Source organism: Lycorma delicatula, chromosome 2, assembly GCF_047948215.1.
Source record: "Lycorma delicatula isolate Av1 chromosome 2, ASM4794821v1, whole genome shotgun sequence".
Lineage (NCBI taxonomy): Eukaryota > Metazoa > Arthropoda > Insecta > Hemiptera > Fulgoridae > Lycorma > Lycorma delicatula.
In genome coordinates this window covers 20,155,621-20,227,709 of record NC_134456.1, presented here as the reverse complement: position 1 = coordinate 20,227,709, position 72,089 = coordinate 20,155,621, and the positions used below count along the sequence as shown (strand labels likewise).

The 72,089-nt window shown below is 29.5% G+C and overlaps 2 protein-coding genes across 4 annotated transcripts in view; both read right to left on the bottom strand.

The window, feature by feature from the left end:
• Window positions 1-27,247: 27,247 nt before the first annotated feature.
• On the bottom strand, window positions 27,248-55,407 carry LOC142320537 (TBC1 domain family member 20). The gene is made up of 7 exons (XM_075358438.1): window positions 54,860-55,407; window positions 48,015-48,137; window positions 45,436-45,680; window positions 42,423-42,616; window positions 37,680-37,896; window positions 35,946-36,055; window positions 27,248-30,705 (listed from the first exon to the last, which is right to left on the bottom strand). Exons 1-7 carry the CDS (start codon window positions 54,930-54,932, stop codon window positions 30,471-30,473), a joined length of 1,197 nt encoding a protein of 398 aa, XP_075214553.1. The 5' UTR covers window positions 54,933-55,407; the 3' UTR covers window positions 27,248-30,470.
• Window positions 55,408-62,338: 6,931 nt separating this feature from the next.
• Window positions 62,339-72,089, bottom strand: part of LOC142320536 (uncharacterized) — a 19,887-nt gene continuing 10,136 nt past the window's right edge. For all 3 annotated transcript variants that reach the window (XM_075358437.1, XM_075358436.1, XM_075358435.1), the window contains 2 exons: window positions 63,688-63,894; window positions 62,339-62,627 (listed from right to left, as the gene is read on the bottom strand). In XM_075358437.1, the coding sequence (XP_075214552.1) occupies window positions 62,417-62,627; window positions 63,688-63,894 (418 nt within the window). In that variant the 3' untranslated portion in view covers window positions 62,339-62,416. The remainder of the gene's footprint in view (window positions 62,628-63,687; window positions 63,895-72,089) is intronic.

Sequence of the window (72,089 nt, the reverse complement as noted above, 5' to 3'; positions counted from 1 at the left end):
TGATATATAGTCACTGAGGTATAACCCCAAGCAAAAAAAAAGGGACAGTATTTTCATTTCAAATTATAATTCATTTCAACTATATAAAACTGATTTGTATCAAATGCAACATTAAAAACAACCACCAGAATGATCTGGTAAAATTTTCATAAATAAACTGTTTAACAGCTGATTTTTAAAGTCAAAGGTTCTGAGGTTCAAATCCTGGTGATTACCTGACCCTGGTAATTGAATACTGGAATACTTTGATTGTTGGGGGTTCAGTTAACCACACATTTTAAGAATGGTCAACCTGGTCTGTACAAAACTACACTTCATTTATGTCATACTCATACTAATGCTATTGGGCCGCAGGATTGCCTATTGTTCACAAGTTGGAACAGATTGCAACATACTCATTAAGAATAAAAAGTTTTAAAAACGACTATAATATTTAAGTCGTTTTAATTTTAAAAATAGTTTAAATATATTGCCTCTATTAATAGCAATAATTATTGGTATGAATATGATATAAAAGTACAGCCAAATCAAAATATGTGGTAGTAAGGTGACATATCCACTGCAGAAAATTTAATTTGTGGCTAATTTAAAATAACTGAAAAATTTTTTAAATGAAAAAGATTGATAAAATTTATTTTTAATTTTAAACTTTCATGTTCCTGTTAAAAATTAATTTGTTTTAAATCTGAGGTGTTTCTTAAGTTCTTCAGATGACTATATTTAAAATAAATGAAAAGTAAAATTTAATTAGTCATGATGTTAATTAAATATTATCTAGAAACACAAAAAAGTGAGAGTAAATACATAGCTGTACTTAAATAGGTAAAGTAATAAAACTAACAAAGTGGAATGCAGACCATTTGTTCTATTTGTGATTAAATCCTATGCAAAATGAGCACGTTTGGCTGTAAAGCACGTGTTTTGATATTCAAGTAAAGTTAATATGTCAGTAAACTTTAATGTTAGCTCTTGATTCATCAGCACTGCAAAATATGTAACTATAATAAGTATAGTATAGTATAGATAACCCCCACCGGTTTCAATTAACCACACATCTCAGGAATGGTCGAACTGAGAATGTACAAGACTACACTCATACATATCATCCTCATTCATCCTCTGAAGAATTATCTTAACGGTAGTTACCGGAGGCTAAACAGGAAAAAGATCAGGAGGTAATCCCCACCGGGTTGGTCTAGTAGTGAACACATCTTCCCAAATCAGTTGATTTGGAAGTCGAGAGTTCCAGCGTTCAAGTCCTAGTAAGGGCAGTTAGTTTTATACGGATTTGAATACTAGATTGTGGATACCGGTATTCTTTGGTGGTTGGGTTTCAATTAACCACCCACCTCAGGGATGGTCGAACTGAGACTGTATAAGACTACACTTCATTTACACCCATACATATTATTCTCATTCATCCTCTGAAGTAATACCTGAACAGTAATTCCCGGAGGCTAAAACAGGAAAAAAGTATAAAGTACAAGTAATATGTATATAACTGTACCTTTCTCTTTGCTCAAATTTCCTCTTGCTCTGTTAAGTGATAACAGTCTCTCATTTTAAGTGGAGTTCAGTCAGTTGCATCTCTGACTGCCAAACTAAAAGTAGGTAGGGCCTACATTTCTGATAAAAAGAACTGAACAGTCCTTCCAAAAAAAAGTAACATTGAAAACTTTTTTCAAAAAAAAAGTTACATTGTTCTTCAATTGTTTTTAATAATAAACTAGATTTGTATTTTCTTTTAATTTCTAAAAAACTCTGGTTCATCAGTTGAACTAACTAGTGGAAAATGTCATTCCAACATTGAATACAAAAGGAGTAAAGTTATATTGGTGAGGAAACAATTGAGAAAAAATTCCAGTTACAGAATTTTTTTGATATTTCAGCAAATAAACATAACTTACCAGGTTTTTTTTATTTTAAAAAGAAAATCATTGCCTACTGAAAAATTACTCTAAGGACCTATTCTCAGAGTATAAGTAAAAGGTAATCCAGTTACTAGCTAAATGATTAAAAATCGCTGGAATTTTCCAGTTGTCCTTAACCAACAAGAATAAGAACCAGTTGGTTAACACCTAGGATTCTCAAAAAAAAATTTTGATAGTGTGAAATAATTTTGTAGATATTATATATTTTCTAAAAACTGTTTTGGAAGAGAAATCCTTAGAAATTAAATTTGTTTAGATTAAATCCCCTCCTCTATGAATCATGAGACCTTGCTGTTGGTGAGGGGGCTTGAGTGCTCAGGGATACAGAGTAGCTGGACCGAAGGTGCGGAGAGGTATCTGTTGAGAGTCAGACTAAGGAATGATTCCTGAAAGAGGGCAGCAGCTCTTTCAGTAGTTGTTAGGGGTGTGAGTCAGAATGATTTAAACGGCCATATCAACATCACTCAGTCCTCTGAGTACTGCGCATCTGAAAGCAATGGAAAACTACAGCTGCTTTTTTTCCAAGAAAATGAGGCTCTCTGCATTTTCATATAGCAATGATGGAGGTGCCTTCCTTGGTAAAATATTCCGGAGGTAAACTAGTCCCCCCGTTTGGATCTCTGGGGGACTACTAAGGAAGGGGTCACCACCAAATTAAAAAAGAACATTCTACAAGTCGGAGCGTGGAATGTTAGAAGTTTAAAAAAGGTTTAAACACTATGTATTGATGGTTGGTATATCTATACCAACCATCAATACATAGTAATACTATGGGCTAAAGTCAAAATATTATATTTCAGACAACTGACATTAGGGACATATGCAAATCAAAATTCAAATAGATTAATGTATGTAATTGAAGGTGCAGTCAATAAAAAATAAAAAAAACTGAAGACCACTATTGCCAAATGCAAGTATCTGTTGAAGCTCCAACTAAAAATTTTATTATAAATTTAAATAAAAGCGGTAGGAGTAGGAGAGAGGGTGAAAATAATACTTAAAACATTGATTAATGTGTGCATATTTAAAGTAGGCATTATTTTTTTCTGTTTGGATTTTCTATGCATTAAGTTAAAACAGATTCACTTGATATTTTTACTTTTTTGTTTAGACATTTGCCATTATTTTTTCATTCTTTCACTATGAATTCATTTCTCTTTTCTGATCTAGGTGTTTGCTTTCGTTTTTACATTTAGTCTTTCCGTAGCTCTGTTTTGTAATATTTCTCCTAGGTATTTAAATTGTTCAACTATATTGATTTTATCAAATCTTAATAAATTTCTATGGTTTTTTATGTTGATTGTGTATTCAGTTTTTCACAGGATATTTGAAGGTCTGTTCTTTCTGCTGTTTCCTTTAAAGTCTCTATTTGGCTATATTTTATAATAATTTGCAATTACGGCAAAATTATTAGAAAAAAAAGCAAAAACAGCCTACTTCCAATTCATCATTTTTACATCCCATACTTGTTTCTACTTTGTTGTCTCAATATTTTTTTTCATCATTTGATTCCTTTACCAGAAACACAACTGAAGAGACGTAGAGAAGACAATTTTTATTTCAAAATGATCTGAAATTGCATCTATAAATTTATTTTTTGAATGAGCTTGTTATAATGTTTTTGCTTGCTATAATGTTTCGCCTGTTATAATGTGTTTGCTTGTTTTTGAATGAGCCTGTTATGTAATGTGTACTTGTTATTAATTAAGATTTTAGTTTTGTCATCAATTCCAGTCTTTGCTAAAATTTCTATTAATGATTTCCATTCTACAGAATTTTATACATTTTTGAAATCAACAAATACTATAACATACTCTTTGCTTTTAAGCATTCTGTCTTTGATTATGGATTTCACATCAGATCTATTCTGGGCAAGATCTGCCCTTCCTAAAACTACCTTGAAATTCTCAAAGCTGTTTATCTACATTATCTTATATTTTTGCTTAGAGGGCTTTAGAGAGAATTTATACATTACTAACAAAGTGGGAAATGGCTCTGTAGTTAGTAAAATCCATTCTGTTAAAATTTTATCAAATGCAACTGTGGTTCCCAGACTTTTTCAAGTCGAGGCATCCTTTTTCAATTAAAGATTTTTCATGGTGCCCTACCTAAGTAAAAGTATGACTACTCGTAAGTAAGAGATAAAAATAAATAAAACTCATGTATCTTCATTATTTTTTACTTTATTAACATTAAATTAATAATTATAAATGTTTTGGTTCAGTTAATTATGAAGCTTTTACAATATTTCACGGCGCCCCTGTGAAGAGGCTGTGGCTCCCCAGGGTGCTGCAGTGCACAGTTAAGGAATCATTGGTATACAGCTACATAGATAGCTTTAATATTAAAAATAGGTCATGGTGGATAAGTTTGCTTTGTAGCAATTAATAAAAAATTGTTTTTAACCTTTTCATTAACTATGTTGCCAACCAAAAAAAAAATTGTTATTGTATTTAAATTTAAACTGATTTATGTATTTTAAGGGTATTGCAAACAATATCCTTAAAATTGTTTTACAGGTATCATGTTGGTTTATGTTATAGTCCAAAGCTAAATCTTGATGTGCTATTTGCTAGTTTTGTACAGGTAATAAACAAATTTCAATTAGATATAAAAGAATTCATGGTTCCTGCTCATAATTTTTGGGTTCCAATCTGGGAGTAATTTTTTAGTTATTCTTAAAAAAATGCCTATAATCTTATTAAATGTTATACATTTACAATCTTAAGCAAATGGCAAATAGAAAGTTTTAGAGCTGTGTAATTAAGTTTCTTTTTTAATATATTTTAGTATTATTTAAAATATAACCTGGATTTATATATAAAATCCAATTTAAACAAGATGGTGGGGTTTAGTAGCTGTATTGGTCATATTAATAACACCGTATGTGACCTATGCATACACATACAAATACCTCTTAAAATGTAATGCTGGGCCTACAAATAATACATATTTCTAGTTAAAGATTTAATTTTGAAATAATGTTTCATAAAATAAAAAATAATTAATAACTGCTTAAATTTACTATTAAAAGAAAGTTCATTTGCACAACAATGAAATACGATTACTTGTTAGTTTTATACAAGTTCTGCTTTCATAGATAATTTTGCTGGAAATGCATTTTATAATTAAATATTTTATAAAAATTAACGATTCATAAAAATAAAATAATAGAAGCTATATGCAAAAAAGGGTAGAGTTTTGGAAAAAAAGCTTTTCCTGTAAAATTCCCTAAAACCTTGAAAATTTTAAACAACTAATTAAAAAAATGATAAGGAAAATTTCAGAGAGGCTAACCAGGGACTTTTAACAAATATTACAATCCAAATTAAAAGGATGTCAAGCTCCAATCCTATGCTTAAAAAATAAAGAAAAAATTAATGTTAACTAATAAATTGTAAAAAATAAGTCAAATATTTTGAAAAATCTGCTAAACTGTAAGAAACTTAAAAAGAAAATAGTATTCAGAACCAGAAAGACTTGTCAAATTTGTAAATGAAGACACATATGACCAACTAAAAAACCTGGTAGGAAAAATATGGAAAGAAAAGATTCCAGAAGAATAGCAAATTGCATTGATACATTAAGAAAGAAGACAGAACTGATGTTAACTATAAAGCCATTTCTATTTTGTCAGTAATGTATAATTCTCTCTGAAGCCTTCCAAACAAGAATAGAATATCATGCAGATAATCAGCTTTGAAAATACCACAGTAGTTTTAGAAAGGGCAGATCCTGTGCCCAGAATAGATATGATGTGAAAATCCATAACCAAAGGCAGAATGCTTAAGAACAAAGAGTATGTAATAGTGTTTGTAGATTTCAAAAAAAAATATGATTTTATTTTTTTTTTATTGTCTTCAGTCATTTGACTGGTTTGATGCAGCTCTCCGAGATTCCCTGTCTAGTGCTAGTCGTTTCATTTCAGTATACCCTCTACGTCCTACATCCCTAACAATTTGCTTTACATATTCCAAACGTGGCCTGCCTACACAATTTTTTCCTTCTGCCTGTCCTTGCAATATTAAAGCAACTATTCCAGGATGCCTTAGTATGTGGCTTATAAGTCTGTCTCTTCTTTTAACTATATTTTTCCAAGAGCTTCTTTCTTCATCTATTTGCCGCAATACCTCTTCATTTGTCACTTTATCCACCCATCTGATTTTTAACATTCTCCTATAGCACCACATTTCAAAAGCTTCTAATCTTTTCTTCTCAGATACTCCGATTGTCCAAGTTTCACTTCCATATGCGACACTCCAAACATACACTTTCAAAAATCTTTTCCTGACATTTAAATTAATTTTTGTTGTAAACAAATTATATTTCTTACTGAAGGCTTGTTTCGCTTGTGCTATTCAGCATTTTATATCGCTCCTGCTTCGTCCATCTTTAGTAATTCTACTTCCCAAATAACAAAATTCTTCTACCTCCATAATCTTTTCTCCTCCTATTTTCACATTCAGTGGTCCATCTGTGTTATTTCTACTACATTTCATTACTTTTGTTTTGTTCTTGTTTATTTTCATGCGATAGTTCTTGCGTAGGACTTCATCTATGCCGTTCATTGTTTCTTCTAAATTCGTTTTACTCTCGGCTAGAATTACTATATCATCAGCAAATCTATGATTGACATCAATTAGTGAGGTTAAGTGGGAAGAGGAAAACGACTTATGGTCAGGTAATTTTAGAATAATTAACTCAGCTTCAAATAATGGGCAGGCAGGAGTAGGTTTCATAATGAACAAGAAGATAGGGAGGAGAGTGGAGTATTTCAAGACGCATAGCGATAGAATCATTGTAATAAGGATAAAATCAAAACCTAAACCGACAACGATTGTTAACGTCTATATGCTTACAAGCGCCCATGATGATGATGAGGTAGAGTGTGTATACGAAGAGATTGATGAAGCAATTAAACACGTAAAAGGAGATGAAAATTTAATAATAGTTGGAGATTGGAATGCATATTGGAGATTTAATTTTCATATTATCGATGATTTTTCAAATTTCACTGCAATCATTAAATTTGATAAATATTATCTTCATATTGTTTAGTGATAGTTTTATTTCTACATTATGAAATTGCTTAATTTTATTCCAGCTACAAAAGTATGAATTCATTGAATTTGCTATTTCAATTGGCTTGATAATTTTTTATGTTTTCACCATACATATCTTCTTTCATACCTAGCCATAATTTATTTTACCTTCCATAGTTCTAAAACAAACTGAAAAAAAGAAAAATATGATTATTTATTCGTTATTTTCTTTTTTTTACTAAGTTGTTAAATTTATTTTTCAATGAATTAGCAATAAAATTGAAGTACTATAATTTTAATTCATGAAAATCTACTACAAACTTCTATCATATATTTCTAATAGTTACCTTACAAAAACCACACTATTTACTTCTTTAACAGTAACTTTCAGTTACTTCTGGTTCAGGCAACCGTGAAATTTAGCAATGATGGAAGGTTAATAACATACAGCAGTAAAATTTTCTCTCCTCATTAATAAAGTTTGTCAATTTATCTTTAAAGGATTTTTCACCTTAGTTTTTGATGTAAAAAAATGGATTGCTGAATTCAAGTATAGTTGTGCATCCGTTCAAGATGTTAAATGTTTAGTACCTTTCACTTCCCAAACCTGAAGAAATGGCTCGCTGGATGAAGATTTATTTCAAATGCTGATGTCAAAGCTGAGACAACTGCTTAATGATGATAAGTTATATTATACTGAGGCTAAAAAAATTGTAAAGCTGTTGGTCTAAATGAATTGCAAGGTTGAACATTTTTTTTAAAAATCTTGTTTTTTTTATTAGGCCAAGAATTATCTAAACAACCCTTGTAAATGTCTGGTTTTAAGAAAAACATTTAATTAAATAAAATGAATTAACTGTTTATCATTCAATTACTCATTCCTTTACATGCATTTAGCTTGTGTTTGCATTTTACTTGCTCTCAATAAATGTCAGATTATAATCTGACATTTAAATATAAAATATTCTCTTACAACTAAAAGGAAAAATTTTTGTTTAGTTAAAATCTATTATCATTTTCAGATATAATTATTATTTTTATTTATAATTATTTTTTCTTTATAGTATTCATTTATGCCAATAACAGTTTACTACACCTAAAAGTAACTTTCAGCTTTTATAAGGATAAGTCTTATGCTGATCAACCCACCAAGTTGGTCTAGTGGTGAACACATCTTCCCAAATCAGCTGATTTGAAAGTTGAGAGTTCTAGCGTTCAAGCCCTAATAAAGTCAGTTATTTTTACATGGATTTGAATACTAGATTGTGGATACCGGTGTTCTTTGGTGGTTGGGTTGTACAAGACTACACTTCATTTACAGACACATATATATCATCCTCTGAAGTATTATCTGAATGGTAATTACCAGAGGCTACATAGGAAAAAGAAAGAAAGGTCTTATGCTGATTAATACTAACTCTCCTTTTCTTTATAGTAAACCAAGTGTAATGTTTTGTGCCATTCTTTCATATTGTAATTGTAGAAAAAAATTGCAGATTAATTGTTCTTTTTAACTGAAATTTTGTACAATGTACTTCTTTTTAAACAAAAAGTAGATTTTTGTCTCTAATTTCATAGTTAATTATCACTAATGCATCATAGGAAACTTGGGATGAAGTGTTCAAATTTAAGAATGTTCCATTTCACAGAAAATTAAAAACATTATTCTTTATAAAAAAATAAAAAATTATAATGATTTAATGTATCCATTTAATTTATAGTGTATTTGTATTATTAATAAATATTTATGTTCAAATGAAATAAAAATTTACCAAAATCACTCTCCTAAAAAAAAATATGGATTTTTTATTTGTCACTATTAATACCAGCCAGCAATATAAATGTTTTCATCAAAACAAAAAAAAAAGCATAAAAGTCACGAATCTTGATTGCAAGAAAAGAAGTAGCGTAGATGTTTTTTTAACAAATATCTATTTTATTAAGCTTAAGTAGTATATACAATTTTCTTTTACTGCAGAAAGGGTACCAAATTATTTGCTTACATCAAGTGTCTCAGTCTACCTCATTCATGGCTGTCGTACATAAAAAAACTCTGAAGATACAAGAGACATTAGATAGAGCTGATCTGTACCTTCATTAAAGAACCAATTCTTATGGTGAACATAGTAAAGATATCATTATAATATATCTGAATCATCCTTTCTCTTTATCCATTGGGTCAGACATATACATCACCTTATTCTTGGTCTTCTTCCAGTTACATTTAGATTAAAGTTTCTATTCAACTTGTGCACTTTTCATTAAAAAAATTATGCTCAAATTCTGTCTTCTCTAACTGTTGCTTTTTATTATTTTATCTCCTCTTTCCTATTGTGCTTCTTAAAAACTTCATCATGGTTATCATTATTTTACCTTCTTCTCTTCTTGTAGTTGGCAAGGACTGAATCGTATATTACAATAAGGACCGAGTAACTCATGAAAATTGTCTGTTTACATCCTATCTGTATTTCTTACCCCATATTACATTTCTAACAGTTTGGTAAAATCCTGATACCATCTGCATTTTATCATTAATTTCTTGTTTGAACTTTCATTCTATCCGTATATAATTCTTACCCTAAATATTTAAAACTCCTAACAATTTATAGTGTTTCTCCTTGTACTTGCAAACTGACTTCCTTATTGTATTCAATCATTCCTTATCACTATCAACATTTTACATTTCTCTATGCATATACACCAGACTGTACTCTGATAAAAATTATTCACAGATATGTTGGTGAATGGCTAAATTTATCAGTAAATTTGTTTTATGGAAGCATAGAAAAATTATTGTTTTTTTTATAAAACAAGTGACTGACAAAGAAAAAGTAAAAAAATTTATTAAACATCAAAATTTTTAATAAATATATGTATATTTACTTAAAAAATAACACTTTTTTTGTTAATAAATAACATTAAACTCTATGATCATAATAATAAAATTCCTATAAGTTACAATAACATTTCATTCAACAAAAGCAATCTCATAGCTTATAAGATAAAACAGTACAGAAAAATTTGCAAAGAATTGATGATTCAAGATACAACCAGGTGATAAGATTAATGTCATAAACTCACAAATGTATTAATTATAGCTTAACATTTATACAACTTAAGCTTTTGAAATAAAATCCAACACTGCATTATAGCAGTACAGTTTAGTATGCATCAACAATTGTCATTTGGTCAGTGTTTATAATACTTAGCAAACCAAAGGAATCTAAATAAAATGCTAATTTTAATTTATTGCATTCACAATTTTAAATTTACAAAATTAGCAATTAATAATTTAATAAAGCTTACCATTTATAATTGGTCAGTAAAATAGTAACTAACAAAAGTTTTGCTGTAAACTTTAAATTACAGCAGCAAGATACAACATATGTTTGAACAAATATACAGTTACTATAAAATGTACAATACACATACTGCGATATTCAACACTGGTGTTATATAATGAATGTCTATTCATTTCTCCCATAAAGAATTCAAAGCTCTTAATAAATGACTGGTATTCAATACAGTGAAAATGTTCATCATTCTGGAAACTCAGCTGAATTTTTCAGAATATTCAAAATAGTTAATAAGGAGCCACAAACAGCCATCTCACCCTGATATTCGACAGTTTCAACTTATTCAAATTCCAGATAATCTAACCAAAAAATAACTAAACATATTTGATAGTGACCCTTATTACAAAGTGCTAACAGATTCAGACAGGAGTCAAATAATATGAAGATTCAAACACATAGCACCAATAAATAAACCCTAAATAAATAATCCGATTTAATAGAATTCACCAACAGACATAATATTACTTTTTTTTTGTTTATGAATAAAGTATTCTACTTCAGTGATAAAACTACCATACTTTGGTGGTTATTATGTTTCATAGATGCTCATTAGCCTTCAATGACCACATTTCCCTTGTTGATTTAATAATTACACACATTTCATATAGTTCTAATGTGTATAATATATACACAATGTATAATATAAATGTGTAATAATATAATATGTAAATGTGTATAATATAAATGATGTTATTATTATAATTTTTTGAAATTACATTACTTAAGATAGAAAATTAAACTTAATCTATTGTTACTTCTGACAGAAATTTTTATTATAGAAAAGTAGTAAATTACTTTATAAATTAAGTTTTTTAAATCTGTAAACATTTTTCTTTTGTCATAACACTTACTAGCTATCACTAACACTTTTAAAACTTAAACTGGGTCACCGTTCATTACAGATGAGTAACAAATATATTAAATAAGCAACAATTAATGTATAAAAAAAATAAGAAGAAAATATGGATTAATTTTTGATAAAACCAATATTCAGCAAATCACTAACTAAATTTTAAATATAAATAGATTCTGATCTAAAATAAAATTATTGAAAAATTAAAAAAATGGAAAATAAAGTGCACAATAAATGGATATGAAACTTTTCTGTAAAGCAATCTAAACACCATTGTATAAATAACTGAAAAACAATGGTACAACTCTATGTTTCATTTAATGCTGTACTGTGTCAATATTATTTCTTTTCTTTAAGCAAGAATTCTGCTATAAATGCACCATGAATTGCTTGAAAAAATTGATATCCAATTGCTACAAGCAGTTTCTGTAAGTGAAACAAAGATGTTATAACTAATTACCATACTCAATATGAGATTCATCATGCCAATGATGTACAAAATCACTTGCTTATAATACACAGGTACGAGCAGATGATTTATCCTAACCAGAAACATTATGTGATTACAGTTTAATGCATTTGCTAAGCTGCATCACACAGCTGATTGAAATTGATGCAAGCACGGTTACAGTGCTCATGCTGACTTCCAGAAATTGCTCTTATCATATGAAAAAATTGTGGTATTTTAATTTTAACCAAAAATTTTAATTTTTTTTTAAAATTAAACTTTTTTTAAATTTAACATTTCAATTTTTGATCATTTTAACCACACAAGAAGGTTCAACTTAATATTTTAAAAAGTTGAAATAAAATGTAATATATAAACACAAAACAACATCAGCCTTTGCTACAAATGACAAAAATCAGATCTTCACAAGAAGTTCTGCCAGCAACAGCAATCCAAAGGGAAAGAATAAAGCTTCCAAAGAAATATTTAAACAGACAAATGGATTACAGGAATTTCTGAGTTACATTCTTTTTCTTCCTTCGCAATAAGTTTAAATTCCTCTCTACCTTTTTTGAACTTTGTCCTAAAGCCCTATAATATAATAAATCCTAAATTTAAAATAAATGAATCACCTTTTTGTATCTTGATATTACATGTAAAAATTATATTAAAAAAAATAATTTAACTATTCATTTCTTATATATAATATTACAATTTATATAATGAAGTAGGCTATTATGTAAATAATAGATATTTTGCTACTCAACAACGCACAATATAATAAAACTTTTTTTATTCATAAATATATAACAAATTTAATGGAATAATAATAATAAAATCAACAAGAATTGTTTTTAGATGTTAGTTATTTAATTTACAAAATTTACATTGCTAACAAAACAGATTTAAATAAATACATGAAACTAACTATATTATATTAACAAAAATTACATCATGACCTTATATTAATGGTAATAACTTAGTTGTATGTATTACTAACATTTGTTAAATGATAAATGCTGTAAGACATGAAAATTAATACATAAACAGGAATGTAAATAATAACACAATACACATTATGAAGAAATATTATGACATACTGAGATATCTAATCGAATCTAACCACAAAACAATTTTTTAAGGAAAAATAAATCAAAATTATTTTTGTCCATAAAGAGCAGTAACAGAATGTACATATATAAAACTTTTTGCAATTAACTACACTAGTACTTTATTTCCTTCAGCGTATAATCAATACTATATAAGTTGTCACTTAAAATCAATAAAAAAATAACTGTATATGTAAAAAAATAATTACTTGGATACAATTGTAGCAATCGCATAATGAATAAAATCACTTAATTTTAAACTATGAAGGCAAATTGTATTAAATGCAAGTTTCATTAGGTAAAAAGATATATACTATCTCATCAAATTCGGCAAAAATACAAAATTTGGTCCCTCTAATCGAAGGTATGCATACACACCAAAAACAACAGTAGCTGTAAACATAAATAAACGTAAGCGGTTCTGGGGTAAAGCCAAATCCGGTACAACGCGAAATAATGGTAATCGCCACCAGTGAGGTGGTGGTCTTCTAAACCGCCATAATCCAACTCTCCTTTGTGGATTTACTTCAGCCTGTCGTATTTTCAAACTAGAAAAAAAATTAATTAATAAAATAAACTGATATTGCATTACTATACTACTATTAATTAATTTATAAAAAATTCAAAATGATTAATAAAATTGAAATTAAAGATAAATTTTACACTTTTTTGAAAAGTATCTCAATAAACATAAACATTAAGTTTTAAATATGACAACAGTATATACATAATAAAAAATTCTTAATTTATATATAGAGTGATTCCAAATTGCATGGCAATCTCTCAGGAGACAATTCTATGGACAAAAATAAGAAAAAAGTTCATATAAACATAGGCCAGAAAATGGTTCATTAGTGAGTTTCAGCTAGCAACACATTTAGCCCTGCTTTCTGCTCCCTCTCAGAATCAAACCAGTCTAAAATTCTTGGGATAAAAATTGAGGGGTAAATTTGGTGCTTCCTTTTGGTTTTTATCAAAGAAATTGAATAAAAGTGGTCACAGACGTCAATCTCACTTAGGTTTTAAGAAAAATAGGGTAAAACATGAAAACATTTTGTCAGAAAATACACTTTTTTAGGTTTGGAATAAAATAACTTCTTAATTTTTCAATAAACAAATAAAAACTTCTAGTTATTGTTGTAAAGAATTTAATTCTGAAAAAATTTATGTATAACATCTATTAAAATTAAACACAGATTTGAGAAGTTCAACTTTAATTAAAAATAAAACCACAAACTGAATCAGAAAAGTGATACGATTTTAAACAGAAAAATTTTCATAACATAATATAAATGAAAACAAATAGAAAATTTAACACGTAAGGAAAAAAATAATTAAAAATAGATTTTAAAAAAATAAAAATCGCGTACTTTTTTATTTTTTCTAAAAATTATTAAATATGAAGATGGTTTACTTGATAAAGCTGCAAACAATTCTTCAAAGCAGTTGCTTAATGCGGCTTCTATCCTGTTCAATGCATAGTTCACCTCAGTGAATCTATGCTAGCCAAGCACATCTAATAGCACTTTTATTATTTCTAATAATAGCTCCAGCTTCTATTATACGATGTCTCAATTTTTCTTGAATGCCAATACGAACGGAACAAACTAACAACTTCATCCAACCCCAAAGGAAAACATCCACTGGCAAGAGATTCGGGAGATTGAAGTGACCATTTCACTGATCCATCTCGACCAATTCATTGTTTACTATATATATTATTTAAAATAATTCAATACATCATGAAAGTAGTGAGTAGATGCGCCATCACTGAAAAATGACATCTGCAAGTGGAATATCTTCCAAAAGTCCCATCAGATTTGTTTGCAAAAAATGCAAGTACTGCTCTCTTGAACCTTGACGGTGACAAAAAAGAGCATATGAGATTATCACCAAGAATACCACACCACACATAAAAATAAAAAAGGATGTTGGAAATGACTTGTGACAGTCTCATGGGAATTTTCTTTTGCCAAAGTGTGAGTGTTTCAATAATTTACAATGCCATTTCTTGTAAAACAGGATTAATAAGCAATTAGAATATTATTTAGAAAAACAGGATGATGTTCATGTTTTCTAATTAACAGTCTACAGAATTCTATCCATTTATCAAAATCAGGCAGTAACAACTTTTGTACACGTGTTGTATAGAATGGGTATAATAGTTGTTCTTTTAATGTTTGCCACACACTAGATTGTGAAACATGAAATCAATTTGACAACCTTCTGGTGCTTCAGATGGGAGATAATTGTACCACATTTAATATTACTTCTTCCACGTTGGCATTTTTCACAAAACATTCATGACCAGCGTTGAATTGTTGCGGTTTAAGCATACTTCTTTCTCAAATTCATCTCTCCAAAGCCTCAAATGTTTTACGATCCAGTACTCTTCGATCTGGATAATTTTACCAGTATTCATGCACAGCAGCTAATTTTTTATTTACTTCATCATAAATTAACAACATGTCTGTCAACTTCCAAATGAAAAAAAAATTATGGTATCACCCATTGTGAATGACTGAGCAATAACAGCACAAATACTGCTCAAATGAATATTCAAATGCTAAACACTAAACCTAATTGTTAATCAGCTGTTATTGTCAACCTATGAAAAAAAAATTTTTTTAAGTTTTAGATCAATGACTTTCAAATTTATTTTTAAAATTTTTAGCATTTGTATCTAAATTGTCTGTTTGAAATCATATTGCTTTTCCGATCCAGTTTGTGCATTTTGTTTCTAATTAAAGATGAACTGCTCAAATTTGATTAATTTTAAGAGAATTTATTTACATCCATTTTCTCAGAATTAAATTTTCTTCAAAAATAACTAGAAATTTTTATATGTTTATCGGTAAATTAACAAAGTTATTTTATTCCAAACCTAGAAAAGTATATTTCCCAACCAAAGTTTTTATGTTTTATCCTGTTTTTCTTAAAATCAAAGTAAGATGGTCTGGGACAACTTTTATTCAATTTCTTAAATCTTGTTTGTTGTTTACTTCCATGACTTAAGTTCTTACTATATCTATTTTCATTCCATAGTATTTCATTCCTTCTTCCAGGGCTGTTAACAGTCTGAAGTGTGTGTGCGATTAGAATTACCAAATTATCAGCAAGCTTGGGAATCTTATTTATCATCCTCCTGTACTTATTCCTTTTTCTCTTTCTTCTAATGCAATCCTTATCATATCTACAATGTAAATGTTGACCAGTGTCTGTGAGAGACAGATCGTTGCCCAACTCCTTGACCTAGATCCACCCAGTCATATTACGTACTTTCATATACCAAAATACAAACAGTAACCTTAAAGGAGACATCTTTAAGGTTAATATTAATAAATATTTAATATTTATTATCTTCTATTATTATCAATTTATTAGTTGACAAATGTTTTTCTTTATTTTTGAAGCATATGATTGGAGCTTGATAAAATAATTTTATAATCATTTGCAATTATGGCATTAGAAAGGGTAAACAGTTTACTTCCAATTCATCATTTTTATATCCAATAGTTATTTCTACTTTGTTGTCTTTCAGTATTTTTTTTTTCATCATTTGATGACTGCCGGAAACACAGCTGAAGAGAATTGGAGAAGACTGACTTCCCTGTCTTAATCTGTTTTTTTTTTATTTTAAAAGTATCTGACACTGCATCCATATTTTTTTGAATGAGTGCTTGTTATTAAATAAGATTTTAATTTTATCAATTCCTGTCCTTGTTAAAATTTTGATTAACAGTTCCCAATTTATAGAATCATATAGCGTGGAATGTTAGAAGCTTGAAAAAGGTTGGTAGGCTAGAAAATTTAAAAAGGGAAATGGGTAGGATGAAGGTGGATATAGTAGGAATTAGTGAGGTTCGGTGGGAAGAGGAAGGCGACTTTTGGACAGGTAATTTTAGAGTAATTAACTCAGCGTCAAATAGTGGGCATACCTACCTATATAGATAGATGGTTGTATATACAACCATCTTGAAAAAGTTTGCCTGGGTACACAGACCACTTTTTTATTTTGTAGGACTAATCTATTTTCTGTCTAATTTTTATTCTCTCATTTTCAGTAACTGCAGCCTGTAGCAACAAAAATCAAGTTGGAAAAACTTATCTTTATTTAAAAATAACATCAGTTGATTCTTCAGGCCTCTCGAAGATTACATGCATGGAAATGACATTACCTCAGTTCTACGACTTTTTACATGAACTTGAAAAAACAAAAAACAGCATCAACTATTTATGATATAAATAAAAAATTGTATTTTTTATTGTTGTATATATATTGTCTATATTATTTTATTGAATAAATTTTTTTTTTATAAATTATGGTGATTTGTAGTAAATTTGGAATGTTTCTATTAACCTTCATTTTTTTTTTTTTTTTTTACTCTGAAAACATCATCTTATCGAATCTGAGGGATATTTAATTATCATAATCAAAAGCTAACTAACATAATAATCAAGTATGTTTTACACAGTCAAAAACCAAGTTAGTTAAAAGGTAGTTGATGCTTTTCTTTAGTTTTCATATAATTTTTGAAAATAAATTTCTTTAGTAAAATGTAATTACAGACATCAATGTAAGATTGGTTGGAGAATAAAGTAAGGTCATCCTCAATTTTTTACACTTAATATGAACCCATTTAACAAACTTCGAGCATAAGGCAAACGTATGAGATGGCTGATATATAGTCACTGAGGTATAACCCCAAGCAAAAAAAAAGGGACAGTATTTTCATTTCAAATTATAATTCATTTCAACTATATAAAACTGATTTGTATCAAATGCAACATTAAAAACAACCACCAGAATGATCTGGTAAAATTTTCATAAATAAACTGTTTAACAGCTGATTTTTAAAGTCAAAGGTTCTGAGGTTCAAATCCTGGTGATTACCTGACCCTGGTAATTGAATACTGGAATACTTTGATTGTTGGGGGTTCAGTTAACCACACATTTTAAGAATGGTCAACCTGGTCTGTACAAAACTACACTTCATTTATGTCATACTCATACTAATGCTATTGGGCCGCAGGATTGCCTATTGTTCACAAGTTGGAACAGATTGCAACATACTCATTAAGAATAAAAAGTTTTAAAAACGACTATAATATTTAAGTCGTTTTAATTTTAAAAATAGTTTAAATATATTGCCTCTATTAATAGCAATAATTATTGGTATGAATATGATATAAAAGTACAGCCAAATCAAAATATGTGGTAGTAAGGTGACATATCCACTGCAGAAAATTTAATTTGTGGCTAATTTAAAATAACTGAAAAATTTTTTAAATGAAAAAGATTGATAAAATTTATTTTTAATTTTAAACTTTCATGTTCCTGTTAAAAATTAATTTGTTTTAAATCTGAGGTGTTTCTTAAGTTCTTCAGATGACTATATTTAAAATAAATGAAAAGTAAAATTTAATTAGTCATGATGTTAATTAAATATTATCTAGAAACACAAAAAAGTGAGAGTAAATACATAGCTGTACTTAAATAGGTAAAGTAATAAAACTAACAAAGTGGAATGCAGACCATTTGTTCTATTTGTGATTAAATCCTATGCAAAATGAGCACGTTTGGCTGTAAAGCACGTGTTTTGATATTCAAGTAAAGTTAATATGTCAGTAAACTTTAATGTTAGCTCTTGATTCATCAGCACTGCAAAATATGTAACTATAATAAGTATAGTATAGTATAGATAACCCCCACCGGTTTCAATTAACCACACATCTCAGGAATGGTCGAACTGAGAATGTACAAGACTACACTCATACATATCATCCTCATTCATCCTCTGAAGAATTATCTTAACGGTAGTTACCGGAGGCTAAACAGGAAAAAGATCAGGAGGTAATCCCCACCGGGTTGGTCTAGTAGTGAACACATCTTCCCAAATCAGTTGATTTGGAAGTCGAGAGTTCCAGCGTTCAAGTCCTAGTAAGGGCAGTTAGTTTTATACGGATTTGAATACTAGATTGTGGATACCGGTATTCTTTGGTGGTTGGGTTTCAATTAACCACCCACCTCAGGGATGGTCGAACTGAGACTGTATAAGACTACACTTCATTTACACCCATACATATTATTCTCATTCATCCTCTGAAGTAATACCTGAACAGTAATTCCCGGAGGCTAAAACAGGAAAAAAGTATAAAGTACAAGTAATATGTATATAACTGTACCTTTCTCTTTGCTCAAATTTCCTCTTGCTCTGTTAAGTGATAACAGTCTCTCATTTTAAGTGGAGTTCAGTCAGTTGCATCTCTGACTGCCAAACTAAAAGTAGGTAGGGCCTACATTTCTGATAAAAAGAACTGAACAGTCCTTCCAAAAAAAAGTAACATTGAAAACTTTTTTCAAAAAAAAAGTTACATTGTTCTTCAATTGTTTTTAATAATAAACTAGATTTGTATTTTCTTTTAATTTCTAAAAAACTCTGGTTCATCAGTTGAACTAACTAGTGGAAAATGTCATTCCAACATTGAATACAAAAGGAGTAAAGTTATATTGGTGAGGAAACAATTGAGAAAAAATTCCAGTTACAGAATTTTTTTGATATTTCAGCAAATAAACATAACTTACCAGGTTTTTTTTATTTTAAAAAGAAAATCATTGCCTACTGAAAAATTACTCTAAGGACCTATTCTCAGAGTATAAGTAAAAGGTAATCCAGTTACTAGCTAAATGATTAAAAATCGCTGGAATTTTCCAGTTGTCCTTAACCAACAAGAATAAGAACCAGTTGGTTAACACCTAGGATTCTCAAAAAAAAATTTTGATAGTGTGAAATAATTTTGTAGATATTATATATTTTCTAAAAACTGTTTTGGAAGAGAAATCCTTAGAAATTAAATTTGTTTAGATTAAATCCCCTCCTCTATGAATCATGAGACCTTGCTGTTGGTGAGGGGGCTTGAGTGCTCAGGGATACAGAGTAGCTGGACCGAAGGTGCGGAGAGGTATCTGTTGAGAGTCAGACTAAGGAATGATTCCTGAAAGAGGGCAGCAGCTCTTTCAGTAGTTGTTAGGGGTGTGAGTCAGAATGATTTAAACGGCCATATCAACATCACTCAGTCCTCTGAGTACTGCGCATCTGAAAGCAATGGAAAACTACAGCTGCTTTTTTTCCAAGAAAATGAGGCTCTCTGCATTTTCATATAGCAATGATGGAGGTGCCTTCCTTGGTAAAATATTCCGGAGGTAAACTAGTCCCCCCGTTTGGATCTCTGGGGGACTACTAAGGAAGGGGTCACCACCAAATTAAAAAAGAACATTCTACAAGTCGGAGCGTGGAATGTTAGAAGTTTAAAAAAGGTTTAAACACTATGTATTGATGGTTGGTATATCTATACCAACCATCAATACATAGTAATACTATGGGCTAAAGTCAAAATATTATATTTCAGACAACTGACATTAGGGACATATGCAAATCAAAATTCAAATAGATTAATGTATGTAATTGAAGGTGCAGTCAATAAAAAATAAAAAAAACTGAAGACCACTATTGCCAAATGCAAGTATCTGTTGAAGCTCCAACTAAAAATTTTATTATAAATTTAAATAAAAGCGGTAGGAGTAGGAGAGAGGGTGAAAATAATACTTAAAACATTGATTAATGTGTGCATATTTAAAGTAGGCATTATTTTTTTCTGTTTGGATTTTCTATGCATTAAGTTAAAACAGATTCACTTGATATTTTTACTTTTTTGTTTAGACATTTGCCATTATTTTTTCATTCTTTCACTATGAATTCATTTCTCTTTTCTGATCTAGGTGTTTGCTTTCGTTTTTACATTTAGTCTTTCCGTAGCTCTGTTTTGTAATATTTCTCCTAGGTATTTAAATTGTTCAACTATATTGATTTTATCAAATCTTAATAAATTTCTATGGTTTTTTATGTTGATTGTGTATTCAGTTTTTCACAGGATATTTGAAGGTCTGTTCTTTCTGCTGTTTCCTTTAAAGTCTCTATTTGGCTATATTTTATAATAATTTGCAATTACGGCAAAATTATTAGAAAAAAAAGCAAAAACAGCCTACTTCCAATTCATCATTTTTACATCCCATACTTGTTTCTACTTTGTTGTCTCAATATTTTTTTTCATCATTTGATTCCTTTACCAGAAACACAACTGAAGAGACGTAGAGAAGACAATTTTTATTTCAAAATGATCTGAAATTGCATCTATAAATTTATTTTTTGAATGAGCTTGTTATAATGTTTTTGCTTGCTATAATGTTTCGCCTGTTATAATGTGTTTGCTTGTTTTTGAATGAGCCTGTTATGTAATGTGTACTTGTTATTAATTAAGATTTTAGTTTTGTCATCAATTCCAGTCTTTGCTAAAATTTCTATTAATGATTTCCATTCTACAGAATTTTATACATTTTTGAAATCAACAAATACTATAACATACTCTTTGCTTTTAAGCATTCTGTCTTTGATTATGGATTTCACATCAGATCTATTCTGGGCAAGATCTGCCCTTCCTAAAACTACCTTGAAATTCTCAAAGCTGTTTATCTACATTATCTTATATTTTTGCTTAGAGGGCTTTAGAGAGAATTTATACATTACTAACAAAGTGGGAAATGGCTCTGTAGTTAGTAAAATCCATTCTGTTAAAATTTTATCAAATGCAACTGTGGTTCCCAGACTTTTTCAAGTCGAGGCATCCTTTTTCAATTAAAGATTTTTCATGGTGCCCTACCTAAGTAAAAGTATGACTACTCGTAAGTAAGAGATAAAAATAAATAAAACTCATGTATCTTCATTATTTTTTACTTTATTAACATTAAATTAATAATTATAAATGTTTTGGTTCAGTTAATTATGAAGCTTTTACAATATTTCACGGCGCCCCTGTGAAGAGGCTGTGGCTCCCCAGGGTGCTGCAGTGCACAGTTAAGGAATCATTGGTATACAGCTACATAGATAGCTTTAATATTAAAAATAGGTCATGGTGGATAAGTTTGCTTTGTAGCAATTAATAAAAAATTGTTTTTAACCTTTTCATTAACTATGTTGCCAACCAAAAAAAAAATTGTTATTGTATTTAAATTTAAACTGATTTATGTATTTTAAGGGTATTGCAAACAATATCCTTAAAATTGTTTTACAGGTATCATGTTGGTTTATGTTATAGTCCAAAGCTAAATCTTGATGTGCTATTTGCTAGTTTTGTACAGGTAATAAACAAATTTCAATTAGATATAAAAGAATTCATGGTTCCTGCTCATAATTTTTGGGTTCCAATCTGGGAGTAATTTTTTAGTTATTCTTAAAAAAATGCCTATAATCTTATTAAATGTTATACATTTACAATCTTAAGCAAATGGCAAATAGAAAGTTTTAGAGCTGTGTAATTAAGTTTCTTTTTTAATATATTTTAGTATTATTTAAAATATAACCTGGATTTATATATAAAATCCAATTTAAACAAGATGGTGGGGTTTAGTAGCTGTATTGGTCATATTAATAACACCGTATGTGACCTATGCATACACATACAAATACCTCTTAAAATGTAATGCTGGGCCTACAAATAATACATATTTCTAGTTAAAGATTTAATTTTGAAATAATGTTTCATAAAATAAAAAATAATTAATAACTGCTTAAATTTACTATTAAAAGAAAGTTCATTTGCACAACAATGAAATACGATTACTTGTTAGTTTTATACAAGTTCTGCTTTCATAGATAATTTTGCTGGAAATGCATTTTATAATTAAATATTTTATAAAAATTAACGATTCATAAAAATAAAATAATAGAAGCTATATGCAAAAAAGGGTAGAGTTTTGGAAAAAAAGCTTTTCCTGTAAAATTCCCTAAAACCTTGAAAATTTTAAACAACTAATTAAAAAAATGATAAGGAAAATTTCAGAGAGGCTAACCAGGGACTTTTAACAAATATTACAATCCAAATTAAAAGGATGTCAAGCTCCAATCCTATGCTTAAAAAATAAAGAAAAAATTAATGTTAACTAATAAATTGTAAAAAATAAGTCAAATATTTTGAAAAATCTGCTAAACTGTAAGAAACTTAAAAAGAAAATAGTATTCAGAACCAGAAAGACTTGTCAAATTTGTAAATGAAGACACATATGACCAACTAAAAAACCTGGTAGGAAAAATATGGAAAGAAAAGATTCCAGAAGAATAGCAAATTGCATTGATACATTAAGAAAGAAGACAGAACTGATGTTAACTATAAAGCCATTTCTATTTTGTCAGTAATGTATAATTCTCTCTGAAGCCTTCCAAACAAGAATAGAATATCATGCAGATAATCAGCTTTGAAAATACCACAGTAGTTTTAGAAAGGGCAGATCCTGTGCCCAGAATAGATATGATGTGAAAATCCATAACCAAAGGCAGAATGCTTAAGAACAAAGAGTATGTAATAGTGTTTGTAGATTTCAAAAAAAAATATGATTTTATTTTTTTTTTATTGTCTTCAGTCATTTGACTGGTTTGATGCAGCTCTCCGAGATTCCCTGTCTAGTGCTAGTCGTTTCATTTCAGTATACCCTCTACGTCCTACATCCCTAACAATTTGCTTTACATATTCCAAACGTGGCCTGCCTACACAATTTTTTCCTTCTGCCTGTCCTTGCAATATTAAAGCAACTATTCCAGGATGCCTTAGTATGTGGCTTATAAGTCTGTCTCTTCTTTTAACTATATTTTTCCAAGAGCTTCTTTCTTCATCTATTTGCCGCAATACCTCTTCATTTGTCACTTTATCCACCCATCTGATTTTTAACATTCTCCTATAGCACCACATTTCAAAAGCTTCTAATCTTTTCTTCTCAGATACTCCGATTGTCCAAGTTTCACTTCCATATGCGACACTCCAAACATACACTTTCAAAAATCTTTTCCTGACATTTAAATTAATTTTTGTTGTAAACAAATTATATTTCTTACTGAAGGCTTGTTTCGCTTGTGCTATTCAGCATTTTATATCGCTCCTGCTTCGTCCATCTTTAGTAATTCTACTTCCCAAATAACAAAATTCTTCTACCTCCATAATCTTTTCTCCTCCTATTTTCACATTCAGTGGTCCATCTGTGTTATTTCTACTACATTTCATTACTTTTGTTTTGTTCTTGTTTATTTTCATGCGATAGTTCTTGCGTAGGACTTCATCTATGCCGTTCATTGTTTCTTCTAAATTCGTTTTACTCTCGGCTAGAATTACTATATCATCAGCAAATCTATGATTGACATCAATTAGTGAGGTTAAGTGGGAAGAGGAAAACGACTTATGGTCAGGTAATTTTAGAATAATTAACTCAGCTTCAAATAATGGGCAGGCAGGAGTAGGTTTCATAATGAACAAGAAGATAGGGAGGAGAGTGGAGTATTTCAAGACGCATAGCGATAGAATCATTGTAATAAGGATAAAATCAAAACCTAAACCGACAACGATTGTTAACGTCTATATGCTTACAAGCGCCCATGATGATGATGAGGTAGAGTGTGTATACGAAGAGATTGATGAAGCAATTAAACACGTAAAAGGAGATGAAAATTTAATAATAGTTGGAGATTGGAATGCATATTGGAGATTTAATTTTCATATTATCGATGATTTTTCAAATTTCACTGCAATCATTAAATTTGATAAATATTATCTTCATATTGTTTAGTGATAGTTTTATTTCTACATTATGAAATTGCTTAATTTTATTCCAGCTACAAAAGTATGAATTCATTGAATTTGCTATTTCAATTGGCTTGATAATTTTTTATGTTTTCACCATACATATCTTCTTTCATACCTAGCCATAATTTATTTTACCTTCCATAGTTCTAAAACAAACTGAAAAAAAGAAAAATATGATTATTTATTCGTTATTTTCTTTTTTTTACTAAGTTGTTAAATTTATTTTTCAATGAATTAGCAATAAAATTGAAGTACTATAATTTTAATTCATGAAAATCTACTACAAACTTCTATCATATATTTCTAATAGTTACCTTACAAAAACCACACTATTTACTTCTTTAACAGTAACTTTCAGTTACTTCTGGTTCAGGCAACCGTGAAATTTAGCAATGATGGAAGGTTAATAACATACAGCAGTAAAATTTTCTCTCCTCATTAATAAAGTTTGTCAATTTATCTTTAAAGGATTTTTCACCTTAGTTTTTGATGTAAAAAAATGGATTGCTGAATTCAAGTATAGTTGTGCATCCGTTCAAGATGTTAAATGTTTAGTACCTTTCACTTCCCAAACCTGAAGAAATGGCTCGCTGGATGAAGATTTATTTCAAATGCTGATGTCAAAGCTGAGACAACTGCTTAATGATGATAAGTTATATTATACTGAGGCTAAAAAAATTGTAAAGCTGTTGGTCTAAATGAATTGCAAGGTTGAACATTTTTTTTAAAAATCTTGTTTTTTTTATTAGGCCAAGAATTATCTAAACAACCCTTGTAAATGTCTGGTTTTAAGAAAAACATTTAATTAAATAAAATGAATTAACTGTTTATCATTCAATTACTCATTCCTTTACATGCATTTAGCTTGTGTTTGCATTTTACTTGCTCTCAATAAATGTCAGATTATAATCTGACATTTAAATATAAAATATTCTCTTACAACTAAAAGGAAAAATTTTTGTTTAGTTAAAATCTATTATCATTTTCAGATATAATTATTATTTTTATTTATAATTATTTTTTCTTTATAGTATTCATTTATGCCAATAACAGTTTACTACACCTAAAAGTAACTTTCAGCTTTTATAAGGATAAGTCTTATGCTGATCAACCCACCAAGTTGGTCTAGTGGTGAACACATCTTCCCAAATCAGCTGATTTGAAAGTTGAGAGTTCTAGCGTTCAAGCCCTAATAAAGTCAGTTATTTTTACATGGATTTGAATACTAGATTGTGGATACCGGTGTTCTTTGGTGGTTGGGTTGTACAAGACTACACTTCATTTACAGACACATATATATCATCCTCTGAAGTATTATCTGAATGGTAATTACCAGAGGCTACATAGGAAAAAGAAAGAAAGGTCTTATGCTGATTAATACTAACTCTCCTTTTCTTTATAGTAAACCAAGTGTAATGTTTTGTGCCATTCTTTCATATTGTAATTGTAGAAAAAAATTGCAGATTAATTGTTCTTTTTAACTGAAATTTTGTACAATGTACTTCTTTTTAAACAAAAAGTAGATTTTTGTCTCTAATTTCATAGTTAATTATCACTAATGCATCATAGGAAACTTGGGATGAAGTGTTCAAATTTAAGAATGTTCCATTTCACAGAAAATTAAAAACATTATTCTTTATAAAAAAATAAAAAATTATAATGATTTAATGTATCCATTTAATTTATAGTGTATTTGTATTATTAATAAATATTTATGTTCAAATGAAATAAAAATTTACCAAAATCACTCTCCTAAAAAAAAATATGGATTTTTTATTTGTCACTATTAATACCAGCCAGCAATATAAATGTTTTCATCAAAACAAAAAAAAAAGCATAAAAGTCACGAATCTTGATTGCAAGAAAAGAAGTAGCGTAGATGTTTTTTTAACAAATATCTATTTTATTAAGCTTAAGTAGTATATACAATTTTCTTTTACTGCAGAAAGGGTACCAAATTATTTGCTTACATCAAGTGTCTCAGTCTACCTCATTCATGGCTGTCGTACATAAAAAAACTCTGAAGATACAAGAGACATTAGATAGAGCTGATCTGTACCTTCATTAAAGAACCAATTCTTATGGTGAACATAGTAAAGATATCATTATAATATATCTGAATCATCCTTTCTCTTTATCCATTGGGTCAGACATATACATCACCTTATTCTTGGTCTTCTTCCAGTTACATTTAGATTAAAGTTTCTATTCAACTTGTGCACTTTTCATTAAAAAAATTATGCTCAAATTCTGTCTTCTCTAACTGTTGCTTTTTATTATTTTATCTCCTCTTTCCTATTGTGCTTCTTAAAAACTTCATCATGGTTATCATTATTTTACCTTCTTCTCTTCTTGTAGTTGGCAAGGACTGAATCGTATATTACAATAAGGACCGAGTAACTCATGAAAATTGTCTGTTTACATCCTATCTGTATTTCTTACCCCATATTACATTTCTAACAGTTTGGTAAAATCCTGATACCATCTGCATTTTATCATTAATTTCTTGTTTGAACTTTCATTCTATCCGTATATAATTCTTACCCTAAATATTTAAAACTCCTAACAATTTATAGTGTTTCTCCTTGTACTTGCAAACTGACTTCCTTATTGTATTCAATCATTCCTTATCACTATCAACATTTTACATTTCTCTATGCATATACACCAGACTGTACTCTGATAAAAATTATTCACAGATATGTTGGTGAATGGCTAAATTTATCAGTAAATTTGTTTTATGGAAGCATAGAAAAATTATTGTTTTTTTTATAAAACAAGTGACTGACAAAGAAAAAGTAAAAAAATTTATTAAACATCAAAATTTTTAATAAATATATGTATATTTACTTAAAAAATAACACTTTTTTTGTTAATAAATAACATTAAACTCTATGATCATAATAATAAAATTCCTATAAGTTACAATAACATTTCATTCAACAAAAGCAATCTCATAGCTTATAAGATAAAACAGTACAGAAAAATTTGCAAAGAATTGATGATTCAAGATACAACCAGGTGATAAGATTAATGTCATAAACTCACAAATGTATTAATTATAGCTTAACATTTATACAACTTAAGCTTTTGAAATAAAATCCAACACTGCATTATAGCAGTACAGTTTAGTATGCATCAACAATTGTCATTTGGTCAGTGTTTATAATACTTAGCAAACCAAAGGAATCTAAATAAAATGCTAATTTTAATTTATTGCATTCACAATTTTAAATTTACAAAATTAGCAATTAATAATTTAATAAAGCTTACCATTTATAATTGGTCAGTAAAATAGTAACTAACAAAAGTTTTGCTGTAAACTTTAAATTACAGCAGCAAGATACAACATATGTTTGAACAAATATACAGTTACTATAAAATGTACAATACACATACTGCGATATTCAACACTGGTGTTATATAATGAATGTCTATTCATTTCTCCCATAAAGAATTCAAAGCTCTTAATAAATGACTGGTATTCAATACAGTGAAAATGTTCATCATTCTGGAAACTCAGCTGAATTTTTCAGAATATTCAAAATAGTTAATAAGGAGCCACAAACAGCCATCTCACCCTGATATTCGACAGTTTCAACTTATTCAAATTCCAGATAATCTAACCAAAAAATAACTAAACATATTTGATAGTGACCCTTATTACAAAGTGCTAACAGATTCAGACAGGAGTCAAATAATATGAAGATTCAAACACATAGCACCAATAAATAAACCCTAAATAAATAATCCGATTTAATAGAATTCACCAACAGACATAATATTACTTTTTTTTTGTTTATGAATAAAGTATTCTACTTCAGTGATAAAACTACCATACTTTGGTGGTTATTATGTTTCATAGATGCTCATTAGCCTTCAATGACCACATTTCCCTTGTTGATTTAATAATTACACACATTTCATATAGTTCTAATGTGTATAATATATACACAATGTATAATATAAATGTGTAATAATATAATATGTAAATGTGTATAATATAAATGATGTTATTATTATAATTTTTTGAAATTACATTACTTAAGATAGAAAATTAAACTTAATCTATTGTTACTTCTGACAGAAATTTTTATTATAGAAAAGTAGTAAATTACTTTATAAATTAAGTTTTTTAAATCTGTAAACATTTTTCTTTTGTCATAACACTTACTAGCTATCACTAACACTTTTAAAACTTAAACTGGGTCACCGTTCATTACAGATGAGTAACAAATATATTAAATAAGCAACAATTAATGTATAAAAAAAATAAGAAGAAAATATGGATTAATTTTTGATAAAACCAATATTCAGCAAATCACTAACTAAATTTTAAATATAAATAGATTCTGATCTAAAATAAAATTATTGAAAAATTAAAAAAATGGAAAATAAAGTGCACAATAAATGGATATGAAACTTTTCTGTAAAGCAATCTAAACACCATTGTATAAATAACTGAAAAACAATGGTACAACTCTATGTTTCATTTAATGCTGTACTGTGTCAATATTATTTCTTTTCTTTAAGCAAGAATTCTGCTATAAATGCACCATGAATTGCTTGAAAAAATTGATATCCAATTGCTACAAGCAGTTTCTGTAAGTGAAACAAAGATGTTATAACTAATTACCATACTCAATATGAGATTCATCATGCCAATGATGTACAAAATCACTTGCTTATAATACACAGGTACGAGCAGATGATTTATCCTAACCAGAAACATTATGTGATTACAGTTTAATGCATTTGCTAAGCTGCATCACACAGCTGATTGAAATTGATGCAAGCACGGTTACAGTGCTCATGCTGACTTCCAGAAATTGCTCTTATCATATGAAAAAATTGTGGTATTTTAATTTTAACCAAAAATTTTAATTTTTTTTTAAAATTAAACTTTTTTTAAATTTAACATTTCAATTTTTGATCATTTTAACCACACAAGAAGGTTCAACTTAATATTTTAAAAAGTTGAAATAAAATGTAATATATAAACACAAAACAACATCAGCCTTTGCTACAAATGACAAAAATCAGATCTTCACAAGAAGTTCTGCCAGCAACAGCAATCCAAAGGGAAAGAATAAAGCTTCCAAAGAAATATTTAAACAGACAAATGGATTACAGGAATTTCTGAGTTACATTCTTTTTCTTCCTTCGCAATAAGTTTAAATTCCTCTCTACCTTTTTTGAACTTTGTCCTAAAGCCCTATAATATAATAAATCCTAAATTTAAAATAAATGAATCACCTTTTTGTATCTTGATATTACATGTAAAAATTATATTAAAAAAAATAATTTAACTATTCATTTCTTATATATAATATTACAATTTATATAATGAAGTAGGCTATTATGTAAATAATAGATATTTTGCTACTCAACAACGCACAATATAATAAAACTTTTTTTATTCATAAATATATAACAAATTTAATGGAATAATAATAATAAAATCAACAAGAATTGTTTTTAGATGTTAGTTATTTAATTTACAAAATTTACATTGCTAACAAAACAGATTTAAATAAATACATGAAACTAACTATATTATATTAACAAAAATTACATCATGACCTTATATTAATGGTAATAACTTAGTTGTATGTATTACTAACATTTGTTAAATGATAAATGCTGTAAGACATGAAAATTAATACATAAACAGGAATGTAAATAATAACACAATACACATTATGAAGAAATATTATGACATACTGAGATATCTAATCGAATCTAACCACAAAACAATTTTTTAAGGAAAAATAAATCAAAATTATTTTTGTCCATAAAGAGCAGTAACAGAATGTACATATATAAAACTTTTTGCAATTAACTACACTAGTACTTTATTTCCTTCAGCGTATAATCAATACTATATAAGTTGTCACTTAAAATCAATAAAAAAATAACTGTATATGTAAAAAAATAATTACTTGGATACAATTGTAGCAATCGCATAATGAATAAAATCACTTAATTTTAAACTATGAAGGCAAATTGTATTAAATGCAAGTTTCATTAGGTAAAAAGATATATACTATCTCATCAAATTCGGCAAAAATACAAAATTTGGTCCCTCTAATCGAAGGTATGCATACACACCAAAAACAACAGTAGCTGTAAACATAAATAAACGTAAGCGGTTCTGGGGTAAAGCCAAATCCGGTACAACGCGAAATAATGGTAATCGCCACCAGTGAGGTGGTGGCCTTCTAAACCGCCATAATCCAACTCTCCTTTGTGGATTTACTTCAGCCTGTCGTATTTTCAAACTAGAAAAAAAATTAATTAATAAAATAAACTGATATTGCATTACTATACTACTATTAATTAATTTATAAAAAATTCAAAATGATTAATAAAATTGAAATTAAAGATAAATTTTACACTTTTTTGAAAAGTATCTCAATAAACATAAACATTAAGTTTTAAATATGACAACAGTATATACATAATAAAAAATTCTTAATTTATATATAGAGTGATTCCAAATTGCATGGCAATCTCTCAGGAGACAATTCTATGGACAAAAATAAGAAAAAAGTTCATATAAACATAGGCCAGAAAATGGTTCATTAGTGAGTTTCAGCTAGCAACACATTTAGCCCTGCTTTCTGCTCCCTCTCAGAATCAAACCAGTCTAAAATTCTTGGGATAAAAATTGAGGGGTAAATTTGGTGCTTCCTTTTGGTTTTTATCAAAGAAATTGAATAAAAGTGGTCACAGACGTCAATCTCACTTAGGTTTTAAGAAAAATAGGGTAAAACATGAAAACATTTTGTCAGAAAATACACTTTTTTAGGTTTGGAATAAAATAACTTCTTAATTTTTCAATAAACAAATAAAAACTTCTAGTTATTGTTGTAAAGAATTTAATTCTGAAAAAATTTATGTATAACATCTATTAAAATTAAACACAGATTTGAGAAGTTCAACTTTAATTAAAAATAAAACCACAAACTGAATCAGAAAAGTGATACGATTTTAAACAGAAAAATTTTCATAACATAATATAAATGAAAACAAATAGAAAATTTAACACGTAAGGAAAAAAATAATTAAAAATAGATTTTAAAAAAATAAAAATCGCGTACTTTTTTATTTTTTCTAAAAATTATTAAATATGAAGATGGTTTACTTGATAAAGCTGCAAACAATTCTTCAAAGCAGTTGCTTAATGCGGCTTCTATCCTGTTCAATGCATAGTTCACCTCAGTGAATCTATGCTAGCCAAGCACATCTAATAGCACTTTTATTATTTCTAATAATAGCTCCAGCTTCTATTATACGATGTCTCAATTTTTCTTGAATGCCAATACGAACGGAACAAACTAACAACTTCATCCAACCCCAAAGGAAAACATCCACTGGCAAGAGATTCGGGAGATTGAAGTGACCATTTCACTGATCCATCTCGACCAATTCATTGTTTACTATATATATTATTTAAAATAATTCAATACATCATGAAAGTAGTGAGTAGATGCGCCATCACTGAAAAATGACATCTGCAAGTGGAATATCTTCCAAAAGTCCCATCAGATTTGTTTGCAAAAAATGCAAGTACTGCTCTCTTGAACCTTGACGGTGACAAAAAAGAGCATATGAGATTATCACCAAGAATACCACACCACACATAAAAATAAAAAAGGATGTTGGAAATGACTTGTGACAGTCTCATGGGAATTTTCTTTTGCCAAAGTGTGAGTGTTTCAATAATTTACAATGCCATTTCTTGTAAAACAGGATTAATAAGCAATTAGAATATTATTTAGAAAAACAGGATGATGTTCATGTTTTCTAATTAACAGTCTACAGAATTCTATCCATTTATCAAAATCAGGCAGTAACAACTTTTGTACACGTGTTGTATAGAATGGGTATAATAGTTGTTCTTTTAATGTTTGCCACACACTAGATTGTGAAACATGAAATCAATTTGACAACCTTCTGGTGCTTCAGATGGGAGATAATTGTACCACATTTAATATTACTTCTTCCACGTTGGCATTTTTCACAAAACATTCATGACCAGCGTTGAATTGTTGCGGTTTAAGCATACTTCTTTCTCAAATTCATCTCTCCAAAGCCTCAAATGTTTTACGATCCAGTACTCTTCGATCTGGATAATTTTACCAGTATTCATGCACAGCAGCTAATTTTTTATTTACTTCATCATAAATTAACAACATGTCTGTCAACTTCCAAATGAAAAAAAAATTATGGTATCACCCATTGTGAATGACTGAGCAATAACAGCACAAATACTGCTCAAATGAATATTCAAATGCTAAACACTAAACCTAATTGTTAATCAGCTGTTATTGTCAACCTATGAAAAAAAATTTTTTTTAAGTTTTAGAACAATGACTTTCAAATTTATTTTTAAAATTTTTAGCATTTGTATCTAAATTGTCTGTTTGAAATCATATTGCTTTTCCGATCCAGTTTGTGCATTTTGTTTCTAATTAAAGATGAACTGCTCAAATTTGTTTAATTTTAAGAGAATTTATTTACATCCATTTTCTCAGAATTAAATTTTCTTCAAAAATAACTAGAAATTTTTATATGTTTATCGGTAAATTAACAAAGTTATTTTATTCCAAACCTAGAAAAGTATATTTCCCAACCAAAGTTTTTATGTTTTATCCTGGTTTTTCTTAAAATCAAAGTAAGATGGTCTGGGACAACCTTTATTCAATTTCTTAAATCAAAAAAGAAAAGTAAGTACCAAATTTACTCCTCAATCTGCACCCCAAGAATTTTAATACAGTTTAATTTCAGAGTGAGCAGAAAGTAGGGCTAAAAATATTGTGAGCCAAAACTCTGTGACAAACCGTTTTCTGGCTGTTTATATGAACGTTTTTTTATTTTTGACTGTAGAATCATGTTACAAAAGATTGCCCTGCAATTTGGAATCACTTTTGTGTGTATATATGTGCATGTGTAAGCATGCGCATGCACTGCACATAAAGCTGTAAAAAAAGAACTGAAACTTTTCCCTTCAAAGAAATGTGTGTTCAAAAACTGAAACCTTCAGATTATGCCAAAAGTCTAAATTACTGTCAACGATTTAAATGTTTTTTACAAATTGGTCTTTTTACAAATTGATCAAAATTCCATAGGTGTCTTTGACATTATGTTTTTTATAGATGAAACCATGCTTGTTTCATCTGGAAGGGTAAATTAATTCACAACTTCATGAATTACATGAACAATCTTTTAATAAAACAAATTGGAGACTGAGTCAGTGTGAGTAGAAAGTGCAGTGTGGATCAACTTTGAAAGTACAGTTAATAGTGATCTTTATTATACTGTTTTAACAAATTCATTAGTTAGTTAACAGAAGTAGACATCAATCACTGTTGGTTCCAACAAGATGGCACCACAGTGCACACAGCTAACACAGATCATGACTTTTTACAGAATGTCTTTGGTGAATCAATCATTTCGAGAGTTTGTGGCCAGCACTAACACCCGGTCTGACTCCCCCAGATTATTTTCTATGGGGACAGGAAAATAAGCACTGTATCGCACAGACCACGCACAACTGACAAACTTAAGATCAAAATAACAGCATATGTACGAGACACTCCAGTACATCAGCTGGTTAATGTGTTTAAAAACAAATTGAAACCTGTGCAGTGTTGTACTGATACTGGAGGAGGTCATTTTCAACACCTTTTATAAACTATTCCAGTTATTATAATTTCTGTTTCTATAAAATAATGAAATAAAAATACAAAATAATAATGAAGAAAGTTTTGTCACTGCACTTCCGTAATTCTAGTGCATAGCAACTTTCTGAATGTACTGTATAAGTTAATATACTCGTATTATTAATTAAGTTTATAATATACATACAGATGTACCATGAAGTTCTCCTAGGATTTTCTTAACCTATTCTAATCATGAAAATAATGAAAACGTTTGTAGAAACATATGTCCTAAAGTGCTTTGCTTGCGAGTTACAGCTAGAGAAAGATTTCACTCTGATTTCAGCTATCCCTGGTGAAATGAGATCATATTGTTGTTCTGAGGTGTACTGGTTGTTCTAATGTTATATTTATATAATTAACTTATAAGTTTAACAGTAAGTTTAATTATTATAAATAAGGTTAAGTTATCTATTTACTGTGTTTTGGTGGTTTATATTTCATTTAATATTAAATTTTATAAGCACAATGATATATATAGATATATCATTGATATAGATATATAGATATATAGATATATCATAACTCTATATATATATAGAGAGTTCACATTAAAATATGGAAAAGCATCCGTCTCTCAATCCATGTAACATTAACTGTTTTAAGTTTATTATTGGATGTAATTCTGAAGGTAATACAAAATAATTAAAGTATTTACTCATCCAACATGACAAAAGAGATTTGAAGACAAAGAAGAGATTAAAAGAAATGTGACAAGAGAACTTAATGGTGTTCACTAAAAATGATTTTGATAAATGCTTCCAACAGTAAAATCATCACTGGAGTAAGTATTACATCAAAAGGAACCTACTTTGAAGGGAACAAGTCATTGAACATTGGTTAATATCGTTGTTTTTATGAACCAAGGTCGGAAATGTCCTGATCACACCTTGTATATTGACAGATCAGTCTCAGAATACACAATAAATCCATTCAAGGAAGTACACACCTTGTAGTTGATCAATATGTCAAAAACACACTCCTAACATCTGATACAAAAGTATCAGTAAATGTAAGCTTCTTCATCACCTTAAGCAGATTTTAATCTCCAGACATTTTAGGTGATGCTAGTGATGATATTGTTCATGAAACAAGAACTAACAGCAAGTTGATTATGTTATAACAATGAATGAAAAAAAATCATTTTACAATGAATGAGTCTATCCTTCCTAACTGAACTGTAATTCTGAATTTTACTGATGCAGCAAAAGAGGTCTGGATACAACTAAAACCACAATATCACTTCAGTGAACAAGCTCATTACCCTAGAAAATAGCACAATTTTTGGTGAATAACAATTCAACATAATTTTGGAATAAGATTCCACACCTTCCTGACAACTGTCATTCTGGCCCTATGTAACAGTCAAGTTGAATAAAGTAAGTCTCTTATTTCCAAGGATTTTTTCAATATCACTGTTCTTGTTCTTTATTAACTTTTAAATGAAAAAGAAAAGGCTAACCTGAAACAGCAAGCAGCCAAATTTTGACAATTTAACCTAGTAGGCTTTTTAGACATTTAAGGTAATATATCATCAAAAATGGCTCAACAAATGAAAATACTGAGCTCTTACTAATAAACATACAACGATTAATGATTTTTATTAAAACTGTATAATTTATCAAAATTACTTATAAACAAAGGCAGACGCATAACCTCTTCTCAAGAACCAAAAATTCATAACAGTCAAAATTTCTTTTAGCAAGTGAGGTGCTAAAATAAAATGGTTTTTAGCATAACATAAAATGAATATTGAAAAAATATAACTTTCTTAATTATAAACAAATAATACTCACTCTCTGTTAAACCTTTCCTTAACTTCACCCTCTATACTGCTAGGTGGAAATTTATAATACAAGTCAGATGCTTGAGCAAGAAGGCTTTCAAAAGGCAGATCATCAGGCAACTATAAAATAATTACAAATTTAAAAGTTTCAATTGAGTATTACATAAAATTTCTAATTAACTAATTTTATCAATAATTTAATTAAAATTAAATTCTAAATAAAAGTAGCCAATTACTCACTGCTTTCTTACATTCACAAATGTGAATAAATATTCAGTTAGAAGACTATCAGGATATAAAAATGAATTCTGTTACTGAAATGTATTTCATAATAGTTGTTAAAATAAATGAGTACTTTAACTTACTCATTTTGTAGTAACAAATTTAATATTAGTATCTGCAGCAAGGATGACATTTTTCTTTCATTGAAAAAAGAGAAGAAAAATTAAAAGTTACAATTAGCAGCAAAATTCAAAGAAAAATAAATACAAAAATTAATCGTAATTGAAGCATATCAAAGAATACAACTATTAAATGTTCTTGCCATTATAATCAGTCAATTAAATTAAAAAAATTACTTTTTATCATAAATTTTAAGGTGTTCAAATGGTTAACATCATCTCTGACAACTATTATGTGATATGGTTTGAACTATGGTTGAAACCCAACTAAAAGTGTACTTTATTATCACAATGGTGTAAGTATAAATAGAGCAAACATTAAATAAAGTTTACTGCATACTAATCTATTTGTAAAGCAGTATATAATTAATGTATAGATAACTTAACTGATGGAAATTATAATAATATATGCATAAAAAGGAAAAATTTACTACTTGTTAAGCGCATATTTTGTTATTGCATTTGAAACTAACCATTCCATCCTGAAATCACAAGTTTCTTACAATTCTAAGAATTACAACTAATAAGAAATTAATCAAAAGCACAACACAATAATTTTTTTTAACATAAGAATCTTAAACAAGCACCTTTATAGTTGGATCAGAATGTTTTACTTTAATTGCAATGTTCCATGACATAATTGTTATCTCTACACATTTGCTATGTTCAATATTAATTTTCTATTTTGTAGTGGAAATTTTTCCTATGTTAGAAAAAGTAAACAATGTTTACTAACCTAAAACTGTTACATAATTGGCACTCTTTCGTAGACTGACTTTAAAAAACAGAGTACACAACTGCAACACTTATTGTGTAAACAAACAGCAATTATCCATTGTGTCCCCCTGACAGTCACTGGGCAACAACAAAATTTTCAGTAACTAAGGGCAATGAATCCCTAGATTAGATTAAAGTGTCATTTTTTTATGGATTTAACTTTAAAAATTTTGATCATAAAAAGTGAAATACATTTTCAAAACATAATTAAAAAAAAGTATAGTTTATTATTATTATTAGTAGTAGTAGCAGTAGTAGTAACTTTTTGGTCATTTTTACTTCCTTGTATAAAGTAAAGGAAGTATTGTGATCACAAAAAATTTCAGATTTCAATGGAAATATCCATTTTCAGAGTCATGTGATGTCCACATCAGATTTTTATGTTAAAAATTAGTAAAGTACCAAATACCGAAACAAAAATCTGTACTAATTTAAAAAAAAAGTGAAATATTTTTATGAAATCATTACTCAAGAATTTGCATAATGAATAAGGATTTATGAACCGATTCTATCAACACAATTCCTTTTAAAATTACATTGCATCAAACAGTAAAAGCTAGATATACCTGTGAAAGAAGGCAGTGAACATTAGCCATGTCACAGTCGACACTAAAAATTTCTTCACTACGATGTACAACAATCACAGCAGCTAGATACAATGGTAACAAAGGTGGAGAAGCCAAGAAGTAATCATACAAACGAACAACATCTTTATAATGATTTAAACTATGACCGTACCAAGTAAGGTACCACGGTAAGCAAAATATTGTGCCTACTCCAGAGCTAGAAAAAATTACAAAATATTGAAAAAATTCTGAACAAAAACATTATATATATATATATATATATATATAATATATATATTAATATATATTATTAATATATAAACCTTTTCAGAGCATTAGTGACCTCTCTGTGGTCAATAATGCTCTGAAAATACCTCCTGGATAAATATTATTGACAGAATATATGTCAGAATTTTAATCTACAGTATTGTAACAAATTAGATTTTACATTTTCAGCTCTATTACAATAGAGGTAAGTCCAGCAATCTATTGCAAAAAAGACAATAGAACTTTCAGATGTTGGCATATCTCTATACCTCAGGAGCTTTAATGAGTTCTCCCACAGTCGCTAAAAACGGCTGCTGTCACTGGATCTCTGAATATAACAGTAAATCATGCTAGCCTAATGGAAGGACAGTTTAACAAACTTAGATTCCCATGATGTACTAAGAGGCTCTATTAATGATACGAATCTGAAAAAACATCACTGATCCTGAAACATAACCGATGATAATAAAAAATCATTGGGTTCAACCACTTAATACCTACAATGGAGGTTGTGTCAGTTACAAAGATTTTCTGCCTATGCATTAACAATGTTGGATTTCACACATTTTTTGCAGGGTCAATGACCAAGTTGGAATATACGAAGACGATATTTTCTCTCTGGATAAACATCATTCAGCGTGTTATTATGTTCCAGAAGAAAAATAAATTACTCTATGCTTCACTAACCATAATAGAAGAATAACTCCCTTCTTAAAATGATATCAGATGGCCTCAAACGCATTAAGATTATATTAATTCAATTCTGTGCAAGTATGGGATTGCTACCAGCTTGTTCTATTTACTCTCTTTCTATAATAGAATACATCTCTATAGGGTTTCTAAACACCTTGATAGAGAAGACAGAGAAAACAAGCATGCTTGCTAAAAAAAAAGACCAAATAAGCAAAATTGCAACTAGATTCACAGTTCTGTTAAAATGGAACCTAAATAACCAACCAAAAATTTGGAATATCAATCCAATACTAAAGATTTAAGCTTTTAAATAAATAAACTGTGGTGGAACATTTTAGTTCAGTTTATCATATTCAATATCATAGAATAATAGATAGCATCTTTACTTGTTAGCAAATAATACAAAACTATAGTTTCTCTATATATGACATCACTTTTTGGGACTTTTTATTGTTAATATCAATAAAACCAGAAACATACAAAGACATCCTCACACAATTTAATTTTTTTAATGAAATTTGTAAATTTTATTATACAAAATTAAATTAAATTAATTTTATTACAAAAGTTAAAAAACTAACTTCTTAACATATAATGTTTACATAAGATTTTTTACTACATTTTTAAATTGTTAAAAGAGTTGAAAGCAGAGATAGTGAACTCACTACCACAAGTTTTCTTTTTGACAAAGACTACACTTTATAAAATGTTTATCTGCTCTTCAAATAAAATTTTATGAGCTCACTTTTTGCCAAGTAAAAAATACTGATAACTTTAAAATCAAATATACCATATTTAAAATCATTAGTATATTAAAAAAAAATATAATATAAATACACCAGTGTTTTTACAGATAATTAATGCTCATACAGACAAAATAAATGTTTATTAAATAACATGCATTTGTCATACATATGGATCAGTTGTATTTAATAGATCAGACTACAAAATAACACCAATGAATAATGTTAAATCAGTTCCATCAGGACAAGTTACACACAGAGTTGTTTCATATGTTTTGGTTTTATGTGTACATGGAATGGATTTTATTTAATGTGTTCAAAAGAATCAACAAAAAGTAAAAATAATAATGGAAATAATAGAATCATAATCCTGGATGTAATTTCTGAATCATCACTTTAAAAAAAATTAAATTTAGCACAAATTAAAATATTCCTTCAAAAGGAATATACTATAAATTGCAATTATTAATAGTACACTATTATACCTGTGTTCTATATTATTCAAAGAATAATACAAGTTTTTTCCTTTTTCAACAAAATTAGTTTAAAATTGATCAAGGTAATCAGCAGCAAAAACCTCATTTTTGAAGTTTCATCACACTGAAAATTTTGTTACTGAGATTTCATATAATGAAATTTCACTGTATTTATTTAAGTTCAAAAGAAGATGCTTATTTTTTTACTTGATTTTTATTAATGGTTTATGTTCTGAATCTTATTAAAACAAATATATTTTTCACATTATTTAGAGATTTTCACATTCTTCAGATGAAAGCATATTTAATTAATTTAAAAAATCCAATTTATTGTTGAATTTCATTCAAATAACATTGGGAAACGAAAAAGACTTTTTGTCTCTCGAAGAAAAATATGTGATTCTGATAGTATTTTTTCTCCTCAATTAAAATAAGATATCAGTTTTTCCCCATCACGCAAGGTTTCTGAGAGACAGACGTTTATAATTTCAAACATTTTAATACTTTCTGCTTTCTTAACTACACAATATTCAAATATTTGACTCACCTAGAAAGAAAGAAATGACGATTTTCTGCTATATTTCATCTATGGAGCATCCCTTTTGATGGTCCAACAATAATCAGCCACAATATTAGAATTCCATTTGCCTTGATACTTCTTTTCAATAGCTGAAATCTCCTGATGAAAGTGTTCCCCGTGCTCATCACTCACTGCACCAAGATTTTCTAGGAGAAATCTAAGTGCGAGTTCAGGAAGTATACTTTTAAGGACATTACAATCCAAATTTTTATAAGATGTTATAAGGTCGTTGACAATATCACAGTAATTTTCCGCCTTTTGATATCCCAAAAAACCCTGAATAACATTTTTGAATGCTTTCTCCAGTGGATTCAAAAGTTACTCAAACTTTTCATCATGCATTAGTGATCATATTTGTGGATATTAAATATTCCTTCTTTAATTTTTGTATCACTAATTTTAGGAAACTTCTATTTTAAGTACATAAAACCAGGAGTATTGTCCATGGCCTTGACAAAATTCTTCATTAATCGTAGTTTGACATGTAATGGAGGTAGATACACGTTTTAGCAGAGTGAGCCACATGACTGGTGGAAATTTATTGCCATTACGGAGAAGCACAACTTTTAAACTAACTTTAGAGAAATCAATGAACAAGCAGCATTCTGTTGGGTTATGTTAATTACAAAGTGTCTCAATATGAGAAGAAATGTTATTACAAAATGCTAAGTCATTTTCTTCAGAAAAACAATCTTTAGATTCAGAATGACAATCGATTATGATAAGTACAAACCTTTGTATCCTTTTGAAGAAGAGTCCATCCTTTTAGCCGGAAAACAAGCATTTCACACTGTTTTTTTAGATAACTAAATCTCATATGAGATTGTTAAGATTTTCTTGAGTCAGTAAATGAGGCTCATATGTACTGCTTTGTTCAACATTTTTATCACCAGAATCTGTTCCTTTTTCTTTCTTACATCTATCAGACTCTGAGCTTTCTTCATCTAATGTCACATGTTCTGGAGGCTTTGATACGGGTAATTCTTTGCAGTGTGGAACGGTCTAATTGCAAGTTAGGGTACACCACTGCTTATTTTAATTTTGGCATAATCCCTTTAATGTTTGTTTAGCAGAAATAACAGTCAGAAGAGTGATCTATGGGTTCCCTCTCCAAATCATAGGGATAGCAAATGGCATGTGGTGTGTGCCATTTTTCCATGCAATGAGAAATCTAGAAAAATGATAAACAACAGATATGTGGAGCCCAAGCCCTTGTTTGGTCCCCAACTTTACACACAAAATAAAGTTCATAACACTTTTTTACTAATGGAGTAGGGTTTCACCTTTGGGACTTGAGCATCACTTCACCACATGCATAACAAAAATTGTTAGGATGATTTAAACAAACTCTAGGCATTTTGTAACTAATGACTAATTAATAGAAATAAAAGTTGTAAATATGTAATATACAATAATTCAGACACACAAAGCACTCTTTACTGGTTCACTATTATCTCACAACTGTTTTGATGGAATTGTTCTGATGAATATGTGCTACACTAGATCACGTTTGTATGTACGCCAGAACCTGCACAACTTAAAGGGTAGCTTTAAGTTAGCTCATTTGGTCCCATCATATTTACAATTCTCTAGGAGCTTTTACTTGACAATAGACAAATGGATGAAAAAATATTTAAAAAAATTAAAATGAAAAAACTGTGGGTGATAGAGAAATTTCAAATACATATTTTAAAACAGGATAAAAACTGCATTAAGTACACCTATTGGTACTCGTGAGACTAAAATCATGTTGACCAGTGTAATTAATCCCTTGAACAAAATATAAAGTTAAAACCAGCAATGCTTTTTGCATAATGCATTGCATGAAATGCATTGCATGTGTACACATGCAATGCATTTCTTACATAAACTGTGCGAAAGAACACAATCAATTAATCTCTCTCTCTCTCTCTCTTTCTCTCTTCTTGTTGTATGTGTGTTGCATACAAACCAATAAAATGCCAAAATAAATTAAAAAGCATACTTTTCTAAAAACTCATATAAAGCTGGATGTAACCTATTAATCAGTGGATATATATAGTTAAGCAGGAAAGAAGTTTTATCCATGGTAGGTTCCATACATTCTTGCAAATGGTCAGTTGAAAGACGTTCCATAATCTGAAATGCAACATCTTCTCCAACAACTAAAAGGAATGTTACAGCAACATCATGATATCCCTATAAAAAGAACAAAACAATAGATACCTTATTTTACTACTTTCTTCATAAATAAAATTAAACAACATAGATTAACAAACAGAACCTATAGATAGATAATAACTATAAATTAAATTATAATTTAAGTATACCTACCTTATAACCACACATATAGAACCAATATAATACAGCAACAAAATCTGGCAAAAACCCACAAGAATTAGCAATAAAACAGCTGAATGGTGCAATTATTTCTATTAGTCAAGAAACTATTAGTCAATGTGATATCACAAATATTTGCAATATGATTTATTTTGAAACAATTATATGAAATAGAAACTATAATAGCTTTGATTATTTACTAAAATATTTCAATTACCTTATATAATGTTTTTGCTGTTGCAAGACTATAGTAGTAAATATTTTCCTACTACCCTTCATTGAACATTACCAATCAGAATTGATACTGCTTTTTCAATCCAAAACAGTAAAGAAAACTTTTACATCTTATTGCAGTATATCATTATAAAATTTATCTAAACTATAGAATGCTTTCTCAGCAAGGAACTTACATAAATCAATTTTAAGATACAGAGTTATCAACTTAAAAACTAACTGTTAAACAGATTACAACATGTACATTACATGTACAGAATACAACATGTAAAATTTTACGAATAAAATAAAAACGTGAATTAAATTAAATTCTGTATTTCCATTAGCAAGAGTTTACATATTTACCATATTTTTACAAAAAAGGGTAGTTTGAACTGAGCACTCTGTACAGTAATGCATCTTTGTGCTCAAGTGAATGCAGTCGATTTCATGTTGAATGTTCACCTTTAGCTCATCTATAGTATGGATTTTTTTATTCATAAACTCTATCCTTCAAACAGCCCCACAGGAAAAAATCACAACTACAGAAATCTGTAGAAATGTGACAAGTTGTTTCTTCTGCAAAAGCTGCATGAATGTATGAAATGAATTATTTGATATGTAATAGTTGCTCTGTCTTGCATGAAGCCATATTCTTTTTCATGATCTGTAATTGAGCACTGAATTCTTCAAAAACTGGATAGTGCAGTTCTGTATTGATAATCTGGTCACAATATATTGGCCCAATATATAATTACTATGGTAATTAAATACCATAATGTGCTATGGCACACTACACACAGATTTTCTGATCATGAAGTGGATGCTCAAACAACCAGTGAAGATTTGCATCATCCAATACCCAATTTTGTGCATATTAACATACCCAGATAAATGAAACCATGGCTCATGTGACATGTACATGTGATGTTTTTTTACATAACACAGCAATTTTTGCAAATTCAAGGTTTCACAGAAAAATAAATAACTCATCTTCTATTTCTCTTTACCAATATGGTGTTAAAAAAAATTCAATCAAGAAATAAAGGGCTGCAAGTTCAGACTATGAAGATAAGTATGAGGATATGAGGTAAGGAGCCTAAACCACATCAGATTATCAATTATTTACCTTAAATATCTGAGTCATGATACATAACTAGAAAAAAATTCACAGAATTATACGGCACTTATTTATAATCTAAAAACAAGAATCATTTAACTGTAAACGTAAACATTAACATTCAAATTTTTGAAAAACAAACTTCATGAAAAACAAAATCACAACAAAAAAATTTGAGTTTTTTACTTTTACATCAATGACATTGGAAATAGCAATAATGCGGGTGAAAACTGTGAAGAATAACATGCCAGATCAACTTACAGCTGTACTTTATGGCAGGCAGATCAATAAGTTGATGGAAATTTGTTTACCACTTGTGCATTGTTACTCAGTCTTTCCTTTTGAATTTTTTATTTTATTTTATATGAAAATGACAAATTGAAAGTATCACAAAAATATATTTATAAAGTAACATAAAAATCAAAGAGTAGTTTAATGCACAGAATTTAACTGATATCTGATCTTCTTTTTCAAGAAAGAGGCAAATGAGATTATACTAATAAAGTTAGAAAATTATCAAATTATTTCTTGACAAGAGCAAAAAAAATTAAAAACTAGAAATAAAAAAATTAACAAAGTGTTCCACCAAGAAATCACACTATTTCAGCAAGTGATTCTAGAGCTAACTATTTTTAAGTCATAAACATATATCTGAAAAGTTTTTGTTTTCAAGTGACAAAAGCCAAAAGATTATATCCTAATTTTGCTTTGCAAATTATACATTGCAGTATTAAATTTTTTTGGACACTAATTATGGTAAAAAAACTATAGTATTTTTGCATTACTTAACCTGAAAACTACAAAAAACGGTTCCCATATCTCTAATATTTTTCTTTTTAAATTAAATTTTAAAGAAATTGGCAAAAAAATTTTGTAGGTTTGCATAAAACAGCTTTGTTAAATTACTAGTTAACAAATTTTACAGAGACCATGATATAAAATATTAAATTTTTCAAAATTGATACCAACATAGCTACAGCCATAAACAAAGTTAATAAAAGCCTTGTAGACATGGCTAAAAACAAACCTATATGGTTTACCAAGACAATTCAATTCACTTGATAATGGTGGCTGAATATAAAGGAGATCATAGCAAATAATCTATACCTCAATAAATAATATTCACCACTCAAGATTTATTTACAACTGCAAAGGCAATCAAATCAGAAATATATAAAAATTATACTTCATAACATTATACTTTTAATCAAATTTACATTAAAAAATTTTATTCTTATGATTTTAGGATAGAAGGATAGCAGTAGGTTGGTAAAATGTTTAAAACAGAAAATTCTAAACTGACAATATCTATTTATGAAGATCTGTCAAAATACACCTTACTTACTTGATAGTAACGCAGATGAGGATATTTTATTATAACTCTTAGTATAAGTCTTGTTAACTGATCCTGTAATGCCACTCGTTGTTCATAAGGAATTCCAGGAGGAAATCGTTTTAACGAACGCTTAACATCAAGCACAACTTGTTGATACTCTGGGTGTGATTCTAGCTCTGACTGATCTAAACAAGTTTCTATTTCTTTTGGATCCAATTCTAATAATGCAGGCCACACTTTACATCTTACTTTATCTGAAATATATCAACTTTCTTTTTATAACAAGTAAAAAAATAAAAAAGTAATAGATTTAAATGAGCAGAGAATAATTTTTTTAAAAAGGCAGTCCCAAACAATGAGAATGTCAACAATATAAACTGCACTTTTTATGCAATAAGTTACAAAACAATTTGTAACTTACAGAAAGATTATAGGTTAAAAATATTGGTATTTTTATCTTCATTATGTCAAGATAAAAAAAGTGAGATTCCCATAGTGAGAACATGAAATCCATTTTGAAGAATCAAAAAAAAGATTTTTTTCCTTTCTTCAAAATTTCATTCACAGAAACCATTTATCACAAAACTATAACAAAAATTTAAAAAATGTAAAACATCTAAATATAAATCTGTCATCAAGCATCTTATTATTCAATGGAAAAACAGCTCCATTGGTTTTTAGTCTGGTATTCTGATATTGTTGTAGTATTACAATATTAAATCAAATAAATATTAAAATCAATGCTCTGAAATTTCTATTTAAAAGTAATAATTAAGATTTCACATTTATAAAATTTAAGAATAAGAATTGTCACCAAAGAGATAGCAGATTGATCTCACCTTCTGGTTACAATTGTTTATTTCTCATCAACATAAAAAGATTAACATCTCACTAACACCTTAGCTCTAAAGTTTATCAGATTTGTATTTTTAAATATATCATATCCTGAACACACTCCAACTGTCATCTCATCATAAACTGTAATTTTATCTCCAAATGAACTGTAACTTCCGCTCCAGAACAAAGACCTACTATGCTTTCTTCACTTTCATTTTATGAAACCAATGACAACATACCAACAACTTCAACATTTATTCTTAAAACATTTTTATAATACAAATTTTATAACTAAGACTACTTTGGGAGTAACATTATATTTTTTACTAGCTTATATTTTTTATTATTTATGTTCATCATGTACGTTTTACTGTTATTATTCTTACATTACAATTTTTATATTTTACAATCGTGTTGAAAGTAATAATAGATCTATTTTAACTATTTTTCTTAGTTATTACTAAAGCTGTATTTATTAAGGAGCTAAAGTTTCATATAAAAACCAAATTGAATGCCCATTTGAAATATAGATAAAAAAGTAAACATTACCGAGAAACTACTGCATTAAGCCAAATCATCCTTATGCGATAGCAGCTAAAGAAAAATATATTATACTACAACTGTCATTCAGTTCACCCATTTCGCAATAAGCCTGATAAAAACAAGAAGTAGTAGCATATCAATGAACTGAAGCCATGTATAAAAATACAATTCATCAGCAAACCCATGTCCTGAACCGTTTTAACATGTTAACAGAAAACATAATCATTAAAACAGTAAATAATAAATAATCACTAATTTTATCATGAAAAGACAATATCAAATAGAATTTACAAGTAATCATAATTTGTTATAATCATTAAATAGTAATCTACATTTTTTTAAATGTTATTAATTACATTCAACTAATTTTCATAAAGAAAAAAAGTGGTATTTCGTTTATTTCTAGGAATTTGTAAAGATTATTTAACACAGTATGAAACAAAATTCAGTAAATGCATAATAAAATTAAAATAAGTGTATATCATTTATAGATATGACAAATGAGAAATATTCAGTTGATATGAAAACTATGAAAATCCCTGGCTACTTCCAGCAAATTTTTCTGATTCTATATGTTCATAAGTCCCAAGTTTCTCAGTTTTCCAAGTTAGTTGAATACACTATAGATCCTAATGTAAGATCTGTGTTTACTGCAAGCTGTCACTAAAGGTTGGAGAATGATGAGAAAGGATACAAAAGAATATATATTATAAAATATATGTTACAAAAGAATACATTACTGACACAGCAACCACTACCAACATTCCCAGCAGACTGCGTTTGTTCATTTTATGCCATCAGAACTGCTGTTTGAATTATTGCATTTCTAAACATGCCCGTAAACTGTAAGCCATAAAAACATTCTCAATATGTTTATAAAAAACAAACTAAGAAATATGAACATAGCAGGCCAGTTATAAGGTTAATTAAGCACCTCAGTTTTTATAAAAACCATAAACAGTAAAATAAACCAATTAAGTAAAAACAAGCTATCTCACAATTCCTCAATATTTATTTATAAAATTTAATTATTAACAAGATGTTTGAAATGATCTAATAAAATAATAAGACAGCCCATGAAAATGAAAACAAAAAATACATAGCATAGTAATTAAGATAAAAATATCTTGGATTAACATAATAAAAACAACAAACTGAAGATAATTTGTGGTTGTAGTTGCAACAATATAATATATAAACATTGTTACCATTGACTAGACCACCTTCTGACAAAGCAAACTCTCTCAACATTTCAGTTTTATTTTCACTCTCAGAATAAAAGGCTTCATCAATTAATTTTATTTTATTTCTCAGCACATCATCTTCAACATCTACAAAGAAAAATACATAAAATAAGAAAATGTCTGAATTCAAAGCATGAAATAAATTTAAACAGAAATTTAAAGAAAATATAATTAAGACAATTTTTAATACATGATTTAAAACTTATCAACAAAAATAATTTCAATTTCATTCTGTTAACCAGTTGAGCAGTACTATACACATGCTCATACAGTAAGCAGACCCCCACCAAATTAATCTTAATTCTTTAAAAATAATTTATGACAAAAGTAATTAAATCAAAACTATTACGGTTTTTAATTATTAAAAAATAATTCATTATAATTACAGCATGACAAACACATAACAGATATTTTTATTTGATATTGGCCTAGTATTATTTAATATCCTAGAGCATCTTCCTTTTGACTGGATGTGGTACAGATTGTACTGTTGTTCAATTGTTCATTATTTCTATTTTACTTTTGTGTATGTGTGTGTATATATATTTATGCTACTTAGAATGTAATTTTTAAATGTGTGTATTCAACAAATAAAATTGATAAAATAAAATAACAAGTATACACTGTGGAAACTACCACAACATAACACATGACAAGTAAAACAGAAAAGATACACAAAATTTATAAATATATACCAAGCACAACTATACACACATATACACAAACATATGTGTGTGTGCACATACACACACTCACATATATCAAGTAAAATAGAAATAGCAGATACAGTATAAAATCAGCAAACAAAGCACAATCTATGATCAAGAAAACATCCAGTACAAACAAAGATGTTCTAAAACAAAACTAGTCAACATCAAAGCAATGCACATGTATGTAAAGTTTTTAAATATATATATATACATATAATAGCAACTTCACAGTCACATACCACATACACAAAATAAACACTAAACAATGTTAAAATAATCAGAATTGATATTAGATAAGAAAATTGATATCAGAAAGATAGCTTAATAAATCAGTTAAACAACTATCTTTTTAAAGTCTCACTACAACAAAAACAAATTACCTCATTCACAGACCTAACCAACCTCCAAATCTATAGAATGTGGAAAGTTGTTCATAAAGGGATATTTAAGAAGTCAGTTTTGAATCGCTTGATAGGCTGACTTCATGAAGACAACATGATCTAGGAAGAATCCTACTACTAAATATTATTTATCCATTCAGTGACCGATCTGTCTGTTAAGAAAATCAGCCCAGCTAGCAGCTATTTTGGACAGTAGTCATACTATTACCTGCCAAGCACTGTCAGATACTGCAAATACCTGACCACAATAGTTTTGAAATTAAAATCCCTAAAACTGCAACTACAGTTGCAGTTACAGCTATGGTCATCATAGCTGCCAAACTCCACATGCAAGCAATCAACAAATCTACAACTAATTCCTAATTTGGCATGCTACCGCTAGCTAGCTTATCAGTCCACCTTGGATTCACTGAAAACAAACAAATGAATGGAATTGCCACCATCCATTATTTTTCCATTCCTTAACTTCTTTATTGACGTGAAACTTCTTTAAAATCACATTGAAACATATGGGTACCAGAATATAAAACTGTAGTGTAACAAAAAGGTCTGTATCATCCTGCCTTAATAACTCCCTATTAGTCTCAGACATAAATGTGGTGTCATTTTATAACTTACATGGTCAGCTTACCAATATGACTTTGAGTTTGTGTCACTGGTGACCGGGTTGGTGGAGGGGGAGCACAGCACAGATGGGCAAAAGTGGTGTTCTTGCTCATTTTCATTTAGTGTAGTTCACGACTTAAGACGTGATACCGCAGTGATTCATGTGTTTGTGTTTAGAGTTTGTTGGACTAGATCAATTTAAGTAATAATAAGTGTATTTTGGACAATATTTATGTGTAAAAAAATTAATTAAACATGTAAAAAAGTATAAAAATTCAATATATCAGCCTCAGCCCGTGTAAAAGCCAGCCAAAAAAATAAATTATGCATATCATTGAAAAGGGGAGGTTATGGGCCACACACAGGTACTCCAATGTCCGGTGCCAAGTGAGACTGTTTTTGGAGCATTGCAAAGCTGGCATGGCATGCTCAGTAAACAATGCCGACAGCACAAGCACCTCTACCACTGCTTATTATGCCTTATCTCTTACTTCTCATATCACAGACTAATGTTGAACAAAATTGTCACTGAATATTAGTTGAAATAAATATCATGTACCATTTAGCGTCTCTTTTATGTTAAAATTAAATTTAGTATGCAGTCAATGTCTCGTTTTTATTTCAATCCAATACACTAAAGTGACTCGCTGACATACAGGCAGACCAGTTTATCTGTAGAGTTGGCCAAATGAAGGAACTAAAATTTTCTATTGAAGACTTTTAGTTTTGTTAAAAAAAAAATACAATGGTGGCTCTCCCATTTAACTTTACTGATACGTTGGTCTGTAGCTCAGAGGAACTTCATTCAGGGTCTGTAACGCTTTACGCTAAACCAATGGCGGTGTGTCCTGACACAGCCCCACCTGATTTTTTTTATCCTTCCCTTGCCTACCTGAGACTTCTGCAGGTATGTGATCAAAATGTAATTCTCAGCTGAACATGTCCAAGCTGCATATTCTACCTCCCTGAAAAGCCTGGGGAGTTAGAAGAATCTTCATTTGCATATCTTATGTGCTTTTCCTTTCCCTTTTTCCTGTTTAGCCTCCGGTTATCACAGTCAGGTATTACTTCAGAGGATGAATGAGGATGATATGTATGAGTGTGTGAAGTGTAGTTTTGTACAGTCTCATGTCAATCATTTCAGAAGTATGTAGTTAATTGAAACTCAACCACCAAAGAACACTGGTATCCATGATCTAGTATTCAAATCCGTATAAAAGTAACTGCCTTTACTAGGAATTGAACGCTGGAACTCTAGACTTTGAAATCAGCTGATTTGCAAAGACTCGTTCACCACTAGACCAACCTGGTGGGTTATATCTTATGTCCCTGAAACTTCCTAAGCTGCTTTTCTTAGCCCCGACTCCCTTATTATACATTCCTCTCTTAATATATATCTTCTTTTATAATTGATCAATACCACTCATTGTCATGGCTACAATAAGGTAAAATCCCAGTCAGTTGAACCAGCTTAGCCAAACCACTATACCTAAGTACCAAGGTTAAAGAAACAATAAAAACAGAATGAAAATACAGCAGTCAATAAAATAAAAATAGCAGTCAATAAAAATAATAATTTGCATAAAGTACAACTAGTTGTAAAGCAAAAGAGTAATAATGGTATGCAAATAAATGGGCATCATGGAAAGAAAATGAGCTTAGTATATAAAGCAGTACAAGTGGAGTAGAAATTGACAGCATGTAGATTGTATACTTACACAGTTGTACATCTGCGTACACAAGTTTTACAAAATATTTTGACATGAATAACCAAAACGTTTGGGTTTTCAGTGTAAATAATTGGTGAGTTCATGTCATTAGAAGGTTCACAAAACATAGCAGTTATCTATCTAGGCAAAAAACAATCTGAAACCTACTTTTAACACCAAATATAGAATTATAAAAATTCCTTTAATGATGAACTTTAAACATATCTTTCACATATATGGATGAAATTTATACACAACTATCTCGATCACAACTGATATATATATATATCAGTTGTATTTTAATGTAATAAATATCATAAATTATATATATTTTAGTATAAAATGAATTGTGATTGATATATCTGTGTATATATTCCATCCATACATGTGAAAGAAATGTTTATAGTTCATCATTAAAGGAATTTTTATAACTTTATATTCGGTGTTTGGAGTAGGTTTCAGATTGTTTTATATATATATTTATTTATATACGTGCCTTAGCTGGCATGGAGAGTCTTTTTTGACCCGACAAATTTTTTTCATTTTTCTTGTTTAGGTTAGTAAAGTGACTCTCCAGTTGTTCTCTTGGTTTGTTAGTCTATGTCACATGGTGGAAAAATCAGGTACGCGCTGCATCCTGCTACCAAAGATACCATGGGATCGTTTTAGACCCTGCTGTGGTAGTTATGTTACTTTTTTGCTGAAGTTACTATTATTGTTTCTTGCCGATTTGTGAATTGATTGTCAACAGACAATGGATATAGAAAAGTTTATCCAATATTGATTTTACATCCAATTTCTGAGTTAATGAGAGATAAACCACTATTGATCCATGGCATATTTTTATAAATGAAGAAATGATCCAGATAATTCTAGAATACACAAATGAAAAAATAACAGAAATGGTGACAAAATATGGAGAAAAGAATTCAGATTGTCAATAAACCCAATGCAGAGGCATTTTTTGTTTTATTATATTTAGCTGGTGTATTTAAATCTAATCATGAAGATCTGGCAGGTTTATTTGCTAGAGATAGAACCGGAAGAGACATTTTTCAATCAATTATGACAAAAAAAAAATTTCTATTTTTACTAGATGCTTTACATTTTGATAATTCTTCCACAAGAAATCAGCGCAAAGTTACAGACGCAATTGCTGAAATATCAAATATTTTTAACATGTTTGTTATTAATTCCAACAAAAAAATACTCATGTGAGCAATACACAACAGCAGATGAGATGTCATTTCCATTTCATGGTAAATGTCGATTCTGTGTGTATATGCAAAATATGGTTTGAAAATTTATATTTTGGCTGATGCATGGAGCAGTTATTTTGTAAATGGTATTATCTACTGCGGAAAAAGCACTGAAAATTCAAAAAATCTGTTACTCCCAACCCAAACGGTACTGTCTTTGGCTGATCCGATTGCCCAGTCTAATTCTAATGTTACAACTGATAATTACTTCAATTCTGTAAAACTAGTCAATGGACTGAAAAATAAGGGTTTGACCTATGTTGACACCATGAAAAAACAAACTAGAAATTCCTTGCTGTTTCTTGCCTGATAAAAAAACTATACACCAGTGAGTTTGCTTTCACACCGGATAAAACTCTTGTATCCTACGTGCCAAAAAAAAATAGCGTTGTAATACTGATTTCTTCAAAGCACCACAATAAATCCATTCTCCAAAATCTAGAAGATAAAAAAACCAGAAATAATAGATTTTAACAATATGACCAAGGTTGGAGTAGACACGTCTAGATAAAAAATGTGGGGTGTATTCGGTAGGCTGCCACACCAGAAGGTGGCCCATGGCTATTTGGTATGCAATAATGAATATTGCAGAGTCAATTCCAGGATTGTATTGTTCGGTGCTGCCAATCCAACTGGTTGTATAGAAAGGCGGGAATTTCACTTATCACTTAGAAGACAACTCATAAACAGCCATTCGATTCTGGGAACTCAAAAATAGAACCTATCCCAAGAACTTCAATCTGTAATATAAAAGGGTCTGGGAAGAGGTTGCAGAGACTCACGAGCCTGAATAGGATCCTTCAAAAAGACAAAGATACCATCTGTGTCCAAAAAGTAAGATAAGAAATAAACTGCAAGGTGTATTTCATGTTCAGGAGGTGTTTGCAAGGAGCAAGGAGCTTGTTTGGATAATGCTGAGTCCGTGTACTGATTAATTGCACATATATCAACATAACCTAACCAAGCATAACCTATGCTCACTTCGCTTGCTAACCTCGTCAAATTAACATTAAATATGCGTATTATATACAATTTATTAATAACATAACCAACTGTTATTGCACTACCAGTTTTTTGGTGACAAATGTTGTAAAACAAGTAAAAATATTTTTTTCAAATATTACCCAGGAATTACATTATTTTTGTATTTTGTATGTTCCCCACCAAAGAAATATTATTATAATAATATAATCATTATAAAGAAAGGTATCAGGTATCAAAATAATGTAAATAAATAATAAAATAATAAATACAAGGAACATTATTATAATAATAATAATTGTTATAATAGTCCTGTTTATGAATTTGTACTGTATTTATGAGGTGTTTATTGCCATTTCGCAATTTTTATTTTTCATTAAAAAATGTACTTTTTTCACCTTAAATAAACATTATTCATTTACTCATGAAATCCGAAAAAGCTGCATAAAAAATATGAAAAAAGTGGCAGTGTAATAAACAAGTACCTTTCAGAAATAATTGGGCATAATTTATCAGTGGCAATTCCTAAACACAAAACATAACTGAATAATTAACTTAAAGTTTAAGACTACTTTAAGTTTGAACTTGGACTTTGATCTAGCTTAAATCTCATGGATAGTTTAGGAAATCATTCTCTGAATTGTAAACAAATCCACTAGAATATCAATCACCAATACTGCATCTATTCCTGGTTTGGTATTTTCACAGGTGATGAAACACTATCACTTTAACACTTTAACTAAATAAAGAGATGACATTTTTTTTAAAACAAAACTACCAGATCTAAATTCAAATCTAACTTTATATTTTTTTTTAACAACCATAAGAAATGTATTATTTATATAAGTAGGTAATAACGTTTTATGTAATATTCTAACAAATATATTTTACTTAAGCAAGTACTATTTAGATTTCTTTACACAAACAAGTAAAAAGAAAAATGAAACAATAATTAAATATTGAGAAAATAACCAATTATTTTTGCATTCACAATCAAGCTTTAAACCAAATATGTGTACAAATCAATAGCACAACTAAAATTAAAAGACTATTTTTTAATTCCAACACTTGGGGAAGATAAAAACAAAAAAAAACTAAATAGCTTAAAAAATTAAAAATTGCTAAAGTTCAAAAACAGTTCACCTTCATCAAAATGAAGTTCTTTAGGGGTATCCTGAAGTTCAACAGACTCGTCTCTTGCTTCTGCGACAGGCATTTTTCCGTTTTAAGAACTCCAGATGAACTATCTCCTCACCCTTTCATACCTCGATTTATAACCTCACATCACAATTTCATATCGATGATTACGTATCACAGAACATAAATTTTTTGCACTTCACAATTATTAAAAGTAAACAGGAACCATACCTAAAGAGCTGTGTTATTAATACGAAAGTACAGCAACTGCGTATGTTAACAAGAACTCAAACGTCTCTGAATTTCCAAGGAAGTTTATCCGATGGCTGTGAATAAAAATTTTAATTAAAAATAAATTCTCAATTGGACAGAAAAAAAGTCAAAAGATATACTTGATCAATTACAACATTTCCGTTATCAAACACCGTTGGTTAATTGTTTTCAAGCATTTAAAAGTCACGTTCACACTGCCACCATTTGCCTAACGACCTGCGTAATCAGCTGATCAACGTTCTTGCAGCACTTCGCTGTCAACCGTGAACGTAGCTTCAGCACTATAGAGATTGTTACACCTCCTAACACTAGAGTGTCCTAACACAACCCAAATAGTATTACCGAACGAAAATTAACTAACAAAAAACTACATATTATAAAATAATATAATACTAATACAAAAAACATATATTAAGTATTTTAAAAATGGTCATTTTCAACGTGTCATTGTAAACCATCATCAAATTTTTGAAATTTTGTAATGTATGCAATTATCTCATAACAATTGTGTGTAAAGCGTTGCACATTAATTATTATTTTTTAGAAATTATATAGCTTAGTCTTCTTTAACTCGATTTTTTTGACATTTCGGGTCTCTTCTATCATAGTGCGCCACTTCTTCAACGCAGTATTCATGGAGAAAAGCATAGTTTTATCTTGTTCTATTTAATGATGTATTCTAATATCATATAATGTTCTACATAAAATAATACTGTTATGAGTATCCATTATTATTATTTCTTTGATTAAAATTAGTGTAAATGACTCATGGCTAAAGGTATTCATAATTATATATGTTGAAATATGATGCAATAATGTACAATAAAAAAATTGATGTACTGTAAACCAGCTGTATAACCAGAAACAGTTTATTATACTGAAATTTTCTAATATGTTAACAACACTTTCTTTAAACGCGATGTAGATGTCTTTTATATAGCTGGAATATAAAATATTTTTTAAAGAAACGGCAAAAGGGAATTTAGGAGTAAGCAACTCAGAGTAATGTCTTAACGTCTATCGATTATCTTATGAGACTATTACTTTCTTTAGATACTACTGAATCAAGTGTAATATGACAAAAAATTATCTTTGGAAGAATTAGAAATGTCAGCTAGAGCCATAGCCAACTAGAAAAACTATCTTTAAGAAGCCTGATTGAACTCGATCTTAAGAGACTTACGAAGCTAGATCTGAACAGAAGTGAAAATGTAACAAGTCTTGTTTATCAAGACGCAAAATAAATGTATGTTGGATATACCCACGATAGTTGGTCTTTGGGTGAGTGTGCTGTGAAATGATGATTTCTTATCTGTAGTAGCCTACCCATCGGGCAGCTGCAGTGTTACTATGTGTAATATGACATAACACTTTTCTTGACTAATATTATTAAATTCATTGTTTACACAAACTTATTATAATATATATATATATTACCTATTACATATATTAGGAACAGTTCATTCTTGTTAATCCTACCTTGCTTTTAATGCCTTATAAACATTTGTTTTTACCTAAATATATATAAGTTATATATATATAATTAAGCTGAGAAAGCGCTGAATAATTTTCATTTATCTCAATCTTACCATTTAAAATCTAATTCATTTGACAATTCGTCTACCCCTAACCAGTGGCATTACCATTCTGCCAATATACAACACCGAGCCACAAAATGGACATCCTCCTACTCAACCACAAAGGAGCATTTTTATTATTTCTGATCATATTTGTAATTTAACTCACACCTAACTAAACCACTTAAGATCTGAAAATTTATCTATTTAAGATAACTTTTCTTTCTCAGATCTAAATTCAGTATTTTATAAGCTTCAGCTTCTAATACCAATTTTTCCCTAAACCAAATTCTCAATGTTTAATATTAATCTCAACTTCTTTCCAATCTACTACAGTAGGTACCTCAAAATTTGAGTTTACATCGTATCTTAACAACAAAGTAACCACTCCACACATCAATATCTATTATTTCAAAATCCATAAATTTTATAAGCCTGGATGGAGATTTGCTCATTTTCATCATCTCTACTATACTCTATAATCAAAGTACAGTTTTAGTACGTAATTAGGAAATTAGGATATCATATTGCCTGACTTTATTACCAAGATGCTTACCAAATATTAATGTGATTCATCTATCCAAACTTGAGATATAAATTTTTTTATAACAATAACAAAATGACTGACAGGAAGAGAACAAAGTTGAAATCGCTATTTTTCCTAAGGATATTTTTTGTTTAGTTTTTCAATTATAATACAAAAAAGTATAGCCAGCCCACCATTTTAGAAACATTCTATTTATAGATTAAATGAACACCTTCCCTTTCCTTTTTCCCATATTCACTTTCCCCCGTTATCTTTTTTTCCATTTTCCCCTATTTCCCTTTTACAATTTTACTCTTTCTCCCTTTTCCCCCCCAAAGTGTAAATCAGTCCAGTAGTCTTTTAGTTTATAGTGGACACACATCAGAAACATTGAAATGGAATAGTAAAATATTTAGTATAGCGTATGTTGCTTTCACATCAAACAGATAATGCTGTTTTAAAAAAAAAACATGTTTTTACCAGTCACAGGTATAACATCTTAAGTATATAAATAGTAGATATATAAAAACACGGATATATTTAAATTCAACATTGTATCAAAATTTCAAAGCAATCTGTGAAGAACTTTCGGAGATTTAAGATTTGGAACAAACGAACATTTACACTTTTACTTTACTTACAGATAACATTATTCCACTCTACATTACGTCCATCTTTGATACTTTGCACTCTTACATTTAAATGTTGCTCCATATTTAAAGAAGTTAAATTTATATATAAATTATATAAATATATATAATATATATTATATAATATTATATATTATATAAATATATATTACATAATAACGTCCAATCGACACAAAACCATTTTGAATTAATAGTTTTTCTCGGAATTTGAATAATAAGTTAGTTATTACGCTCCACTTTACATGGAATCATCTGAGTTAATAGTATGTTCTTGGGAAATTTATTATCATATTCTGTAAGAGCCTTACCTTATACAAATTATTATTTTTGATTTAATATTACTTTCCTTTTCCATGTTATTTTATATATTGTTATTAACACACTTAGTGGTTACATTGTATTATATAGTTCTCAGTAAAAAATAAAAGAGAAAAAAATACTGTTTTCACCAGGCTATTATAAAGCAATATTAATGAAATTATAAAAGCATTATTAATGTACACTATCAGCGTAACTAAGGTTTACTGTCATAACAAAATGGCATAGGCATAGCCTAATTGCTTGCGTCTGTACAATGATGTTGAAATACAATAAATTGAGTTCAATTTCAAAATTAAAGTAAAATCTTATGAAGAATTTGATTTTTTTTTTTTTTTTTGTTTTTTACAGAAAATGGATAGTACAGGCAAAGAATTTTTAAAACTTGTAACTGGTCATGATATAATTAGTCCACGTAAAAACACTAATTCATACAAAAATACTGAATATGATAATACGGAGAATGAAACAGTAGCCGTTCATTTGATGAAAGTACGTACAGTGAGGTAGATGATACACAACGATCTGAATTATTCATCACAATCACAATCAAGTTCATCTTCATCATGCTCATGTTCATCTTCAAGCTCTGATTCTGATGAAAGTGATATTCACACTGATGTTCAATCTGATCCTTCAATTTTAAATGAAAATAACGACAACCATTTACAAAACACTCCGGTAGCTACAGAAACAAATCAAATGGTAAAAAGAACAATACCTGAAAACGAATTCCTCGACCATCAAGTTAGCGAAAAAATGAAGCAAAACAGCTTTACAGTTCCGGCAAAGAATATGTATCAATTACCACCACAAAAATATTCAAAGCAAAAGAAATAAGAGACCCCTGTAAATGCCAGCTCAAATGTTATGAAAAAATTAATTACGACCAAAGGCAATGTATTTTTAATGACTACTATTCCATACCTGACATAAATCGTAAATGAGACTTCATTTGTAGACATTTACAAACCATTGAACCTAAATACAGATACACAAAGAGTAATAGACAAATAAACAATGCTTACTACTTCACCATTAATGATAAAAGAAGAATTCGTGTTTGTAAATATTTTTTTAAAGCGACATTTTTAAAAACGACAACCAACAGGTGCTGTTTCTGAAGATATGCGTGGGAAGCATCTAAATCATCGAAAAGTAGATGATGAAATTAAGAACGGCATTCGGGAACACATAAATTCCACACCAAAAATTGAAAATCATTACCTTCGTAAGCAAACAACTAAGGGTTTCATTGACGGCAGAAAAACCATCGCTGAAATCAGCGATGCAAATATTTCATAATCACGATGCAAATGCATAGTGATTATGAAAGTATGTGCAAAGAAAAAGGAAAACCTGCTGGTATTAATACAGAATTTAATATATCTTTTTTATATTCCACAATGATCCAAAGATCAATGTAATCTTTGTTTTAGATTCAAAAACAGCAGTGATGAGGAAAAAGAAAAACTAAAAGAACAATTTGAATATCATCAGAGAGAGAAGGAATTATCGAGAATAGAGAAAAACAATGACAAAGAAAGACGTAATGAGAAGTTGGTAGTTGTTTGCTATGACATGCAAGCTGTTTTCCAAATGCCAAAAGAAGAATCATCAATTTTTTATTATAAATCAAAATTGAATACTATGAATCTTATTGTAACTGGCATTGGACATGAGGAAACATTTTGCTATGTGTGGCATGAAGGTGATGGCGGTAAAGGAGGTACAGAAGTATGTACATGTATTTTAAAGTATTTACAGCGTAAAGCAGAAAAATGTAATTCAGAGGATCTGGAAATCATAATGTACAGTGACAACTGCGTGGCCCAACAAAAAAATAGGTAAGTCCATGTAAAAATAAAACATAAAATAACGTTCCTGAACTAATGTCATGAAAACGAATTATTTCATAATTTGTTTCAGGTTTTTAATATTTACTCTTTTGTATGCAGTACAAAAATATAAAATTAAAAGTATCACACAGAAGTTCTTAACAGTTGGTCATACACAGAATGAAGGGGATGCCACTCATTCAGTCATAGAAAACAGTGGGTCTTTTCCTCAATGACTTTTTTAACCATTATTGTTTTCATTTTTACTATTTCACTAAAAATTGTGATTTTGTTTTATTAGGTGTCTCGAGCATTGAAGAGTGGGCCTATTTACGTACCTGACCAATTTATTACGTAAATTCGAACGGCGAAGAAAAAGGGATTGATTACCTTATGATGTGACTGAGTTGTACTACAAGGATTTTGTCAATGTTAAACAACTAGCATTGTTTTTTGTAAATAGTTTTAAATATAATAACAATGAAAAAGTATCAATAAATGAAATGTTAAAAGTTTATTACAAAAGTTCATTTTCAGATAATGAGTTTAAGTCAATTATTTTGAGGAAAACCACATCACGAAAATGTGAAAATAATGTGATTACTTTACCAAATCTAAAAACTGCTTACAAATCGAAATTACCTCTCAATGATTTAAAATATTTATTACAAAATGACTACATTCCACATTATAGTGGATTTTATAATAGTATTTTTTTAAATTTATTATACATGCTTTTGTTTATTATAAAGTTTTGCATATTTTATATGACTATAAAAACTTCCAAATTATTACAGTAGATTTTATAATAGTATTTTTTTAATTTATTACAGTAGGCACCATCTCATTCGGATTCGCTTGGTTCGGACTTCGGACAGCCAGCTGTGCAGTGTCATGCACTCACGCATTCCGTGCCTGTAATGATTGGTAACGAGAGACAAGCAGACAAATCACAACTTGTTTCTCTAGCGCTGTGTGATCCAAAAAAGGGAAAGCTACATTCTACCTGGCAAATGACAACAAAAACACCAGGTTTTCAGAAAGTACTAAATAATAGTCCGTCTAGTTTTCTTTTTGTACAGCGAAAATGTCTTATAATGTTGCTTATTGCCCATTTATAGAAATCAGGCTTACTTTACTTTACTTAGGCTTATCAGGCTTACTTTACTTACTTTAGGTGTAAATTTTATAGTAATAGAAATTTAATTGTAGAAGAAACTTAGATTTTTTACTTTTGTATTTTTATAACTTAATTAAAAGATTTAAAAGTTAGATATTTATTTTGTCGATTAATAAACTCTACTACAGTACACTGACTAAAACAACAAAAAACATTAACCTGCAGTAAATTTAGAAGAAGAGTGTAATAAGTCAGAAAGGGGTTGATTTAACCCCTCTTTTATGTAAATGATCACTTAAACTTTTAGTAGTTACACAAAATCTTACGTTCCTGTAAAATTAGTAGTTTTTGACTAGTGACTCTCTTGCTTGGGATGTGTGAGATATATATATATATGAAATTTGCTGTGAAATTTTGTGATGAACTCGGAAAATCTGCAAGTGAATTCTGATTTGCTCAAGACAGCTTAAGGCAACGTTACTATGAAGTGTGTGACATGTTTTGTGACATGGACGTTTTAAAGATGGTCGTCAGTCGATTGAAGACAATGAGTGTCCTGGACGTCCTTCCACGTCAACTGACAAATCACACATAGACAAAATCAACACCCTGGTTCGGGCAAATCGACGTCTGATCATCAGGGAGCTTGCTGAAGAGTATGGGATATCAATTGGATCATGTTATGAGAGTGGTGACTGGTTTTTTCATCACGACAACGCTCCAGCTCATTCAGCCCTCAGAACTCATGAGTTTTTGGACAAATACCCGATCAATGTTCCCCATCCACCCTACTCACTTGACCTCATTCCTTGTCACTTCTTGTTCCCCAAACTCAAAAGACCTTTGAAAGGAAGAAGATTTTAGACGATTCCTGAAATTGAGGCAATTGCGACGAAAAAACTGAAGAACATCACAAAAGAAGCGTTCCAGGACTGTTTCTAAAAGTGGAAACACCGTTGGCATAAGTAACATCTAAATAAAATACATTTTGTTTTATGTTGTCTACATATTTTTTAGACTATTTTTATGGTACTACCTGTTACAATTTTCAGCAATATATCTAACATATACACTATGTACTATGAAATGACATGACAAGCTCTGAATAATCTCTAGAAACAATATCTCTGAGGGATAATTGCTATGAATAAAAACATTACTGATATTAAACAGTTACATAACGTATGATAAAAATTAAAACTTTTATTGACTGAAAATTCATACGGTAGGATTGAGTCCATTCAACTGTAACAGTGTTTTATTACTGTGTTACAGAAAACTGAATAGTTCGGTTGAACCGAGAATATATTAATTGTGCTTTTTCTTTAACATTATCTTCAGTTACAACATTCCGACAATTTTTTATTATTTCCACAACTTCAGGATGTTCCAAGTAATTAATATTCGTACCAGCAATAAGTTTGGTTATTATTCCACGCATCATATTAATACTACGAATTTTCTTCCTTTGTCTGAAAATTACAATTAAGTATAAAAAATTAGTTTGCAAATGATATTAAAAGAAATTAATAAGAGTTAATTTCTACGAATTATAAAGCATAAGAATAATTTTTCATCATATCAAAGTTCATTTGGAGCATTTGCTTGACAATATTTGTTGATCAAGATACACAGTTGGCAAAAAATTAAGAATATGAATTCTTTAAAACCAAGAAAAATAATAAATTCTCGTTAATATAACTCCTGTAAGCTTAAATCCTCCTTAAACTGCTGCTACCTACTACTAGAAAAAGATCAAGTTTTCATCAAACTTTGACTAAAATATAAATAATTAAAATTTTGATTCTATATGTATCAGTAATATTAAGAAAAATGAAAAATCTAAAAAAATTCTAACTTTTAGATTTATAAAACACTTATATTTCTGGTCTAATTTTACTATGAGATATTATTTCAAGCAATAAAACTAATTTTCATACCTAATGGCTGAATTTTGCCATCACTGGGATGTACAAATTTTTAAAACTAACGGTTTCTGAAGACAATAAAACTACAAAAGAAAAAAAAATGTACAAAAAAATTCACCAAATCTTTTAAATGAAAACAGCTGAATTTATAAATTTTGTCTTTGACTGCACATTTTTCTTTAGAAAAGGTTTCAGAAAAAAAATGTTATCAAGTCAACAACAAAGTCTACAAAAGACTTTTTTTTTGAAGTTCTTGAAGTTTCTAACATTTCAATAACTAAGGAATTTGGGAAATAAAATGTACTTCATACTGCTGTGGCAAACAAAAAAAAATACCCAAAAAACAAATACTGGCAATTAGTAACAGATCAATCTATACTTTCTCTTTTGGACTGGTGGTAGTTTTAGGAAAAAGTACCTTATCTATAAGAAGAACAAAAGGTATCTTTTCTCTGTTTAGATATAACATGAAATAAAAAAAAAGGAAATATGGATCAAGGAATTCAGATGTGTAATTCCATACATATTTATTTTCATTATAAAAATAATTCTGGGTCAAATCTTAAGATTTAAATACAGACATTATTAAAATTACTTCATTTACCTTTCTTTGATTACCATCAGTCCTTCATTTTCCTCTTTGTGTTTTTCTTCACGCAATTTCTCTTTATACAATCTAAATTTTTCAAGCTCAAAAACATGTTTATTTGTACCAACCAAGTACTTTTCAATTTCTTCTTGATTACTTTTACAAGTGTCTTGGAATGTAATACATGAATTTGAAATCTCAGTCATGCAATTTAAAATCTTCCTATAGGGCAAAAAAGTTATTTAATGATCACACTTGAGTTTATGTCAAAAGCATTTGTTTTTATATATAAAGCATTAGCATACTTTTACTTCTTGTGATTAATCAAAAAAGTTGCCAAATAACGCCTGTTATTTGTCAACTGACAAATAAACCAAACAAACACATGTAACCTGACAAATACAACCATTTGTCAGCATGTAAAATAAAAAAATAAAAAAAATAATATATGGTACATTTAAAAATAGAATATAGAATAGAAAATAGAACTCAAACTGCAGTTATTTGCGGTTACCTTTAATACTGTTAATACTAGTGCCACTATTAGTTGTATATATTATTACTTTTGTCTGTTGTCAGTTGTAAATTATTCTCGCTTCAGTGCACTATCGTTTTGTTCTTTGTGGTTGTTTTCTGAAATGTTTAATTCAATCAAAAATGGTTAGCTAGAGTGAAAGCTTTTGTGTTCTCAAGCCTTTCAAGAAATGTGTCAAATATTTTTGAAAACATTTCTGAATGCCAGCAAACTGGTTAAAAAATGTCATACAATGGGAGTCAGTTTTAAGCACAAAACAAAATAGGCAACCTTCCTAGGACTCAATTTATAGCCAATATTCAAAGAAAAATTTCTGGATATCAGAAATTATCGCAAAATCAGAATACAAATTATCGCAAAAAAGTAGTGAAATATACTCATCATAATTAAGTTTTATATTTAAATTATATTGTGTAATAACTTCAGAAAATGGACAAATTGAGACATCTTAATTATTGCAACTGGCTCTTAATTATTGCAAAAATATGGTTGATGGACAGATAGACCAGATGCTATATTTCATGTCAGATGAGGCATGGTTTCATTTGTCAGAGTATGTTAATTCACACAACATCGGTATTGGATGCCTGAAAATCCTTACCATATGTTAAAGAAATTACAATACTAATAACATTACGCAACAAAGAAAAACAATAAAACATTTCAATCTGGTAAGAAGTTCATGTGAACATGATTTTCACTTTTAAAAATACCAGCACCAAATAATTAAACAATCAAAGGAAGTTATTAATTCTTTAAAGATTGCACAGCAAAAGGGTATTTAGGGATTTTTTCTCAATAAAATATATACAATAAACCTCATCTAAGGCCCTCAAAATATAACCCCTTATGTTACATAGAACAATATAATTACATTAAACACATAAAAGGTTTTTGATCAACAACTTAAAATTCAAAAGTATTGTTTATCTAATTTAATCTGTATCACAGAAACACACAGTCAGTACATAAACGTGTAGTGAATCATTAAACAAAAATAAGCAGATTACCTAGTGTCAAATTAATTCATCATTCATCATTAGCTCTTATTCTGCAAATATAATGAAAATTCTCTTTGGTTGCAGATAATTTATTTTTCAGGGGTAAAAAACCTAAGTTTTTTGTCCCCGACGGCTTTTTTTTTAATAGTTAAAAAAAAATTATAAATGGAATTATATAAAAAAATAATTAAATTACAAAACTAAACAGTTAATTAACAACTATATTGTGAGTATGTATACGCATAAATATACATAATATATGAGGGTTGAATCAAATTTAAACAGTAATTTAGCTATTCTGCGCAGCAAGCTGGATGGCAGAGTGGGGGTTTAATGTTCCGTGAATTTGAGAGGGGGAACAAGCTTGGTTAGCTCCTCCACCCTGTTCTGTCATCAGTACAGCCATGTTGATGATATTACTATATATGTTGCATCTCTTTCAACAGCCATGGCAGAGAGACTACTACAGAACACTGTAACTCACCTTGAAGCTTGGTCCAAGGTTTCACATTTTCATCTGAGAAGACAAGATGTGTAGTTTTTTCTCGCCTGCAGGACCCCTTTATTCTGCAAATTTTTCTCAGTGGAGAGCTAATTGCTATCCCTTTTTCTATCAGATTTTTAGGCCTATTTTTTGTAGCCACCTTAAGAGTAAAACACATCAAAGAATTGAAAATGAAGGGTTCCAGACTTTTAGATATGCTGCGGGTCCTTAGCAATACCGATTGGGGTGCAGATTGCTCGTGTATGTTGTGTTTTTACTATTCCTTGGTTTGTTGCCGTTTGGATTATGATTGTGTCACCTACTCTTCAGTGCATAATACTGTGCTTAAGATGCTAGATCCTATACATCATGCTTTTCTTCTGTGCTACAGGTACCTTTAGATCAAGCCCTGTCATGAGCATCCTTGTCAAATGCAGTGAGCCATCACTTTGGGATAGACAGAATCAGGTATCAGCATCTTATTTTAGCCACCTTAAGGGACAGCCAAATCACCTATGTCAAATTTTGACACAGTTCTTGGAAATACTTACTTTTGCAGGTATGAGGACTGTCCATGTTCTACTGCACCTGTTGGTATTCATACCCGATGTTTGCTGGAGCTTATGAATGTGGCCGCACCTTCTATTTTTCCTATTTATCCATGTTCAGTCTATTTATCCTCCGTAGACAATCACCCACATACATTTTATGTTTGACCTCGTGAAATACAATAAAGAATCAACACCACCTATTTTGTTTCACCATATTCTTTTCAAGGCAAACCCAAACGCAGTGGTATACACAGATGGGTAGAAACAGAATGATACTGTTGGCTGCACATTTTTTGTTAATGGCTGAACCTATATGTTTGGTCTACCTGGTATTACGAGTGTCTTTACTGCTGAATTGTACGCTATAAATAAGGCTTTGAATATCATTAATCCAAAGTACAGTTGTATACTTATTTGTAGCGATTCATATGTTCTACTGCACCTGTTGGTATTCATACCCGATGTTTGCTGGAGCTTATGAATGTGGCCGCACCTTCTATTTTTCCTATTTATCCTCCGTAGACAATCACCCACATACATTTTATGTTTGACCTCGTGAAATACAATAAAGAATCAACACCACCTATTTTGTTTCACCATATTCTTTTCAAGGCAAACCCAAACGCAGTGGTATACACAGATGGGTAGAAACAGAATGATACTGTTGGCTGCACATTTTTTGTTAATGGCTGAACCTATATGTTTGGTCTACCTGGTATTACGAGTGTCTTTACTGCTGAATTGTACGCTATAAATAAGGCTTTGAATATCATTAATCCAAAGTACAGTTGTATACTTATTTGTAGCGATTCATATAGTGCTCTCCAAGCCTTAGAAAATCTTCATTCCAGACATCCTATTGTTACCAACATCTACAATGCAATCGCTGAGTTGAACCATCGCAACACACAAGTGATTTTCTTCTGGATCCCTAGCCATATGGGAATTCCGGGTAATGAATGAACGTGCAGATTCTGCTACTAAAGAGGCATATAGTCAACCATCCTTAACTTCTCGTGTTACTGCATCCAACTTTGTTAACTGTGTAAAACTAACTCTTTGCGCAAGGTGGCAAGATAACTAGACGGCTATGGTAGATACCAAACTACAGTACATTAAAGGTTCTGTGTTGTCATGGATCTCCTCACACAGGAAAGTTCATCGTGAAGTCGTCCTCTGCTAATTGCAGATAGAACATATGAGAGCTACTCACGAGTATCTGATGTCAGCAGTAAAGGCACCAGTATGCATGTGATGCAACTGCTGCTTGACTGTGCGCTACATTCTTGTGGAATGCATACGATATGCAGCCTTGCGTCGTAAGTTTAAATTGCCCGGGAATTTTCGTTAAATCCTGGGCAATAATAAAAAAGTTTTAGACCAGGTGTTTTTATTTCTGCAGGGGGCTAATATTTTACACATTTTTTAATATTGTTTTTTTTTGTCTGTCTTCTTTTTTTTTAATATTTTAGTCTGTTTTGATTTTGTTTAAATCTCTCCTTAAGATTAAATTTTTTTATACTATTTTTTGAGTTTATATTACATGTTTTGTTTTCTGGGCATTTCTTTTAAATTTTTAATTGCAAATTTTGTTTTTTTTTTATATAGTTTTTAAAACACTTCCGTTGTGTTCAGGCGATGATAACGCTGCAGCATTTTTTGTCCAGAAAAAAAATACAGCCATAAATGAACAAGAGCGAAAAAGAGCCTAATAGGCTCCAATACAAAACCTAAAAGTGAAAAAAAACTACAGCCATAAGTTATATGTTATCTGTTGCACAACATATAATCTAGTACTAGTTTTAACTAGTGAAGGTGTTAAACCCGCAGAAATTTTAATTTGTTTATAGGTCCAAGAACAAAGTGTACACATGGGCCAGACAATTTAAGGACGAGGAAGTGTAGAAAATGAAAGTCATGATTGATGCTCAAGTCAAGTCTCACAACTGACATCTATGCCATTCAATGGCTTATTGAAGATGATTCATTGTAGAAGAAATCAATCAGAAGTGGGTAACAGCTATGGGAATGTTCAATCCATTATCACTGATCATCTTGGCTTTAGAAAAATTAGTGCTTGATGGGTTCCGAGGTGGTTGACTGAAAATCAAAAACAGGACAAGTTGGAGATCTGCGAGACTTCTGAATTGTTTTCAACAAGAGGGGACTTTTTTTGAGGTGCACTGTCACATGTGATGAGGCATAGGTCCATCATTACACTCCGGAGTGAAAAATGGCAAGTAAGGAGTGGTGAAGGAAGGATGAAGGCTGCACAGTGAAGGTCAAAACCTGTCTGTCAACTGGAAAAGTTCTTGCAATGATTTTTTTTGACTCAAGGGGAGTTTTATTCATTGATTTTCAACATAATCAATGAACTGTGAATGTGGCTTATTATTACCAGCTGCTAGTCAACAAAAGCTACCTTACCTACCAAATCAAAAGACGGAGTATGCCCATCAGAGACGTCATCCTTCTCCATGACGCCAGGCCACACACCACATTTTTGACAAGGGATAAATTGAAAAAATGCAATGAGAAACCCTTGACCACCCTCCCTACAATCATTATTTGTTTCCCTGTAACTATATTTTGACAGCACCCTTTAAAAAAATCACTTGGAGGGGAACAATTTGAAATAAATGAAAACATCGAGAAATGCATGCACAATTAGTTGACGACCCATCCTCAAATTTTTTATGATCAAGGAACATTCAAGATTCAAGCTTCCAAATTGTTGGCAAAAGTGTGTAGAAACTATATAAAGAAATGATGAAAGTATGAATCGGGTATATTATTAATGAATAAATTTATAAATAAAAATTACCATTTGATTCACCCTTGTAGAGAATAATACTAATAACGAATAATTACAGACTGTTCATATTTTTTTTAGTTGATTTTTTCCTGGGCGAAAAACGCTTCAGCGTTATCATCACCCAAACACAATGTATTTGCTTTATAAAACTAAATTTTAAAAATTCACAATTAAAAATTAATAAAAAGATCTGGAAAACAAAACATGAAATATAAATACAAAACCTAATAGAACAAAAAATTACTTAATTACTAATAGAACAAAATAAAAACTTTAAGAAGAAAGTTAAAACAAATTCAAAATAAACAAAAATATTAAAAACAAAGACAAAACAAAAAACTTTAAATGAAAACTTAGAACTATATAAATATAAAGACTGTTCAATTTATAAAAACTTCAGAGCAACAGTTTGATTGATATAGCAGTCGAAAATTTGATCTGAAGTATACAGGTTTCAGAATAATCACCTCATCTTAAAAATAGTAATTATGGCTGGTTAACTGTCCTTTGTACTGGTAAAAAAGTATTTTGCATGATTCTTAGCATTACCTGACGAACATCACAAGGAGGTGACCATACTTTTTATGTTTTTAGTCAAGGCAAGAGTAGCCAGTCACGTTTGAGTAACAATGGTAAGGGCTGCATTTGTTAAGCCATCACACCATCACATCTTTTCTTGAAACCAAGAGATATCAAAAAAGATAAAGGAAAACTTTAGAAAATATAATTTAAAATTCTGCAAGTGATCTTCAAATTCAATTTAACCAATGGTTTGGCCATCGTAAAGTTGAATGTCTTGAGTCTTCCCTGCATGGTTTGCATGGACAGAAATGTAGAAAGCTGTAAATGACACTGTAATAAAATAGCTACACAGGGATATCACAAGGACATGTTAGAGAAACTCTTAAGATGTCAATAACTACAGAGGAATTTCTCTACTACCAGTGACATACAAGATCCTGTCCAAAGCTGATAAGAAAAAAAACTAGATCCACAAATAGGCGAATAACAAAGCTGGTTTAGAAAAGGCAGGTCATACCTGCCATTTAATTAATCCACAAAGAAACCCTAACAGTTACTTAGTCTATTAAAAATTTGTAGATAGCACAATCAAAAATGTTTTAGTGTTCATTGTTAGATATCAATGACTCAACATACAAGACAAATCCTTTTCAACATCCTTGGAGAATTTGGAGTAGACAACAAACTAATTAATTTCAAAAAGCAAACTAACAGAAATGAAATCTAAAATAAAGTTTAAAAAGGAACTAAGAAATGTTCAGCAGTAAGACGAGAAGAATTATTACCCATTTTGATTAATGCAGAATTAGAACAACGATCTCCAAACTTTTTGATCATGTACCCCTAAGATGTGTGTGAGTATGTATGTATGTGTGTGTGTGTGTGTGTGTGTGTGTGTGTGTGTGTGTGTGTGTGTAGTCAAAAAAAAATTATTTTTTAAACAATATACATACATTTAAGTTAAATTACAAATTTTGAATTAGATTTAATGTGAGCAATTTATTTGTTTAGTAATATCTGAAAAATCTGGTTTAGCTCTGACTTAATGCAATTCTAACCAATTCTAGCTCTAATTTAAGTTCTAACTCTAATTTATTTCTGTATTTGGTTTTAATTGTTGTCACTGCAGAAAACACTACATACAGGTATATCAAATCAAATGGTAAGATTGCAATCGTTGCTTTACTTACTAAGTCTGGATATTCAGTTTTCAATTCCATTCACCAATTATGAAGAGATTTTCCTTTAAATTCAGACTGTAATGTTGTTCTTCCTCTCATGTCAATTAACTGTTCTTGAACTGGGATCGAAAGAGTACCTATTTTTACATTTTCAGCAAATAGGTTCATGAGCCATTGAAACTCTGTTTTAATACTAGGAAGATCTGTAAATACGAGGGTTATTTTTTTTCAAGGTCCGATCGGTCAAGAAATTAAAACCGCAGTGAAAATAAAAATATTTTTTATTTGTAACAAGTACTTACATAGTTACGCTATTTCTCTACATAATTGCCACTCCGATTTAGACATTTGTCGTAGTGTGGTACCAACTTTCCAATACCCTCGTCATAGAACGGAGCCGCCTGTGTTCAGTTATGTTTCTACACTGGTCTGCAACTCGATGTCTGTGCCAAAATGTTGTCCTCCTAGCCAGTGTTTCATGTGAGCAAATTGGTGAAAATCGGATGGGGCCAATTCCGGGCTGTATGATGGGTGAATAAGAATAAGCGGAGAGGAATGTTGTCATCAGGCATTGTCTTTCTCCATGACAATCCTCAGCCGCAAACTGCAGCAGTAACAAAGAAGCTCCTGCAGCGTTTTCATTGGGAACTATTTGATCACCCACCATACAGCCCGTTACAGTAAAAAAAAGTTAAATCAAATTTAATTTTTTTTTACTTAACTTAGATTTAAATCATAAATCTAATGATTAACAATATACATATTAATTCACATCCACTTTTTTAAAAATCAACAACAAATATATTCTGTCATAGTATACTGTATGCATAAAATGTAAGAAAAATAAATCATATACAATATCAGGAATTTATTTGCTAGCATCTTTGAAATATATTATTTTTAAAAAATTCTTTAGTAAAATACATTATTAATACTTTATCAGTAAGTATTATGAATATCTATCTTTCTCATTTTTGATGCAAGACACAATATGGAAATTGTTACCTTCAATCATTAAAATTTTTATTTTGCATAGAAACAGGTGCTTGTAGAGTTATGTTTCAATTTCTTGCCATATGAGATGTACAGTAATTCCCTAAGTAATGTAAATAATTTGAAAAAAAAAAGAAGAGTAATGAGAACTATTTTACCTAAGAATTTTAATCAACTTTTATTTGTTAAATAAATATAGTACTTGGAAATCAAAAAAAAAAAACTTGAAAGAAAATCTGTTAAAATAGTAAGTTACACTTCCCAACACCTACACAGGCTAACATCTTGAAAAAAGAAATACTTTCAATCACTGTTAAAATATCACTTATTCCTCG

What these genes read in the sequence shown, in the direction of transcription:
- LOC142320537 (XM_075358438.1), bottom strand. Translation starts at nt 54,932, where the DNA reads ATGCCTGTCGCAGAAGCAAGAGACGAGTCTGTTGAACTTCAGGATACC. An exon ending in CTCATCTGCGTTACTATCAA is followed by an intron (nt 42,617 to 45,435) that starts GTAAGTAAGGTG and finishes TTCTTTTTATAG; the next exon opens with GGATATCATGATGTTGCTGT. An exon ending in AAGGAAAGGTTTAACAGAGA is followed by an intron (nt 30,706 to 35,945) that starts GTGAGTATTATT and finishes TTTTTTTTCTAG; the next exon opens with TTTGAAAATACGACAGGCTG.